This window comes from Macrobrachium nipponense, chromosome 8 (genome assembly GCF_015104395.2).
Source record: "Macrobrachium nipponense isolate FS-2020 chromosome 8, ASM1510439v2, whole genome shotgun sequence".
Taxonomy (NCBI): domain Eukaryota; kingdom Metazoa; phylum Arthropoda; class Malacostraca; order Decapoda; family Palaemonidae; genus Macrobrachium; species Macrobrachium nipponense.
In genome coordinates this window covers 24215605-24280604 of record NC_087203.1, presented here as the reverse complement: position 1 = coordinate 24280604, position 65000 = coordinate 24215605, and the positions used below count along the sequence as shown (strand labels likewise).

The 65000-nt window shown below is 37.6% G+C and overlaps 1 long non-coding RNA gene across 2 annotated transcripts; it reads left to right on the top strand.

The window, feature by feature from the left end:
* The first annotated feature begins 21608 nt into the window (after nucleotides 1–21608).
* LOC135223218 (uncharacterized) lies at nucleotides 21609–50151 on the top strand. Of its 2 annotated transcripts, none has more exons than XR_010316426.1 (5): nucleotides 21609–21750; nucleotides 46415–46483; nucleotides 46615–46724; nucleotides 47456–47611; nucleotides 49716–50151. It is a non-coding gene; the product is annotated as an uncharacterized LOC135223218 (long non-coding RNA). The 2 variants fall into 2 exon arrangements; XR_010316425.1 differs by having other exon boundaries at nucleotides 46611–46724.
* Nucleotides 50152–65000: the final 14849 nt, after the last annotated feature.

The following is a 65000-nucleotide window of genomic DNA, read 5'->3' as shown; positions in this document are numbered from 1 at the left end:
TGTTCCAAAGGTTCGCCTCTGTCACTGAAAAAAAAAAAAAAAAAAAAAAAAAAAAAACTTTCCGATCCAGAAAGAAACATGTGACAATAATTCTTTCAAATGTATGCCCAAATGTAGCCCATGAAGCGCTTACTAGTACTGCGCTAAGAGTTGTCCATTCGTTCATTATTATTATTAATTAATCACAGGTATATAAAACTAAGACTTTCTGCATAGTTGCGATTTCTAAAATGGGATAATTTTCCACAACCATTCAATGAACCACGACCTTAAGGAACAACCTCCTGAACCTTTCCCCAGCACGAAAACAATTCCTACCAACAAGTTCCACCATCATTAACAGATTGCCTATTCCCTCACCAGGACTCCTTGAATGGAGTCCTTAACTACGATCCATTCTGGTCGAGTAAGCTTAAGCCTTAGACCGGGATTAATTGCCGAGCCTTGGGCCGATGGTTTCCTCATCACTCTCTATAGATAGTATAGTGAGCGGCTTTGTAACGGCTCCTCCATTTTGATGAGCATCTGGTGGAAGTAAGAAACAGTGAGGGTGGATTAATGTCTGAAGGGTAGATATATCACAGAATAACCTCTGGTGTCAGGATTCATTCTCATCGGTATTTTTGAAAGGTTCGAAGATTGGAAGATAATAAATTCAACGATACTTAAGATTTTAAGAGCTTGTTTGAGTTATATAGCATTCCTCATTTCTACAGACAGGCAGACATACAGACAACCTTTAATTTTCAACAATCAGGATGCTCAAGAAATTCAGTTTTAGGGAGTTCAAAAACAAAGCAATGAAGAGGAACGAGCGTCAAGTATTCTTTGAAGACATTTCTGAAGGGATTAGATATTTATTAAATTAACCTTATATAATGGAAGGAGAGAGAGAGAGAGAGAGAGAGAGAGACGAGAGAGAGAGAGGAGAGAGAGAGAGAGAGGAGAGAGAGTAGAGTATAAAAACATTTTCCTAAGGAGAAAGTTCCCTCTTCCCCAAGGACGATGTCATGCATTTTAAGATGAAGTTGAAGCTCTCTCTGGGAGAGTTCTTTCAAAATGTCCGAAACTGGACTTCCCATAAACCTTGATTTCCTTAACTAGATTCCGCTCATTAAAAGAGGTGGTGTGCTATTGATCACTCATTCTTTTAATGCTTATATATATATATATATATATATATATATATATATATATATATATATATATATATATATATATATATATATATAATATATACACGTATTTGTGAGAGCATTTCAACCCGGGAAGGAGCGTGTGGTGTGGCCGGTGGTGGGGAATCATCTAACACCGTCTTCATTGCGCAGGAGCCTTTTATCCCATCCAAACTACACTTGTAAAATATTGAGAAAGAAACTGAGTCTTTGTTGGATGATATTAAAATCAGGTTCAAGTAGTAATAGCTGCTTTGCAGAGGTCTTCTTTGATGAACACATGTTATAACTGGGGATCTAATATAATTTTCAAATGGGAAGATTTGTATACTTATTATGGGTTTTTGAAGGCTTATTTGTCTGGGAAGGGGTTATTTGTAGAGGTTCCTGTTAGTGACAAGAAGCCATTCCATAGTCATATCAGACCTTTTCCCAGTACTTTTAATGGTTCATTATTTACATGGGATGGAATAGAGACTATGTACATTTCGGGGATGACTTTCAGTTTTCTACTATTGATTTTGAGTCAGGGTGTGTATTAGTTAACGATAAATACGTTTGTGAGAGTAAGACTTTTCTTTGGAGAAATGTGGACTTGAGTAGTTATTAGCTGGAACTTACTCATGATGAGATGCCCTCACATTGCATATTCAAGACATTTCCCTCGACATATCACGTGACTTCTACAAAGACTGACACAAAGGTCTACTGTAGCAACTGTCGCATCGCTTCCCTCTGTCCCAACTTCACTGCATCGCAGCTCCTGAGAGGGCCGCAGTTTATGATGGTTCTTTCAGGATCAACTCATCCTGGTTTTTCGTAATGAGCCGACAGATCTACAATTCATCAACTCCATCTTCACGCATCATCTGCATGAACAATATGGCTTTGTGGAATTACTGGAGACATAGGAATTGACTAATATACCTGCACTGGCCTGAGAGGAACATGATTTTCTTTTTTCCAGAAGATTACATGCCACCAAGTATTGTCATATTTTTGCTGATAATTATTGTGATGATATGTGTCGCCATATGTGTAAAGTATGCATACAAACGTTGTGCTAAACAGAAGCCAGTCCCGAATGTGGAGCTGTTGGTGACACATGGCATGGCCGATTGAACTTATAACATACATGTGGCGGGAGCGGTACAATGGTGGTGGCTGAGCATCTATATTGCATAAATATTAATAATACATTCCACCTTTTTGTAGCTATGTGGTTTATCTGCTCAGAGGTTTAGCAGGCACCACAAATGCTTGTTTCAGTGCTTACCTAGTTCATGATGTCAGCTTTAGTTCCCTTGCAAATTGAGATGAACTCTTTGGAGTACTGTAAGCATAAGTGAATTATTAGGACAAGAGCTATCATTTGTGTAAGACGTGTTTTGAGGTGGCCGACTGATACTGCTGCTTAAGTAGAATGACATTTTTTGTTGCCTAGGTGGACATTTCATTATTTATGTTTAACCTGTATTTTTTATATTATCATCCATATTTAGATTTTTCATATTATGCCAGTATACTTTATTATGTGTGTTTTCGGATTTAGTAACCAGGGAATAGTCCCATATTTTTGTATAAATAATTCAAAGAGATTCTGTCTTTTGTTCTACAGATGTCTCGGGTTAGAGAGACTTTGATAAACATGGTTGACTCGCTGTAAACAATTGTGACATTTTATTTGGAAATGATTGAATTAATAAATAAAGTCATCATTTAGTTTTTGTTAATTTGAAGTTAGGGTTGTATTATCCGTACTTTGCTAAATTCCAATTGTTATATTAGACTTGTTGAAAGAAAATTTTTTCTCTTTTTTTTTTATCCGAGAGTTTCTTTTGGAAAACCTAGCTAAGTCTTGTATATGAGTGAGAAAATGGGTCAAATAATGTTCCTTCTGTCTTTGGAGACTGATGCCAGGTGGCCTAGGTCGCACTAGAGCCAAGTCAAATCCCCTCTGTTTGCTTTTCTTTAATTTGACGTATCTTTGTAATGTTAGATCTCAAAAGAATTAATAATTGAAACGTAAAATGTTAGAAAATGTTGTCACTCAACTTCATCTGACTGGAGATGTCATCGGGATGTCCTTTTTTTGATTCGAGTGATACTCGTGGCAATAGACGAGATAAGAGATAAGAGAGGCGGGTGCCCAGTCACGTAAACCAGCTTTTTGTGGGTTTCGTATTATAAGGAAGCTACTGCCCAAAACCACGTGGCAATTAAGTGATATAGATTCTGGATGTGTCCTGGGTGATCGATCATGTCAGCTTTGTCCCAAAACCTTTTGCATTTAACATGACATCATTTAGTTTCATGGAATTTTGCATTTGACTGGACACCGAAAATTTTGTCATTCTTAAACATAAAGACCACTTATATGGGTACCTCTCTCTCTCTCTTTCTCTCCTTCTCTCTCTCTATCTCTCTCTCTCTCTCTCTCTCTCTCTCTCTCTTCTCAAAAAGTGAAGTTTTTTAAAGTAATGCAAAATATTTTGTTGTGGTCATTGATATTAATCTTAACTTTTGAGCTCTGATACTCATAGTAATAAATGTTTATCCGGTAACGGTGCCTATCAGGAAAAGCAGCTGCATTTGAGGTATTTTGTGAAAGCTTGTGTAAGATAGAGTAAAGTTTACACATTTATCCATGATTAAAGCATATTTTGAAGTTTGGAGATGTGATGTCCAAACTGAATTGATTTTTATCAAACTGAATTAGTTTTTATGAGTGTTATTTAAATTTATTTTTTTTTTATGAATATATTTCATTTTAAGATTTTTCAATTAAATATTTCTTAAGGTTCAACTTTTGCATATTAAAATTTTGGTGATCTAATTTTTTTCTTAAGTTCTTGCATTAATTAAGTCTTATGCTTCCAAGTAATAGTAATGTTTCTTAAAAGTAAAATTAAAAATTATGATCTTTGATTATCAATTTTTAGTTAAAAATAATTTTTTTTTTCAAGTTTTTACAATTGTGTTTAATTTGTTGACCACCAGTGGTAGAAACTAACTTTGTGAATAAACTACAGTGATATGTTTTGTTCCTTCAGATATTGAGTGCTTCATGGAGTGATGCACTTTGATTAATTTTAGAGTATATTAATACAGCACAATTGTTTTGATATTTTGATACCTCACAGTACTGATAATTCTTTTTAAAGGATCATTGTTGCCTTTAAAGTACTTAATCGTATTTTTTTCTTTATGAGAGTTCAGGTATCTGGCGATCGGTGAGGTAAGTTTTAAATATTTTTATAGTAAAATGTATTAACCAGTTATTTGGAAACACTCTGTGACAATATATATATATATATATATATCTATATATGTATGTACTGTATGTATGTAATGTAAATTATAATATATATATAAGTATATATAATATATATATATATATATATAGATATATATATGTGTGTGTGTGTGCTTAAAAAATCACAGTAGATGCACGTGACTTCATTAAATTAGCGAATACCACAGGAAAATGATAGTCAGAAATCTAAGCGCTTTCGTCTTTACTAAGATATTGTCAAGGAACGAATGAAATACAATTTGAGAGAAAGTTATCAGGTAAACAACAGATCAAAAATACCAGATGGTTAATTGTCAAAAGGGTAAAAGTTAAAGAGATAATCCAGGATTATCGGATATCACACGGTCACAAACTTAACCCTAACAGAAACTACAAAGTATCCTACAGTCCAAAACATGTAAAAACTGAATATATTAATTTTGTTGCTTATATTTATCTACAACTTTTTTCATTATGAATGCATCAAGTTTTAAATAAACCAACAAGACTTAAACATTAGAACATTTACATTATATGACTTGATGAAACAAGATTCAATGATATTCCTTTAACTGTGTCATTACATGGGATTAAGGCTCTTACTTGACTCCAGTTAATAGGATGATCTAAATCTCTCATATGTACGAATAATGCATTCGATATTTGCCCAGTTCTCACAGAATATTGGTGCTGTTTGAGACGTTGTGAAAGAGATTTTCCGGTCTGTCCGTAATAGACATTATCTCACTTTTTGCAAGGAATTTCATTTATGCAGCCTGGAAGATCTTTAGGAGAATTTTTTATTACTAAACTCTTGACATTAATATTACTGAAAACAACATTTATGTTAAAAAACTTTAAAATTCTAGGAATATCTAAAAACATTTCATCCTAGGGTAATTTTAAAATGTTATGCTTACTAAATTCAAGTTTGTCATTAGTTAAATAAAATGTTTTTCTTGCTTTTTTCCATGCCACATCTACAAAAGTCCTTGGGTATTTAAGTTTCAATGTAATATCATAAATAGTTTTAATCTCAGCATCAATAAACTGCGGGCTACAGACACGTAAAGCCCTTAGGAACATCCCAGAAAAAACAGAGAATTTAACATTTTGATGGTGACTGGAGTAGTAATGAACAAAAGAGGCAATGTTAGTTGATTTCCGAAAGACTGAAAAGGTGAAATTTCTATCATTTCTATGGACAGTTACATCAAGAAAATTCAAATTACAATTTCTTTCTCCCTCTACAGTATATTTTATAGAAGGGACTAAATTATTGAGATTATTAAGGAATTCCTGGAGATTTTCGTGAACTGGCAAAATACAGAAAATATCATCCACATACCTAAACCATAAAACTTTTTGGGGCAAAATTCTTGGTAAGAGTTTTGTCTCAAAAAATTCCATGTAAATATTGCTAAGGACAGGAAATAAGGGATTACCCATAGCCATGCCAAACTTTTGTACAAAAAAATTCCCCATTAAAACAAAATTTACTATCTTTGATACATAACCTTATGAGACTAATGAGGTTTGCTAACAGTTAAGGGAATATCATGACGTTCTAATTCATCCTCCTAATATACAAGTAAATCATCTACAGGCACTTTTGTAAATAAAGAGACAATATCAAAACTAGCTATATTAAAATCAAAATTCAAATTTAAATTATTCAATTAGTTTATAAAATCAACACTGTTTTTAACATTCGTGTTAGAAATGTTTCATACCAAAGATGTAAGGAGTTTTACAAGCCATTTAGATAAATTATACGTAACTGAGCCTACTGAACTAATGATTGGTCTGATATGGTTATTGATTTTGTGTCTTGACTAAACCATACATATAAGGTAGGGAGGCGCATTGCGGTGTAAACTGTTTAATTAAATGGTCCAAACCCTTCAAAATGGATTTAATTTGTTCATTAGAAAAAAAAGTGTGATAAAGTCTATTACGGACAGACCGGTAAATCCCTTCCACAATGTCTCAAACAGCACCAATATTCTGTGAGAACTGGGCAAATATCGAATGCATTATTCGTACATATGAGAGATTTAGATCATCCTATTAACTGGAGTCAAGCAAGAGCCTTAATCCCATTGAATGACACAGTTAAAAGGAATGTCATTGAATCTTGTTTCATCAAGTCATATAATGGAAATGTTCTAAATTTAAGTCTTGGTTTATTTAAACTTGATGCCTTCATAATGAAAAAAGTTGTTGATAAATATAAGCAACAAAATTAATATATTCAGTTTTTACATGTTTTGGATTGTAGGATACTTTGTAGCTTCTGTTCGGGTTAAATTATGTTTTGGTTTGTGACAGTGTGATATCCGATAATCCTGGATTCTCTCTTTAACTTTTACCCTTTTGGTAAAAGTTAAAGAGAGAATCCAGGTATTTTTTATCTTGTTTACCTGATAACTTTCTCTCAAATTGTATTTCATTCGTTCCTTGACAATATCTTAGTAAAGAAAACGAAAGCGCTTAGATTTCTGACTATCATTTCCTGTGGTATTCGCTTATATATACATATATATATTATATATATATATATTATATATATATATATATATATATATATATATATATATATATATATATATATATGTATGTATATATATAAAATTTTGTGTATATATGTCCTGATGTGAATAAATAAGCATCTGCAACTACGCGTTTTTGTTTGAACACTACAAAAAGTAGAATTCAGTGGAAGAGAAAAGAGTCCCACAAGCAGCAGGAAAACAAATAAAATCGATGTTCGTGTAACGACAGAAATAAAAGGACGAAGCTTTTCGCTTGACTGGAAAACATATTCTTATTAAACTCGCTGACATAGAAATCAAAATTATTCGAATTTTAAAGCCAGAATTACGTTATTTCATTCACTGAATATGGATTTAAAAACTATCTTATTTTTCAACTTCTTTTATTATTTTCTAGTTTTGGAGATATTTCTTGGTAATTTCATATCATATAAGCGGTGGTAAATTGTAATTCGAATTATGATAAAACACCATGATTACTTTATTTTGATGGAGCGAATGAAGTCATTAGATAAAAACAAGACTTTTGGCGTCAATTTAATTCTTTCTTTACGAAATAACATCGTCGGACTTTTAATCATAGAAATGTTCTTCATAGTGGAAGATGCCACAACGTTTATAGACGTCAAATAATAATACTGAAGAAGCCGTCTCGATTGTTATCGTGGTATAACTGACTTGTGTATCCGAATGCAAGTGACCAAAGTTCATGTTTAAAACTACACTTTTTACAGTATTACGAACCAAATATACAGACCCATAGCTATATGACTTTGTCATTAGGAATCTTGGTATTTCACACCGTCGAGTTTGGCCAATTATTGGAAGGTTTTTTCAGAAATACTAGGTGATTGATACAAATGTGAAACTGCTATTTATCAGACAGTCCTAAGTTTTTCAATAAAAAAAAAGAAATAAAAGTAATTGGAAAGCAATTCGTTGCAGCTAACGATGGCGTGTTAGACTGGATGGAGGAGGCAGTCATGAAAGTAGGTGTCGAGGGAAATTATTCGTAAGTCTTGCTAAAAAAATTTGACCTGAAATTATTGGTATTTTTAACTTCCTGGTTGTCTTAACATCAATTATTACTCTCAGTATGGTGCACTAATAGTATTTTGGTTCTTGGACGTCTCCTTGTAGTGACAATGATAATATTCTAGCAAACCATTTACATGTGTAGCAAAATAACGGCCTGGTGGCGAAGGAATACAACAAAACAAAATATGGACAACAAAAACGACCATTAAGAACACATGTTTTGGTCGATATACCCAGCCTCAGTATTGGTAAACTTTGTTCAGGAGATTTAATTCCACCTAACAACCAAAATATTATTATTTTTTTTTTTTAGCTCTATCACAGTCCTCCAATTCGACTGGGTGGTGTTTATAGTGTGGGGTTCTGGGTTGCATCCTGCCTCCTTAGCAGTCCATCACTTTTCTTACTATGTGCGCCGTTTCTAGGATCACACTCTTCTGCATGAGTCCTGGAGCTACTTCAGCCTCTAGTTTTTCTAGATTCCTTTTCAGGGATCTTGGGATCGTGCCTAGTGTTCCTATGGTTATGGGTAAAATTTCCACTGGCATATCCCATATCCTTCTTATTTGTATTTCCAAGTCTTTATACTTATCCATTTTTTCCCTTTCTTTCTCTTCAACTCTGGTGTCCCATGGTATTGTGACATCAATGAGTGATACTTTCTTCTTGATATTGTCAATCAACGTCACGTCTGGCCTATTTGCCCTTATCACCCTATCTGTTCTGATACCATAGCCCCAGAGGATCTTTGGCTGATCGTTTTCTATCACTTCTTCAGGTTGGTGCTCAGCTGGTGTTTCTTGCACAGGCTCCAGTGGAGGGCTTTTGCCACTGAATCATGCCTCTTTTTGTACTGGTTCTGTGCAAGTGCCGGTTCGCTTGCTATGTGGTTTATGGTCTCATATTTCGTACTGCACTTCCTACATATGAGAGAGATGTTATTTTCATCTATCGTTCTTTGAACATATCTGGTTCTTAGGGCCTGATCTTGTGCCGCTGTTATCATTAATTCAGTTTCCTTCTTTAGCTCTCCCCTCTGTAGCCATTGCCATGTGTCATTGCTGGCTAGTTCTTTAGTCTGTCTCATGTATTGTCCGTGCATTGGTTTGTTGTGCCATTCCTCTGTTCTGTTAGTCATTGTCCTGTCTCTGTATATTTCTGGGTCTTCGTCTACATTTATCAGTCCTTCTTCCCATGCACTCTTGAACCACTCATCTTCACTGGTTTTTATATATTGCCCCAGTGCTCTGTTCTCGATGTTGACGCAGTCCTCTATACTTAGTAGTCCAGATCGTTCTCACCCACGTCCAGAGGAGGATCATCACTTCAAGGGCTGTGCTTATATGGCATCAGCTCTCCTGTGCCTTAGGAATTTTCTACTTTTTCTCTATTATATGCGTTAAATAGATACTTCTTAGTCCATTTACACAACCATTCATACGCAAAAATAACCAGCTTTATTTATTTATTTAGTTTTAGATACGCGATGAGTTTCTATGGTGAGACAAAGTTTCTGATAAACGTTATTCATAATACCAACTAACGTTCTCTTTGAACGTTTCGTTTTGTCTCTATTTTCTGCATTAAATAGTAATATTATACTTTTTCATTTACAATTTCATTCATGGAAACGGACGAGTACAATTGTGTAATTATTAAAAAGAATTTGACTTAGATGATAAATGTTTCGTAGCCACTTAACGCCATAGTAAAGTACAGCAATATTTAAACTCAATCTAAATTTTCTTTCATATCATTACTTTTATTAAGTAAATTTTAATTCCATTGAGAGGGTCGGAAAAGTAAACATTTACTCTGTAGAAGGAGAAAAATACAGTTTTTTTTAAACGCTTGAGAATATAAGGAATAATTGATTATAAAAGAAAGAGGGTTACGTAATTAATTAATACAAGTTTCCTCATTGAAAAGTGGGAGCGATGCTTTGTCCCTCCGTAACCATTAACGTTTACATAACAATATTTACCTCTCTCTCTCTCTCTCTCTCTCTATCAATCTCTCTCTCCCTCTCGTCTCTCTCTCTCTCTCTCTCTCTCTGTCCTTAAGTATATCATTCGTATTGTATGAAATGGCTTTTCATAGGGAATGCTCCAGCAATTTACTGTACACGAAACATGTTGATTGTTATTATACCAAAATCCTCCCGTAACATAAGGTGATTGATTACTTCACTTTTTGTTAACATCTGTGTACCAGCTTTATTACAGATATGTACAAAATATACTTTCTCAGATATTGTGCTTTCCTTCATGCTATTTTGAACTTTTAATAGATACCATCATATGTTTTTGCTCAGCGTAATTGTATAATCAAACCGTATTTTACTTCAATTATTTTTTTTGTTTCATTGTCTGTGTTTTAACGTCAAGTATTCATATCATTATATTATGTGTTTATTATGTTTACACTTACATGGAAATTTCCTTCACTTTTGAATAATCTGAGAAGCGATCAAGTAACAAAGAACGTCAAACAATCATGAAGGATTAAGCCACAAAATAAATAGTGCAATATGATGGAGGTTCTTTCTTCACTTCTTACTATCATCATTATGAATAATAAGAATTACAGAAAACGACAGATTTAGTAGTGCCTATTAAATAGTTTTCAAGGTCGCTGATATGAGTGGTGACATTCCCGATACCCTTAAAGTCCATGTTCAGCCCGAGAAATAGAAATAACTGAAAATGACATATATTAGTCTAATCCATAGGTTTTGAGGTTGCTGAAATGAATAGTGACACTCTGATGTCCTTTAACAAGCACAAAACTAATAACAGCAGTTGGGGAAACTGAAAACTTTGAAATTAGTGTTGGATTACACCAGGGGTCAGCATTAAGCCCATTCTTTTTGTGCTGGCCATGGATGTGTTGAGTGCAGAGATCAGGAATGAGGTGCGTTGGGAGTAGTTGTATGCTGATGATCTGGTGATTACTGTTGAAGATGAGAAGGACCTACAGAGAAGGATTGGAGAGTGACAGGAGTCTTTAGAGAGGGGTGGCTTAAAGGTAAATGTGAATAAAACAGAGGTTTTGGTGTGTTTTAGAGAAGATTAAGACAGAATAGTAATACAAGAAAGATGAGGCTCAATTATAAAACAGACAGAAAAGTTTTAAGACAGGATGTACTTTAAACCAAGAGGGAGGATGTGAGGCTGAAGTTGACAGTAGGATAAAAGTGGGTGGGGGCAGGCGGGGGGCGGGGGAGTGAAGAGACGTAGCTGGAGTAATATGTGGTAAGAAAATACCAGTCAAGATAAAAGTCAAGATCTATAGCGCAATTGTGAGACCAGTGTTAATGTATGGATTGGAAACATGGTCTCTAGGATGAAAACAGGAAGAAAAGCTTGAGAGAACATAGATGAAAATACTGAGGTGGATTATGGGAATATCACTGCTTAGGAGATTGGAAAATGATGAAATAAGAAGGAGAGCAGGCTTAGTAAAGATTGCAGAAGTGATAAGAGAGTCAGGATTGAGATGGTATGGGTATGTGTTAAGGATGAATGACAAGGAGGGAGTGAAGAGGGCTTGGGAAGGACCTGTTAGAGGAAGAAAATCGAGAGGAAGACAGAGAATTAAATGGCAAGATAAAGTGAAGGAAGATATGGAGAGAAGAGGTTTGATGGAGGATGATACCTTTGGTCGAAGGTAGTGGAAACGGAGCATCAAGCAACCAACCCATTAATGTTGAGATAACGTTGAGAAAGAAGTCTCCTGATGCCCTTTAACTTCAAATTTAGTCCCAGTAAGAAGGGGACCTGAGAAGGTGCGGGAAGGAGTTGATGTAAAAATAACTGAAACGACAAATAGTCTAATCCATAGTTTTGAGGTTGTTAAGATGAAAAGTGACTTTACTGATGCCCTTTAACTTTACGTTCAGCCCCGATAGCAGGGGAAGTGAGAAGGAGTTATGAGTAGAAATAATAGAAACGACAGATATCAGTGACTAATCCATAGTTTTCAAGGTCACTGATATAAATAATGACACTCCCAATGCCCTAGAAGTCCAAGTTCAGCTCCGATAGGGAGTGGTTATAAGGGGGTGGGGAGGGGGTGACATGTAAAAGTAACCGAAAACGACAGATATTAGTGTCTAATCCATACTTTTAAAGATGCTGAGATGAACAGTGAAATGCCTAACACCCTATAAGTCCAAGTTCAGCCCAAGTATCTTAACAGGAATGAGAGAGAGAGAGAGAGAGAGAGAGACGAGAGAGAGAGAGTTGGAGTTATTGGATTGACATTCAGAGTTTTCGTGGGCAGCACTGGTTGGTCAACCTATTTATATATATTAATAGTATATATATATATATATAATATATATATATATACTATATTATATATCTATATATATTATATAGATATATATATATTACATATAATATATATATATATATATACATATATATATATGTATATATATATATATTAGACATACATATATATACATATCTATACATATATATGTATATATATCTATATATATATATCTATATATATAATTCTCTGATATATATATTATGTTGTGGTGTATATCTATATATATACATATACTATATATACTATTATACCTATAGATATATATATATATATATAAAGTATATATCTATATATATATGTATAATATCTATATATATATATTATATATTCTATATGATATACGTTAATGTTAAATATATATATTATTATACATAGAGAGGGAGTTTTATTGGTTACCTTCAGAGTTTTTTTCTGGGCAGCACCGGTTGGTTCACCTATTATTTATATATATATATATATTATATATATATAATAAATATATATTATATATAGATATATATATAGATATATATATAATTAATATATATTATCAATATATATCATATATATATAATATACATCTATAGTTATAATAATTATATATATATTATACTATATATCAGGTTTTATATCTATATATATATATATATATATATATATATATATATATTATATATATATATATATATATGTTATAGATATATATATATATATATATATATATATATATATATATATATTTATATATTTGTGGTTCCTCTGCAATTGCAAAGGATCTGGAATGCGATTATTTTAAGGCTTCATTACCTATAGGATCCATAATGTAATTAAAAAATTAAAAATAACGGCTTAGGGCTGACTTCAGAATGAAGGAATTTAGGTAAACCCAGAGGTTTAGCTTAATTACATATATTTTCCTACTTTACTAGAATTACTCTGGATTACACCTGAGGGGCATTAAAGAACACTTGGGTTCGTAAGTAAGATGAATGCAGCAAGGCTATACTCGTTGCTGCGGAACTTGGAAGACTGGAAATGTTCGGTCTTGATGAAAAAGGACAGCGAAGGCTTGATGAATCCCTGAGACACATCACAAGAGTCCATTTCTCACAACAAGGCACGTGATAGATCATCTGCAAGTACATTTGCAATGCGACATAAGTACACTATCTTGGTCAAAAGACTAAAATATTCGCAACGGGGATGCTTAATTATTCACCGAGCACTATGGGGGGAACCAAGGACCATAAGTAGCTTGTAGCAATGAAATGGAAATCACAGTAGTAAATATAGAATTGACTGACTACCTTGAACCATTACTTCACACATTACCTTACAACTGGATTCGTCCTTCGTCAATGATGGCGGTGGTGGAGGGCACACAATGGAAAGCAAAATAACACGTGTCGTCGTCCCGAGGTTTCTTCCATTGCAGTCCCTTTTATTAGCTCGGCCAGGTAGAAGCCATCGGGCTCTTTCCCGTCTCAGCTCCCGGATCAGTATAGTTCCATGTGGCCAAGATGGCGGCTGCTTAATCCTCTGCCGTTCTGGTCCTGTGGAAGCAATAGGCAACGGCAGTCTATCGAGAAGGAACAGTTGTACTATGAATCATATCGCTAAAAGAGAGAGAGAGAGAGAGAGAGAGAGAGAGAATGGTAAATACTACTAAAACCTTCACAATTACGGAGGTCCAAATACCATCGCTTTCACTCTTCAATGATTATATATGCATTCGTTAAATATGAGACCTTTCTTTCATAATTAATTCATGATCAAATTCTCTAGTGTTTAAAAAAGTGCATTTTCTCTTGGCGCTAGAGGTTCCCCTTCTGCAGATCAATGTTTGCTTTTCCACTCTTGCAAAGGGAAGGAATATTAGTTGAGCACAATGCCTTACTATAATGTGTTATGTAGCTATGAAAGCGTTCTTCCTCTGTCGAATTCAACATCGGACGAGGCAAAAAGTCTAATCTTCCAAATCGCATACTAGTAACATGTTGTCGTGTTAATTTCTTTTATGAAGCTTAGCATTAAGCTTTGAGAGTTTTTTCTTTCAGGTGTGTTCAGATTAAGCTTTGAGAGTTCTTTTTTCAGATGTATTCAGATTATCAATAATGCTTATCAGAACCATTACCTGCCAGCAGAAATCCAAAGTCTGTCTATCTTGAAATTTATTAATTATTTATTTAATTTATGAATAAAGCTGGTGTTCTTAACATGTTGTGTTGATGAACTAAGAGGGTCAGGAAATTGAAAGCTCTTATTTTATGAAGAATTTTTGAGAAGAAGCGGAAAACGGCAAACATATACGAAGCAATTGTAAAAATCAAAGACATTATAGTGATAATGAATTTAGCGAAGTTGTCAATATAATACCAAGAAAGGAATATGAAATTGTATTCCTCCGGTGCTTCAGAATAAAAAACAAAGACTATAAAAATGACTCACTGCTAAATAATAACATAAAAGTGTTTATTTATGAATCACGAGTCTCAATGCACCGATGAACACAAGCTTTTCGCAAATTGCGTCAACAGAATATTCATCACTCTTGTTTTACTATCAGATACCACGAAATAATTGGGAGGTTTCGTCTCAAGTATGTCGCTATTTATGGTTTTGTACGCCTGACTGGTTGATATTGCAATCCATTCTTTCTGTCTATATTTAAAGTATTCCTTGAGATATTGATATAAAATGTCAAAAAATAATAGTCGGCTAAAAGGACAATAATAATAGCAATAATATTATTTGGTAAAACAATCGATAATGATAATTATATAGATGAGTAGTATCTGCCAGACCTCAGGAGTTTTCGTACTTTATTAATAATAATAACAACGTAATAAATTTTATAGCTGCAGAATTAACTCCGTTCAGTCAATTTTATGATTGCACAATTAACTCCTTTCATTCAACAGTTGTATTAAATCCTTAAATTTACTTTTTTGTAAGATAATAATAATAATAATAATAATAATAATAATAATAATAATAATAATAATAATAATAAATGAGAGAGATGAGAGGAGAGAGAGAGAGGAAGAGAGAGACGAGAGAGAGAGAGAGAGAGAGAGAGAGAGATGTGGTGCAAGAAGTTGTAAATAAAAAAAAAAACTGTCCAAGTCTCACTTTAATTTTGCGTGGAAACGCCTGAAATGCCATGCTTACACAGAACGCCACAGCCAGGTGTAACCTTCAGTCATTTGCGAGAAACATTCTGCACCGAATTTAGAGAAGGAGAATGCGATATAACGGAGGAGAGAACCAAACATAAACTTCTTTCAGTTTTCTTCTGAAGATTGAAAAAGAAACCCGCAAAATCACTTTGTAACTTGTTTACTTTTGAGTATTTACATTTAGTTTTACTACACACATTTTCAAGAGATGTTTGGGATGTTAGCCTGGGTCAAGGCCCTGCAGTCTTCTGTAATATCTTCTCGTTGAGCTGTCATTTATGTGATGGCTGTTCTGGTTTCCTTGAGAGTTGCCAATCCCCTCTTGTCGCTCTGATATCCTGATCTGATGGTCAATGGGATTAATCCTTGAGGTAAGGGTGTGGTCACCAAAAGTCTGTTGGGCAGGAAACCTAATCTCCAGGTCAGCAGGGTCAATCTTAGCTTCTTTTAATATCAAAGCTCAGCTTATGGGATCTTCTGAGGTAAAACCTTTGTTTCCTTCTATTACTTTAATCTCTCTGATGAGTGCACCTTCTACTACCCTCCTGTGACTAATTTTGTTGCTTTTGTATATAAGCCTACTGTTTTTGAAATCCATCCTATGGTCATTTTCCCAACAATGCCTAGCTATAGCACTCCCCTGAGAGTTAAGTTGTACTGCCCTTCTATGCTCTTGGATTCTAGTCCTTATTCCCCTACCTGATTCCCCCCACATATCTGTCTCCACAATTGTTGCAATTGATTATGTATACCCCCGCTACATCATCTGTATTACTGTCTTCTCCTTCCAATTTATTTTTACATACTTTGTTTTTTACGGTATTATCAAAGGTATATGCAAATTTATATTTACTTTCTTTCATTTTTGAAGTGATTTGTTTCATTTTAGGCATAAAAGGGAGGGCAACTCCGTATTGGCGTAATTTCTTATTGGGTACACCAGGGAAATCACCTGCTCAAACTGGAGCATAGATAATTGTGCAGTCCCGCTGTAACTAACGCTACAATTACGAGGCTGCACTGATGTACATATTTCATTAGACTGCAGTATTATCATATACCTGAATTTCTTGTCATTTTAATCACCTTGGAGCATTCCTTTACAAAATCATATTTTATTTTAGACATACATCATGTATGTTGTATTTCCAGTATGTTGTGATCTGCGCTGTAGACTAAATCACGCTAGTTGGGCTGTGGGGACTGTAATAAATATTTCATACGAACTTGTAACGCTGGAAAGTCTCATTATTTTTTCTGGATCACGGTGCTACTACTATGAGATTCAGGGCTTCTGTAACACGGTTTTTTGGCAATAACTTCTTATCTATGCATTTCATAGATATAACGCTAATTCAGAATACACATTATATCTACACATAAATTTTGACTGTACTCTGCATTACGTAGGTTGAATAAATTTGGTGCTTATAATGTAAAAGTGGCTTTTTTTGAAGACGAGCCAACTGACTCAGAGATAAGGTTTCGAACGCATTCATTACGTAACTTATGACAGCATTTCTTCCCTCTTTCTCGATGGATGATTGGCTATACGTAACGAAGGCTATACCTCTGGCAACCATCACCTTTATGAACTCTGAATCCTCTCCACTGATAATTGTCATAATGAACAAACCAACAAAATATGTTAATAATTACAAAAACACTACGATTATTAGTCTAACTCCCAAATTAAGTGTCCTAAGAAATTATAATCTACTTTATAGTCACAATCAGATTGACAAGATGTAGGGAATAGTTGGTAATTTTCAAAGACATAGTAGACAAGCTTGATTTGATAACTGGTGTATCCAATGTCAAGCAATTTTTATTTATCGCTATCTACCATATACTAAAAAAAAAAAAAAAAAAATAGACGGTACCGTATTTTGCTTTAAAACCTTCACCAATAATTATCGCAGAATGATAACTTCATGAGGCTACCACCCACTTTGGCCTCGTTATAATTCAGGATAACAATGAAGGCTATCATGAACATTGTTGGATTAGAAAATCTAACTTCTGGCTATACAAACTCATTTCTCGAGTAGTTGTAAGAAGTGCTAAATGATCCTCAGGGATCCCAGCAGTTGGCCTAAACGTTTAATTCATGCATATTGCTGCTATTTCTAATTTTGCGGCACTACTGCTACAGTAGTATTACTACGCTAGCACAAATACCCCACCCACATCTATGTATCGTTCTGCCATTCATAAAGTCTTTATATCATATCGGATGATCCGTTGGTCTGCTGGAGATTTTAGCACACATAAGCTTGTATTTACTTTGGATAAAAATCTTATTTTAACAAAAATAGTTATATAAAGACTGTTTACATACAATCTCTCTCTTTCTCTCTCTCTCTTGGTGGCATAATGAATAGCTAATGGAAATGTTCAAAATCCTGAATGACATTACAAGTATTATAATCACGTTACGCTAAATACAAATCAGACCATAAACATTGGATTTAAACTAGAAACTGAATAATTACCTATTCAGGCTATAATAAGTATGGCCACGGGGTTTCTCTTGACTGTATAAAGTTGCAAGTCGTAAGACAAATGCAGTTTTGCAACCACGGGGACAATTCCAAATCCTGTTAGCCATTCTTGACTACTATGGGTTTCAGAGCCGATGGAATAAGGTGAAAGGGTTTCTGTCTGGTGGATGGGCGGGGCAACATTTCGTAAAACGATGTTTACCTTGCTTACGTAATGAATGTTTTTCGACTCTTGTCTCGCAATCATTGGCCATGGCGTCGGTTAGATCATTTTTACTTTATGAAAATTAAAACTATCGGGTTTAGGTTATTGATAATGCTGACAAAATTTGTGTGTAGTTGTAAAATATACATATGTCAACTTTCAGCTACATCCGATGCTTTGATAAGGAGCAAAATAAAAAAAACCGTGTTACGAAGGCCGCCGAATTTATAGTAAGGGGATGTTTACATTCCATCATCAATAACCCTATTTTCTAAAATAAAAAAAAATCCTCGTTGCCTATCATCTTTTATATCCTCTTCGACTCACGACAAAGAAATCGTGTTTCGACTGACCTGCTTCCCGCCAGATGCCTTCACAGTACACCAAAACGCAACTTCATGGCTGATTCATATCGATGCTTTGAAGTTATCACGCATCTTAGAGTGTTACGATAGAGAAGGCTCAAGACAGCTATTGCTGAAAGAGAACTCGAGCCCTAGACTCAAGCTCATAGGGACTGCGTCAAAGGGTGAAACTTTGGCTTGTTATCTTACGCGTCACCTACTCCGAGCTTTTAGTACTAAACGTTGTATGGTAAATGTAAAGTAGACGACCGCACGAAGATGTCGTTTATTAACATAAGTTGTCAAACACAATCGAAATGAGTGTATATAATACTTTGATCCCCAAGGGCCTAGTAATATACACGGCGTCCAAGGAGCTCCCCGCCTTGTTTAGTACTAGCACCTCGGAGTAGGTGACGCTTAGAGAACAAGGCAAAGCACCGCCACTCGTGAGAGTTTTATGATGCATTTGATTGTGTGGAACACAGCGGAATTTTCCCGCCACATCTCTCGAGCTACGCTTATGCTATAAGCCTGTTATGATTTTATAAAGGGGCTTTCAGCAAGTACGTCTTCTTGATTCGAGGTGTTCGTTTTTAGATTGACACAACCATTCGCATTCATGTTATTACCACTCCACTTCACGATTTCTGATTGATTTTGGGTAGATAAATGTCCTGTTTCTTGTCAGTTAAATTTTGAAGGTAATATAAAGTGTCACTTGAGAGAGAGAGAGAGAGAGAGAGAGAGAGAGAGAGAGAGAGAGAGAGAGAGAGAGAAAATTTGGAGAGAATCTTTTAAAAGATAAATAACATCTTATTGGGAGACGTTTTAAATGTTTCTAGACTATATATATATATATATATATATATATATATATATATATATATATATATATATATCATATAATGAACAGGTGATCATTGCTAGTGATCACTATAATTTTTGTTATTTAGCTTTGTGTTATAGTGTCGTTAAATTATTTTGAAAATCGGTAACGAAGGAGGTGGAAAAACAAATATCTTGGAATAATTTCTTCCAGCTTGGAACATTACTTTTGGATCAATTGAATTTCGATTATCTCCTCCTTCAAGTGTGGCATTTTTAGATGAGCAAGGAAGGTTGCTGTCTACGAAAGGTTGAGACTTTCCGTTAATCAACGGCGTTGCCACATTTATCATTCTGCCGAAGGAGATATTTAACCAAGACATTTAACCCTAATCCAAAAAGGTACTACGCTTTCAGGATAGCCTCGAGTTAATGTTAATCTTGAGAATGGACATACTCAACCGTACTGACCAGCTGTTGACTTCGTTTTAAGAAATGTTCGACCTCGTTATTATATATATAATTATATATATATACTATATATATATGATTATATATATCTATATGTGTGTGTGTGTGTGTGTGTGTGTGTGTGTGTGTGTGGTGTGTGTTGTGTGTCTGTGTGTGTATTTGCATATAATGTATACATACACATTCATAAATATTAATATAGATAAGTATACATTATATATATATACATTATATATATATATATATATATATATATATATATATATATATATATCATATCATATATATTGTTTAAGGATGCGTCGAGGTCTCTTGGAGAGCCTTCCATTGTGTGCACTGGAGCCGTCGACAGATTATGTTGTGATCTAGTGTTTTGCTTTTGGAGGAATAATAATTATTCCTCCAAGGTTTTGATCTTGTAGTACAAAGGAATGAAGGGAGGTGATCGACAATAATCCCCTTTTTACTGTGACCCTAGCGGTCACTTTACTTAATCGTCCCCAACACGAGGAAACGGCATCGCTGCTCAAAATGTATGCCAGAGCAAAGAGATGATGCTCACGCTTTTCCTTGGCAAATTTGAATGAGATTAAAGAAATATGGCATTGTGCTAATGGCCTTCGAGTCTCAACCTTTCGTTCCTAGAGTTATATATAGGCCACCCATTTTTGTCATTTAGGTTGTAGGAACGTTCCCTAGAGTGTCAGTGTCTACATTACACAACAATGATCTAATAAAAAAAGTAACAGGATTTGGAAATGTTTTAAAACTATATTAGAATAGATTACAGTAAGATATTTTCAAATTTAATAGCATATGGAAAGAAAATATTTCGGGTAATGCGTGTGATGAACTGTACTAAGAACCCAGGTAACCAAATTATGGCAACATACGAATTCTAATTATTTCGAATTGTACAATGACCTTTTATAATCGACTATGTCACTGGTAAAGTTATGGCCACGTACATACCTCTCTTATCATTCGATTTTTAGAAGACTGGAACTAGCGTTGGTGTATGATAAATAGCAGTGATAAGGTCCCTTAAGGTTTTAAAATAACTTTATACCGGAGTAAACCAACGTCGAGATTCAAATTACGCGGGTTTCGCTAACGTAGTAAAATAAAATTATTTGCGTAGTAATATCACATAATCAACGCATTTCACAGAATAAGCTTGGATCTTTTGTAAAGAGGATTGGTGAGCTTACATTTACAACATTGGCTGCTTATCTCATAGAAAGAGATATATGAAATTATAAAATTCGTGTAAATATTGACTTACAACTCGCATTTAGACTGGACCTTGGTCCTTACCATAATCGAGGATAAACACAATCTAGATTTTAATAATTTTGACATTTGCCAAATCTAAATAGTTTCAAGATTTTGATACCCAGGTATGACAAGTTTCCCAAAGCTATTGGTTGGTTGTAGGGGGAGGGGGGATAGCGGAAGAAAACCATAATAGCCACAACAATATGACAAAACAGCTATTTCGTAAGCACGCGGACTATGATTCATTAAAGTAAACGTGAATCTTAAAAATATTTAATCTCTATATTTGGTAACTTTGAGGTCAATGCCAAGCTTGTAATATTTTATTCTAAAGTTACTTTCGTTTTTGCAGCGCCAATGAGGGTGGCCATTCTGAGCTAGAAAGCCATTTTGAATAACGCCGTGGTCACCGACTCTTCAGTCAGTCAACCATGTCCTGACTAAATGAAAGTGATCATGTAGGAAGCCTTTCAACTGTTATTTCACCGTGGAACGGGTATTATGTTGTGGAAGATCTATTACCGTGTTTAGTTCATGGATAAAAATAGAAAACTTCCGGTAAGCAGTGTAAAATTACCAAATATGGAAAGGTTAACTAATTCCAAATGAAAGTGGTGCGGCGGCGCTTAGGCCTAGTAACATACACTAGCCTACTAAAAGTAGTTAGATTATAGATATAATTTTTTGTAGTAGAAAAAAGGCCAAGACACCGGCAAAAACAATATGTGTAGGGATATTTTTAAAATTTATGACATTACTGGCAGAAGTGCTTGCTTGTAACTCATTGTTAGCTAGTAGCTATAGGTTTACCTAGGTATACTGGAATTTGCGGTGACTTGGTTTGCGGAAACGAAATTATGCTACTACTGACTAGGTGAACAGTGCATCTGCTTGCTACGAAGGCCGCACCCGTTTTTCAAGTATTAACGACGAAAAACGGCAAAAAAACGACCAGATTGGTGTTGCACATCGCATAGAAACATGAGGAAATGAATAAAAAAGAAACAGAGTTACTCTTACACACAAATCTAAGCATAAACCTACTACTACTTCAATTATGGGGGATCCCAGTGGGAAAAAGGGAAACGGGGTTTTTGGGTGGGGGAGAGGAGGAGGAGAAAAGTGATTTTTCTTCGGGGTCGGGCCTACCGAACCTTAATACACCCAGCCTAACCTTAACCTACCGGGCCTGTACCCCTACCTAGGCCTAGCGGGGGTGCTCCGCCCCCCTGCGACCCCCCTTAAGGCCACAGTGATTTTCGGGGCACTACCGAACCTAATACAACCACCTAACCTTACCTAGGGCCCTGTACCCCTACCTAGGCCTAGCGGGGGGGCTCCGCCCCTGCGACCCCCCCTTAAGGCCACAGTGATTTTCGGGTGGGGCAGTACCGAACCTAATATAACCACCTAAACCTTACCTAGGGCCCTGTACCCCTACCTAGGGCCTAGCGGGGGGTCGGGGGTCCGCCCCCCTGCGACCCCCCCTTAAGGCCACTACCTAACATCCATCAAACCAAATCCAAAGTGATGGTACTGCTGTATACATCGTTATACTACCACCATTATAATATACTCTATAAATTAATGAAGCTTACCTTAAACTGTTGGTTGATAAAAATGTGCTGCTGCTTTGAGGGAAAACGTGAAGCCGTTGCAAGGTTCCCTGACATGCAACTCAAAGTAGGAAGTGGCCAGGTACCCGACGACCACATTGCACTGCAAACAATCGGTAGGAAATCGAAGGTCTGTCAAAATTAATGCCAGAAGGGCCAGCCACTACCTCTGCCATAGGTACAGGAAGACAAAATGCCGTTTTTTGCTTCATTATTCGAGTATTCAGTCCAAACAAGGAATACCAGTGGACACTAGACAGGGGTTTTTTTAACTTTATTACTCCGCTGAAATGCTAGTGGAAACTTAGTTTTCGACTCAAGTCATTCGTAATTGGTTATGAAACCCATGACGTCATAACGATGTCACACCTCTCAGCCAATAATGAGTAACTGGAACTGCTTTTGTTTGCGTAAGAAAGTAAGTTAGAGGGCTCATTAAAAGTAAACATTACCGTAGAGGAAACACCTCTCCCGACTTAGGAAAATTCGAGGTAAAAACTTAATCTTTTTTTTTCTCTGTAAGTATGCATTAGCGACAATAATGTATTGAGAAGAAGTGTTTTGTTATCACGTGCTTTACTCGGGAAAAATATCAATATAATAGATTTCCCATAATGGTTGAAACTGTAATAATACCGAAAAAAGGCCAAGACACCGGCAAGAAACAATATGTGTAGGATATTTTAAAATTTATGACATTACTGCAGAAGTGCAGCTGTAACTCATTGTTAGCTAGTAGCTATAGGTACCCTAGGTATACTGTATTTTCGGTGACTTGGTTTGGGAAACGGAAATTATGCAATATGCTAGGTTAAGAAGGTTCATCCTAACAGAACTTTATCTAGAAGGTTACACTAACCGGAAAGGCCTCCCTTACTCAACCTAACCTAACTTAGGGTGCTGTAAATGATAAATCTAAATAATACCTCAGCATGGGGTATTTTCTTGGTTACTTATTAAGAATTTCCTGTTATTTTTTGTAGGTCGACTGTAATTAACACTGTGTAATACATTTGATCTCCCAATCCATACTACGTAAATAGCTTAATACTATTTGTGGGGACTGTTCCTTGCAGTTTGTGTGGAGTTATTACTTAGCAATACCCCGTAAATTAGTATGAAGTAGCTAGATATTCTCAATCTTACCTAGAATGCCATATTCTCAGTCGAGATACCCCATGGAGACATGCCATGTAACTTTACACAAGTTGTCAAAATCAGAAATATACCCATGAAGGATGGGCCTAACATCATGGAAATGCTGGAAGGATAGCAGTAGCCAAGTACAGAAGTAACCTGGATAGGGTCACGGCTGGAATTTGTTCCTGATTAACTGTCAGATGCATGTAGCATGTCCAGGTGGGAGGGGGTAAGAATGGAAAATTATTGTATGTAGGTAGATTGCCCAATTGTTAGTATGCTGTAAGCTGTTGCAGTTCTCTCAATGAATGGCACTCAAATGAAAATTGTTCATCATGACATAAATTCTTCAAAAATAACTAAATGGTCAGTCTAGGATTGACATGTTTTTCCAGTATGACCAGTTTTCTTAGTTATGTTTATGAATCCTAGTCTAGCCTAGTTGACTAACTTACCACCAAAGGTGTGGATAAATTGTTTGAACACCTTTATTGACCTTGGGTTGTATTTGTCAATACAAAATTATCCTCAAATTTAAATAGTTAATTCAATGGCCCCCTCTACCCCTCCATCACAGGCAAATGCAGTTTCAGGGATACATCTTACCATAACCTAGGATGCGAGGCCAACTTAGCCAGGAGAGGGATTTGCCTTGGACCCCTCTTATGAGTATACTAGTTCCATCAGTGCACCAGACTCGGTGCACTGTAGGCATTACTTAAGGTTCTTTGCAGTGTCCCTTCGGTCCCTAGCTGCAAAACCTTTCATTTCTTTTACTGTACCTCTCATATATTTTTCTATCTTTCCACCATCTAGCAGTTGTGTAACAGTGTAACTGCATGGTTTTCCTCTTTTTACACATTTTTAATCTTTACTCCAATTTTCCTTTTTGGCACTAAATGGCCTAACAGGGTCCCAGCACTTGGCCTTTGAGAATGCTTAAGGAACTTAATGTACGTAAGACTGCAGAGAATGCATAAGGATCGGGAATTACATAATCCTAGGCCCAACAACCAGCAATACTAGACATGATGATATGAGGGATTCACAACTAAAGGGACAAAATCTGTAATGACCACCATATTGTTTGTCTCCAGATGGAGGCATATTGAACCACTCCTATTCAAGCATTTGACAGTTTTTTTGGGATGAATATTTAGGAGAGGGCTGCACCACTTTTTTAAGGTTTAACAATGAAAAACAGCAAGAAACCACCAGATTGGTGTTGCAGAATGCGTAGAAACATGAGGAAACTCTTTGATGTGTAGGAACATGGGGAAATTCTTTGAAAACAAGAAACTATCACTTACTTTTACACACACAATCTAATCTTAAAAAACCTACTACTATAGATTTATAGGGGCCCCCACCCCTTAGGAACTTGTTTTTTTTTTTTTTTTTTTTTTTTTTTTTTTTTTTTTGTGGTGGGGGGGAGCAGGAGAAAAGTAATTTGTGGGGCACTACCTAACATAACACAACCGCTTAACCTAACCTAGGCTGCTGTATCCCTACCTAGACTTAGCGGGCCTTGCCCCCCCCCCCCCCCCCCTTTAAGGGCACTGCATCTCTAGCACAAATCCACTAGTTTTTGTGTATTTTCACAGTACACTAGACAAAAATCACCACAATTTGCATAAGTCACTACAAGATGCTGGAATTTTGTCAACAGGATCTGGAATTTCATCCCGTAATTGCTGCTCAGAAGTGCTGGCTACCAGCTCCATGTCCAAGAGGGAGCTAAAATAGCGTTGGCAGGATACATAATGTATTCTTGCGCCTAGAACATTTTCGAACATCTGTGCCATTGGCCAAAGTTTCTGAGGTGTCAAAAATGAAACTGATTGGCTAAATGTGTAAGACGTCGTTGCGTACTCGTTTCTCTGCGGATTTTAGTAGTTACACGGCTCTTTAAAAGTAAACATTACTGTAAAGGAGACAACTTTCCCGACTTAGGAAAAATTTGAGGTAAAAATATATCTAAGCTCATTTAATTCAGCCTCGTTCCATCTTTCATATGACTAGTTTTTTTAATATAGTCTTTTCACATGCTCTTTTCCATGTAGGCGATTATGTTTTTGGTTGATCTAAGCCCGTATACCGCAGCGAACTAGACTACGCCAGTTGACGTTTTTTCTATAAAGTTTTTAACTCCTGAACAAGAATTTAAAGTAATATTTTTGGCTGGCTGTAATTAACCTATAATTTTATCCTTTGAAACTCTATCCTACGGTAAGGGGGACCGATGGGAATGCGGGGTTTTGGGTGGGTTAAAACACTTTGGGGAAGGTTTGCCGTGTTATTGTGTTATTTCCTCTTGTGACATTTGAAACACGAATTACCGGCTGAAAAAGCGATAAATAAAACTAAATGGAGCCGTTTTATATCCAAAATCCACTATTACTACTGCTATTACGACGCCGAATCCTACTACACGTGCCAATCCTACTGTGCATGTGTAAGAATTACATATATATTAAATTTACAAGATCTGTAAATATAAACCAGTGACCTGGGGTCATGGCATTAGGAGGGTTCTACGTGACCAAAGCAGACCTAGATTACGCTATGCGCTGTCTGCAGTAGCCTGATCTAGCTCTAAGCTTTGTCAACATTTTTATGTTTATGATAACTTTGCACAACAACTTCCATGGGAAGCGGTTGACCTGTTAACCTACGCCGGAAACTTGTAACTTCCGAGCCGGCAGACTACGTGTGTGTATATGAATTGCTGAGATAGCTAATGTTCCGCTATCGACGCGATGCTTTAGAATGGCAGTTCCACGCCAACGATCAAACATATCGGTCGTCCGACCGAGCTGCATCTCCTAGTATGGAGTTACAGAATAAAGTTATCTTGTCAACTTGCCTGTTTGAATCATCTCCTCTAGTCAAGAAAGAACCTCTCTACTAAGATATCCAAGGGAGATGAGAGGAACCAAAAAATACTTACGAATGACAGTCGTAAGGAGAACACAAAAAAGTCTATCGCCAAGCGATAAGACATTAGAAGTGGTGGCAGCGGTGGGATACTCTCTTGTTCCATCGGAATCTGATGAAATCCTTTTAGTAAGTCTAGGCTTGTGAAATATTATTCTGGCCTAGTAAAGATAGGATATCATCGGTACATGGTACTGGGAATCTGTCAGGGATTGTTTCTTCATTTAAACGACGAAAATCTACGCATATCCGCCAAGTTCGATCTTTTTTCGGTACTACTATTAACGGAAAATTATAAGGGCTGTTTGATTTCCTAATGACTCCTTCCTTTAACATTTTACCTACTTCCTCTGTTATCTCATTCTGAAATTTCATAGGAAGTCGGTACGAAGGTACATAGATTACTTTCTGTTTGTCCTTGAGCCTGATTTGATGCTCGATGACATCCGTTTTTCCTAAGGTTCCATCCGTAGTGGAAAAACATCATGATATTTAGTTAACAGATTCAAAAATTTCTGCTGAATTTCTTCTTCTTGAATGTCCTTATTGATTTTGTTCTTTATAGATTGCAAAAGGGTTTCATCCGCGACTGATTGAGCGTGATTTATCTCAGCTACGGTAAGAATGCGATGTTTATAAACTTCGGCATCCAAGATATGTTGATTTTTGTGGATTACTAAAGTGGTATTCAAATGATTACAGACTTCGATGTTACATTGTTGTTGTGAGCCGACTGTATAAACGGCTTGTGTGACGGATAATCCGTGTGTTTTTCAGAGTTTCGGAAAGGATTAATGTTTCAGATCCTGGCAAGGTTCTCTTTACACGCACTAATATATTTGAAGTTACGTTAGGCTCGAGAGTTTGCGTGCAAGCTGATATTTAGCGGGTGAGCGAGAGTTCTGTTGGTTGCCTGTATTATTTCTTGGTTCATGAGACAGGTGATTGGTTCCGTAATGTAAGTGACAACTCTGTCTGTCTCTTTATTATCTAAAACTGATTTTAGGGTATTAGAAGACCTATAGAATTTCCCTTTGATATACACGCCGTGTTTTGCAGGTGCTAAGATAATATTTTGAGTGCCCATAGACGGGTATCCGATAATTACTGCGGGATACATATTAATGTTTTGTACAACGACAAAGGTATCAGCAAACGTGCGCTTACCGACCTTGTACTGTACATGAGTTAGCGCAACATTTAATTCATTATTCCCAATGCCTGAGAGCCTTATTCCGGACTTTTCTATAGGGAAATTTGAAAGAGTAAATGATGAGTCCTTAAATCCATTTATATTACGTGGACTACCAGAATCAAAGAACAAAGTGAATGACTTATGGTCCAAATTTACTGCATGTAAGGTTGGTCCGCAACCTCGTTTTGACTAATAATTGCATGAATTTGTTGCAAATCTACGGGAACCTGCACAGATTTTTTTGATTCGGCCGTGTGTTTCATAGGAAAATCAATTGTCTCACAATGATCTGATAAATGATTAAACTGATTATTTGATACAAAAGATGTTGATATTGATGACCCAACAATACGCCCTCTCCCCCCTTGGAGTGAACTACGTGGTATTTGTTTTGTTTATCACACCCTGAAAATTCGCTTGCCCTTGCGAGTTCTGGCTAGACGGCCCAGGAACAGAGGTACCTGAAGCACGATTTGTTTGTTTCTGCTGTTGTGCAGAATTTCCGTTTGGTTGTTTCTTCTTATAGTACTGAGGACCCTTCTTTTTATTTGCACTAGCAACTGGTTGCGTGTTTGTAGCATTTTGCTGTTGATACCTCGAGTAGCAACGGTTATATGAATGAGTTGAACTATTGTGTATTGAACAAAAAACGCGTCCGACAGTCTGAAATCATGTGACCTGGTCGTTTACAGTTATAACAAACCATCCCTGCAACTTGATTATTATTATGTACCACATTTACTTGTTGTGGCTTGTTCTCATTTTTTGCAAAAACTTGAATGAGCGAAGGATCTAGGTCGGTACATTTAGACATGTGTTTTTTTATTTGTTTATACACATCTAATTCCGTACTGTCGGGCTGCAATTTTTTATCAAAACACCGTACTAACGCTTCAGGCAACATTACAGTGATAGACGTAAGGTAGATCAAACGGATAAAATCTTTCACTTTGATTTTAGCACCCGCAACCCACCCGGAGTTACTTAAACTATCCTGATACTTCATTTAGCCGGTCGGCAATTAGCGCCGCCCGCTCGACAACATTGAGCTGAGTCATGGAGGCCTGGTTAAGGATATTTCTCAATGCCAACACTACATCTAAAGCCTCTTCACCCCATACACGGCACGTAATCTAATTTTGAACTCGTCCCATGTAAGCGCTTCTTGGAAAGAAACCCCCCTTAGATACGCACTTGCGTCTCCTTTAGCAAAGTCAATGAAGCTCTTGGCCTCCTGTAATTGTACTGCTGGGTCTGTGATGCTTTTTGCATTTAAATGAGCGTCTACAGATGAGATCCATGCCTCAACATTTTGAGGCAGGAACCCCATTGACCCGACCTTGAAAAGGGACAATCGCTGACCTCGCGCTAACGAGAGTCACCACGTTGGGGTTGCCAGCCGGAGTAGTTGCCATTTCGGCTTTCACTTTTTTCTTATCACTTCTATTCCTTGCAATCCTATCAAAATATCTATAAGAGTACACTCGACCACTACGTAAACGCATAAGCAATGTACTCTATAAGTGTGTTATAGTAAAAGATACAAAAATACAGATAATATGATAAAATATTATACGGAGAATTCCTGCAAGAAATGGTTAATGACAACTAGAAAAGAAAAAAAAAAAAAAAAATTAATCTGCGGGCGAGAACCTCGTAGTTGAAGATTGGTTCTGTAATGAAGGAAGATTAATATGGCGAACAACCACCCCAGAATACTGGACGATCGACTCTTGATGAACAACACTTCACTGAGGAAAAGACCTGAATAGATAAAAATGGTACTTAGCTCCAGATTATATTGCAAACAACTCACCCCCAGAATACTGGACGATCGACTCTTGATGACACGCGTCACTGAGGAAAGACCTGAATAAGAAAAATGGTACTTAGCTCCAGATTATATTGCGAGGATTGTTGACATGGGATGACGTCTCAGTTCCTGTCTACGTCTCGCGTCGGAAGTCGTGATGACGTCACGGTCTTCTCTCGGTGCACGATGCGCGGGGAAGTCCAAGATTGATGACGTCACAGCCTCCGTCCTTGCACTACTGCGTATAGCCGTACACTCTGCGTCCCTTGCTCGTGAACGGGTGATGTTCCCTGTGTTGTTTTCTTCTTTCCGTTGATGTTCGATGCTGCTCTCGTCCGGTGTAGATTCTCGAAGATAAGTGACAACAGTTGCTCAAACGTCAGTGTAAAATGCTTGTATTCCTCTCGATGAAGGACATAGTTGCGGCTTCATAAACTGTTGCGTTGATTGAAGATCCCGTTTCCTCTGTTTAGTTTGATGTTGAAGGTGGAAGTTAGTTCTTGTAGACCTTCGGTCGGCTGATATGGGTCTTGTTAATTATGTTCTTCGTTTATACGCTGCCACCACTTCTAATGTCTTATCGCTTGGCGATAGACTTTTTGTGTTCTCCTTACGACTGTCATTCGTAAGTATTTTTTGGTTCCTTCTCATCTCCCTTGGATATCTTAGTAGAGAGGTTCTTTCTTGACTAGAGGAGATGATTCAAACAGGCAAGTTGACAAGATAACAACTTTATTCGGTAACTCCATACTAGGAGATGCAGCTCGGTTCAGACTTCAGGCGGCCCTAAACGCAAACGACTTGAGTTTAACGGGTACGTCATCCAGACGGGCCAGTACGTTCCCTTGGAGATCCTTCTGTTTACGCCTCAGCCTACGCCAAGCAAAGATGTTGACGGCGATAACCAATATGGCCATCATGCAAAACACGGCGTGTATATCAAAGGGAAATTCTATAGGTCTTCTAATACCCTAAAATCAGTTTTTAGATAATAAAGAGACAGACAGAGTTGTCACTTACATTACGGAACCAATCACCTGTCTCATGAACCAAGAAATAATACAGGCAACCCACAGAACTCTCGCTCACCCGTAATATCAGCTTGCACGCAAACTCTCGAGCCTAACGTAACTTCAAATATATTAGTGCGTGTAAAGAGAACCTTGCCAGGATCTGAAACATTAATCCTTTCCGAAACTCTGAAAACACACGGATTATCCGTCACACAAGCCGTTTATACAGTCGGCTCACAACAACAATGTAACATCGAAGTCTGTAATCATTTGAATACCACTTTAGTAATCCACAAAAATCAACATATCTTGGATGCCGAAGTTTATAAACATCGCATTCTTACCGTAGCTGAGATAAATCACGCTCAATCAGTCGCGGATGAAACCCTTTTGCAATCTATAAAGAACAAAATCAATAAGGACATTCAAGAAGAAGAAATTCAGCAGAAATTTTTGAATCTGTTAACTAAATATCATGATGTTTTTTCCACTACGGATGGAACCTTAGGAAAAACGGATGTCATCGAGCATCAAATCAGGCTCAAGGACAAACAGAAAGTAATCTATGTACCTTCGTACCGACTTCCTATGAAATTTCAGAATGAGATAACAGAGGAAGTAGGTAAAATGTTAAAGGAAGGAGTCATTAGGAAATCAAACAGCCCTTATAATTTTCCGTTAATAGTAGTACCGAAAAAAGATCGAACTTGGCGGATATGCGTAGATTTTCGTCGTTTAAATGAAGAAACAATCCCTGACAGATTCCCAGTACCATGTACGATGATATCCTATCTTTACTAGGCCAGAATAAATATTTCACAAGCCTAGACTTACTAAAAGGATTTCATCAGATTCCGATGGAACAAGAGAGTATCCCATACACTGCCTTCAGCACAGCCAGGGGACATTATGAATTTTTGCGTATGCCTTTTGGTTTACGTTGGGCTCCTATAACTTTTACTCGTATGATAAACGTCGTGTTTGGAGACTTGTTGGGAGATATCCTACATGCCTACATGGATGACTTAGTAATCTTTTCCAACACATTAGAAGAGCATTTACGTAAATTGGAGTTAGTGTTACAAAGGTTAAGGCAGCATAATTTAAGGGTAAAGATAAGTAAGTGTGAATTTTTTAAAACAGAACTAGTCTATCTAGGTTTCACGGTTTCTAGTGAAGGTCTTAAAGTCGTCCACGATAAGGTGTCGGCTATCCGTAACTTTCCGATACCTACTAACGTCAAGGGAATACAGCAATTTTTAGGGTGCAGCGGATACTATCGCCGCTTCATCCGCAATTACTCAATCATAGCCGCTTCCCTAACCGATCTTATAAAAAAGGGCGTAGATTTCGTATGGTCTGAAATTCATCAACAGGCGTTCGATAAATTGAAAGATGAACTGTGTAGTTCTCCTATCTTGAAATTTCCTGACTTCGGTAAGGAATTTTTCATAGCAACAGACGCCTCAGACCTAGGAGTAGGTGGGGTATTGCTTCAACAATATGATAAACAGTTTTTTTTCCCTATAGCTTTTTATTCACGTAAACTGAGACCTTCCGAAAGTAAATATGCAGTAATAGACAAGGAAGGGCTCGCTATTGTTAATTCACTCGTGCACTTTAAATTCATAATATACGGTTATCCCGTCAAGGTTCTCACTGATCATAAGCCCCTAACCGACTTCTTTAAAGGCTTTAGTCACAGCCCCAAGCGAACTCGGTGGCACATGATCATTCAGGACTTTGGCGCGAGGATCGGGTATTTACCTGGGAAAGCAAATATCATTGCTAACGCATTATCACGCAACCCCTCTTCATCTTGTACCGAGCCATTAGCTGAATTAATAGATATCTCAACCTCCACGCCCATTGTTAAAACTATATCTGAACAGGAAGATCTGGGCTGGAGTGCTGAACTATTACAGACGGAACAAAGAAAAGATCCGCAAATAGAAAAAATCATCATTGCGTTAAACGGAAATCCGAAGGAAAAAGAATACCTAAAGTATAAGCAGCAGAATTATATCCTACAGGACAATATCCTGTGTAGATCCGTGACGAGGAAAACCCGCAACACACCGCAGTTGAATAACAACCAGGTGGTGGTGCCTATCTCACTCATACCCACTGCCTTAAAGTGGTTGCATGAAAATCCACTGCACGGACACCCGGGTTATACCTTGATGTCACAGAAAGCCAAATCCTTATTTTATTGGCATACGATGCTTACAGATATAAGCACATAGCAAATTGTCGCACTTGTCAAGAATACAAAGGGCACACGAAGACACCTGTCAGCCTAGGGGCTTACCCCGTGCCAAATCAACCCTTTGAAAGAGTACATTTAGATTTATTAACAGGATTTTACGAGTCAGACAGAGGAAATAAGCACCTCCTAGTAATTATAGACGCTTTGACTCGATATACAGAACTTATATAGCGCTTAAAACAAAAAAACCGCGGTCGAGTGCGAACTAGGAAGTTTTGACGAGGTGCTACATTTGTAAACATGGAATTCCACACATCATTATCTCAGACTCGGGCGGGGAGTTCATAATCATTTCCTTAACTCCTTGTGCGAATTCCTTTGTATAAAGAAAATCAATACCATGATCTATCACCCAGAGTCTAATGGGCTAGTGGAAAGGGCAAATCGTAAGGTTTTAAACATTTTAAGGGTCACCTTAGGGGGGGCAGACCCCAACTGGGACATTGCCATACCTGCGGTTAATGAAGGCACACGTTACTCATCTCGTATCATGTGTCTATTAAAATGACACCGCACGAGGCACTGTACGGTATCCCGGCCCGAACGCCTTTCCACATCTTAAAGCCTACAACTAATTTATCAAATCCTCTAAAGGATGTTATGGATGCAAGCATAAGTCGATATAATATAATTCGTAAGAATTTAGAAGAAGCACAGATCATAATGAAAAAAAATCATGATAAAATAGCTAAGCCAACTAAACATATGCCGTGGGCGATCAGGTATACATACAAGTATACGTACGTAAGGTTTAAATTATAAACTGACACCTAAGTTTGAAGGCCCGTTTAACATTTTAGAAAATTTAACGGCCAATAGAGTTAGGGTTCAAAATGTATCCAAACCCACTGATGTGAGAATAGTCCCATTGGCACATATCAGAATCTAAAGAAGGGTAGATGGAGTGAGGGAAAAAATGGTTGTATTTATGAAACTTGTATAATAATTTATATATATATATCTATTAATCATATTGTATGAAATAAACCTATTCTTTTACGCGAGTTATTACATCTGTTTTACTCATTGCAGGTTTTCAAAAATGAATCTGTTTATTGTTAGGAGTGATATTGTGTATTCAGACATCTTTGTTGTATGGAAAGAGCGCTAGGACGAAAGACATAGAATTTAATCATGGCTCGATTATCGAGAGAATTGATGATGTATTCATCGTGTCAAGTAATATTGTTATCGAGGTAGATATGCATGCTATTTTCTTACCTGAAGATGACGTCCTTAACTTAAAGAATGACCTGATGAGGTTTGGTATTTCCCTTAAGGAAATGCATGAACGTAATTTTCATGCTAACTCAGAGATTTCACTAGCTCAAACACTAAGCGTCGCGGAAATGTTGTCTTATGACATACAAAATAAAACCGCCGAGGCAGAAGAACTCGCTCGTGACCTGCTGATGTGGTCTGTGCGGCACAATACTCTTGAACGCCGCAACCCGCTTATTCTAGCTGGACTAAACATCTTAGGATCAGTTGCGAATCTAGGCTTAGGAATCTCAAATCGCCTCAAGATAAATAATCAAAATAAAAGAATTGAGTTTTTGCAACACAAAACGGAACTGGCCTTATCAGAACTTCGCAGCCAGTTATCTTCGATCAATCAAATAATGAATATCGTTAATGAACATTCAAATAATATCGATCAGGTCATGGAAGTTCAACATTTGCTGGCTACTTTAGCTTACTATAGTTCGAAAATAGATCATATCCGTGTGAAAATATCACATTTTATTGAAAAGTCAAAAGATTACGTAGAAGCAATTACGTTAGCAACAAAGGGTGTGTTATCTCCTCACCTCATGCCTATTAAAGATCTGACGTTAACTTTGGAAAACGGACGGGAGAAGCTAGGGTATATTCCTTTATTGGATGCCCATAAAGTAGAATTCTATTATAGCCTAATATCAGTCAGCGTAGAAAATTATAGAATTATGATCACAATTCCTTTTGATTCTTCCGATGCTTGGCAATCATACAAAATAGCACCGTTTCCTACTTTTATGACGAATAACTCAAAATCCAGTAATATCCAATTTAACGGGGCATGTACTGATTTCTTCTGATAAGAAATCATTTACAGTCATTAAAGACTTAGATAAACTCACTCACTGTTCAGAAGCCATGAATAATAAAATTTGTACAGCTGACTCTTTGAATTCTATCCTATATCAACGGATTCATGTGAGTTAGACATAGTGCTAAACGGCTCTCTCTCTCATACAAGCGAAGGTTGTCTGGGGAAACTTTATCCCTTTTACGGTAATAAATTCAATTACAGGATGAATAATGGTTCCTGGATCCGTTATGATAAGGCCGGATTCGACGTCGTGTGTCCGGACAGTACCACCGCCCATGCCCCTATCTTCGTAGCAGCCGATGGTTGTACGGGGACATCTACAAACTATACCGTCAGAGGGTCAACACGATAATACGTGAGAAGGCGTATTTCGCGAACTACACGTGGGCTACCACAATCATCCCATCACTACCTCTCCCATACAACGCGCGAGTAGCTCATCGTTTGACGCAACTGGCTGAGATGACCCACGCGTCATCGACTTATGCAGGTGGAGAAAATCTTCGCTACTACATTCTGCTAGCCGTGTTCAGCGTGACGGCCATATTGGTTATCGCCGTCAACATCTTTGCTTGGCGTAGGCTGAGGCGTAAACAGAAGGATCTCCAAGGGAACGTACTGGCCCGTCTGGATGACGTACCCGTTAAACTCAAGTCGTTTGCGTTTAGGGCCGCCTGAACCTGGCCACTTCAGTTCGTGCCTAGGGAATTGTCTGGAATTGTGTTGTGTGTGAAAAGCGGTCCGTATGCTGGCAATAATGTAGGACAAGAATGACTCACGCCTTTGCATTTGAACAGTTAAAGTATCTCCAGGGCGCCTAATAAATCATTATAGCCCAATATTATACATTAATATATTCCTAAAGGTATTTTTCGGGCACCTAATAAAATATCAGCCCTATATATATTGCTTTTCTGCAGATTTCCATAGTTATACTATTATACCATTGTACAATTATATTTATCTATTACAAAGAGTGTCAAGTACTCTTTAACAATTATCCATGATCATGCTATAATCATTATTTAGTAACCATTATTCTTAATCAGGTTACCTGTTATCATATTAATCATGTATACATGTTTTGATTTTTACCATTTTATTATTTTTGGGTACATAATCATTATTATTACCAAACATGGATCTATATTTTCCATGCATTTATCTTTGTTTATGAATATGTCAACAAGGGTATGTAACAGAACCTTTTTATACATTTAATCACTTATTATGTTATCCTTAGACGTATGTTACGAGCACGCTCCTATGAACAATGTTTAAAGTAATTTTTTTTTGTTATTCAAGGCTTGAATAGGTAGCAGTCCGAGCCTAATGTAAGAATTACATATATATTAAATTTACAAGATCTGTAAATATAAACCAGTGACCTGGGGTCATGGCATTAGGAGGGTTCTACGTGACCAAAGCAGACCTAGATTACGCTATGCGCTGTCTGCAGTAGCCTGATCTAGCTCTAAGCTTTGTCAACATTTTTTATGTTTATGATAACTTTGCACAACAACTTCCATGGGAAGCGGTTGACCTGTTAACCTACGCCGGAAACTTGTAACTTCCGAGCCGGCAGACTACGTATGTGTTTTTATATGAATTGCTGAGATAGCTAATGTTCCGCTATCGACGCGATGCTTTAGAATGGCAGTTCCACGCCAACGATCAAACATATCGGTCTTCCGACCGAGCTGCATCTCCTAGTATGGAGTTACAGAATAAAGTTGTTATCTTGTCAACTTGCCTGTTTGAATCATCTCCTCTAGTCAAGAAAGAACCTCTCTACTAAGATATCCAAGGGAGATGAGAGGAACCAAAAAATACTTACGAATGACAGTCGTAAGGAGAACACAAAAAAGTCTATCGCCAAGCGATAAGACATTAGACATGCACCATGTTATAAAGGAGCTTTTGTTTTAAACACCGACTTCTTAAGTGTAATACATGTTTTTTTTTTTTTTTTTTTTTTTTGGGGGGGGGAGGTTAAATGTATTTAACCAACCATGTTGCATTATTAACCCTACATTGCGATAGGACCGAGTGGAGGTTTGGGGGGGGGGGGGGGATTCATACATTAGTTACATATATTCCTTATCCTCATTGTTATATAACCGTGTAATATTATTTCAGGCTTATACTTCTGCTTAGTTTATCATATGTGCACTGACTTGTTCTCACTTCATGATGTTGCCCTATATATCTTACAAGTTACAATTGAGGGCAGGCCCCTGAAAGTCTCCTGAGGGGTGGGACTAGAAGGTGGTTTTAGGACGTTTTGAGACCTGTCTGTCAATGACGTGAAATTGATGGCTTTAGATTTTTGCATTTTACAGACATTCCAAATTACACATGCATTTTTTCTCCCTTCTTTTTTCTATATTCACCTTTACGTACATGCCTTTCTGACTCATAACAATTTCTTGGATAAAATTTGACATATTTACTTTATTATATCTTTCTGAAGGGGGGTTACGGGACGCCCCCCCCCCACCCCCGGTCTTGTAACACATTCTACTAGTTTAGGTAAGAATCCTAACCTATATGTTACACTTCTGAGATTATTTTTCTTTAAGGGGGTTATGGGACGTGGAGCCCCCTGTCAGGTAACATTCTATTAGGTTAGGTTGGTTAGGTCACTATCCTAACCTATGTTACACTTCTAAGATTGCCTTCCTTTAGGGAGGGGAGCCCCCCAGTCAGGTAACACGTTGTACTAGGTTAGGTTAGTATCCTAACCAATATGTTACTCTTGCTTTAACTTACTTTCTTTAAGGTGGGTATGGGGGGCGGAGCACCATCGGACTGGTTACACAATTTTTACAATTGTGCTCAACATTTCTTGTTTAGTTCAATTACCCCCCGAACTGGCCACTCTGATCCTTGAAACTTGATAATATTCCATTCATTATTCACTAAAATGGCCTCTGACTTGTACTTGATAATTTATACTTAAGTACCACATGTGTAAATGCCAGATGTGTAAAACTTTATATATATATGTATATAATACATACATGTGTTTGTGTTTTTCCCCCCACAAATGTAAACATTTACCCCCACCCCATCCTCCCTACCCTGTTTCTTGCTCTCCACAACCCTCCCCCCCCCCCACAACTTCCTCCTGACAATACTTGCCGGCCCGGTGTATTTCACTTTACTCATCAGCCAAGCACGGTGGCAGAAGCATTCCCTGGCACCTCCTGCTCCTCTGTGCCCATTACCAACTCGACTCTATCCCGTACTTGTGTTAACTGTTTCCTTAGGTATAAGGACTTTTCAATCCATTACTCAGGGCAGTATGAAAGGTTGGTAATGTACTGTCAAGATAACGGGATTTTGAGAAAACAGGCCTTTTGCCCTCTTGAGTCGAGTGTAGGCTTGACCTACAAAGGAAGGTGTTTAGGTAACATTATTTTAAGGTAAGGTTCCTAATCTTTATGCACATTATTTAGTTATATCAATTGTGTTTTGGTGTTCCAAAGGTTTAGTGCTTTTGATGTTGGTGATATTTATTCGGAATTGTTATTTCCCAGCGTGGCTTTACCAACTTGTACCCGTGCCTTCCTCTCCCAGTACCCCACCCCCTACCTCCCCATAGCCGGAAATATTGCTCCCTGGTGGTTACGTATGAAACACCTACCACTAGAATTCAAATATGGTGGTTTGTTTAAGTTTTTTTGGCCCTGAACCAAAACTACGAAGATTGTTCAGTCATAGTAGAATATGGCAGTTGACGCTTTCCTATGTTATTTTACTTACTTTACAAGAGTTTAAGGTAATATTTTGGCGGTCAACTGTAACTAATCTGTTATTAACCTTTGAACTCTGAACGTCGCACCCTTGTACCATCATGTAGTCTTCAAAGGTAAATTACTGTTTAATTACAGTCTACTGAATAAATATTACTTTAAATTCTTGTTTAGTAGGTAAAGTAACGTAGGAAAATGTCAACTGCCATAGTCTACTGTACCGCAGAATGTGGGCTTAAAATTAGCATTTTTTTTTAATATCCAGTGCGGCATGCTTCTGAAGTTTTACCTTTTTTGGTTCCCTGCTCTCCCTGCACGAAATAGGTAGTTTCAGGGCCTTCCATGTTCTTGGTATGTAGTACCCTTTTCTGATGGTACAATCTGGCATTTCTCTCTTCATCCAATTTCCGGTTTTTAAAAAATTGTGTAGGACAGGGTGATGAAAAAGCGAAAGTTGCTTGGTGGATTAGCAGGAAATGCTTTAGTCTTTACCTAATGCTCTCCTTCTGAATGTTTTATTTCTAAACCCATCCTGACTGTCCACCCCCAGTTGTTTTAGCAAACCTGGCAGATTTCATTTGCTTTACAAGGTGTGCCAACGCCACCTTGTTGACCAGCTGCTTCTGTATATGTACTGTATTCTTAATTCTAACCTTGGAAAAATAGTTTGGCTTATATCCAGAGCCAATTAGGATTGCATTATTGAATCTTGTCAGTCACTTTATATTTCATTTGCTAGTACATTCTGTTTCCAAGAAGCTAAATGAAATGCTGATGACACAGCAAATTCAATGCATGGAAGCAAAATTGTTCAAATGAAACTCACTCTGTTATAGTTGTCTTCCTTTGCTGTAAATTGAACTAGCTATATATATACCAGCTGAGATAGATTAAAATAATTCTTTGAAGAGGAAATCTGAAAGAATTACTCTGCCTTAACTACAGTGGACTTAGTTATGGTAATTCTAAGCCCGCATTCCGCGGTAAAGTAGTCTATGGCAGTTGATGTTTTACAATGTTATTTTACTTACTGAACAAGAATTTAAAGTAATATTTATTCGGCCGACTGTAATTAAACCATAATTTACCTTTGAAGACTACATGCGGTACAAAGGGTGCGATGTACAGTCATAAGAGTTCAGAGGCAAATAACAGATTTGTTACAGCTGACCGGCAAAATATTACCTTAAACTCTTGTAAAGTAAGTAAGATAACATAGGAAAACATCAATTGCCATAGTCTACTTCGACTGAACAATCATCGAAGTTTTGGTTCGGCGCCAAGAAACATAAACAAACCGCCATATTTGAATTCTGGTGGGGGTGTGGGATACGTAACCACCAGAGAGCCATATGTCCAGTAAAGGGAGCATGGGGAGGGGTATATACTGGGAGAGGAAGGCACAGGTACGAGTTGGTAAAGCCACACGGGGATATGATGGGAAATAACAATTCCCAATAAATATCACCAACATCAAAAGCACTAAACCTTTGGAACATCAAAACACAATTGATATAACTAAATAAAGTACATAAAGATTAGGAACCCTACTTTAAAGGGGGGGAGGATCAAGTTCAGCAGCTGCTTCGCCCCCCTGTACCCCCAACCCCCCTGAAAGAAAGGTAATCTTTGAAGTGTAACATATAGGTCATGATACTAACCTAGTAGAATGTGTTACCTGCCCCGGGGAGGGGGGGGGGGGTTGTGTGGGGCTGCCTCCATTATTGCTTTATCACTTTATTTCAGCTTGTATTTCATGTTTCAATTGTCATAAATAAGAGGAAATAACGCAATAACTACAAAACCTTCCCCCAAGTGTTTTACCTCACCCCAAACCCCGCATTCCCATTGGTCCCCACTTACCATAGGATAGAGTTCAAAGGTAAATTACAGGTTAATTACAGCTGGCCAAAAAAAATTACTTTAAATTCATGTTCAGGAGGAAAAATTCTATACAAAAGCGTCAAGTGCCACAGTCTAGTTCACCGCAGTGTACATGCTTAGATCCACCCTAGTTGTTGTTATCTATTTTTGGGTCAGGCTCATCTTCCATTCCACCACTACCAACGGGTGATGATAGTTTGGTTACTGGTCCTAGAAGAAAGCCTGAACTGCTTCATCGAGTTATTGAACTTAAGAAATCAGCTGAGGATGTTCCTCTTGCCTGATACTTGTCATCCTGAACCTAGCATGCATTCTTATAAAATTTGCACTTGGCTCAAGGTATGTTAAGAAAATTCTGGATAATCTTGACAGGTGGGGTGAAGGTCCTGACAGTTTCTTCCCTAAAAAGTTTTTAATGAGTTGTCTCCCAGGATACTAGTTTCTATAGTCTTTAGTCAATGTACTGGAGTATCTTTGTGAATTAGTGCAAGCTTAGTAATACGGTGTCTGTTCCAAAGAGCGGCGTATCTGCAGATTGCAGTAACTACATGCCCAATCTCTCTCCTCCCTGTGCTCTCCAGAGTTGCTGAATAACCTATTTTTATGCAACTTATAAATACTATGTTGAATCTAAAGAATTGCTAGCTGATAGTCAATATGCATACAGGAAGCAATTAGGTACTGCTAGCAGTGCTTTTTGACTTGGCATGCCTGTGATGATATTGTTCTCTTACCTGTTTCTATTTCTTTCTTCGTTTGCTTCTTCTTTAGGTGATTTGTTCAGGTTCTGTTTCTTTTTTTACTTTAATATTCTTCTCTATGGTTAGCTCTGGATTAGTTTGAAGTCTCTCAGGAGTGTTAAGAGAGACAAACTGCAGAGTTTTCTCGCTTTACTGATGCAAAGAAATACAAGTTACAACTTATGATTTAAAAAAATCTAAGTAATCAGGTTATGACCACTATAATGCTCTGGAAAGGTTTTTGTTCTTGTATGACGGCAGTAGGTCCTCTCTGCTCTGGTTCTGCTGCTCTGCCATCAGCTACCCCCTCGATCTTCTTGGCTCAACCCCCTAAGGTTGTATGTGTTCCAGGTCCACCCAAACGGGGTTAGGATTAGTGGAGCCGTTTCTCTCTTATCTTACCCCATCCCCTTTTTGATGGGGTTAACAGTTACTTCCTCCTCTTGAAGGTGGAGTTTGCTAAATTAACATGTTAATACCTCTTCTTGAAGGTGGAGCATCCTAATTGACGGAAGCTGAGTGAGTCAGGTGCGAGGTCACAGGTTTTAGTATTTTTATTGTGATGGAGTTTTGGCTGTTGCCGCTTGTCTGTCTTGTCAATGTCCTGTGACTAACTAGTTTGTCCTGTCTACACCTCAATGTTGAAGTCTGACTCTCACACACCTAGCCTCTCTCTTCTCTCTCTCTCCTCCCTCTCTCTCTCTCTCTTATCTCTCTCTCGCTTCCTCTCTCTCTCTCTCGTTATTTTCATTGTACTCTGATGATTCTCTCTTATGGTTTTACACTACCCTAATATTATTTCTCATAGCTATCATACATGCCGTAATGGAAGCTTGATAAGGGTTTTGAGTGCTCAGTAATTCAAATAGATTTTAGTTCTGCTTTCGATTTAGTATATCACAAGTCACTTATTTATAAACTTCAGAATCTTGGAGTGGGTGGATATGTTTTAGGATTACTTCAAGAATTCCTTACAGGTAAGCAGCAGCGAGTTGCTGTTGATGGGATCTTTAGTGAACCAAGGCCTATTGTGTCGAGAGTTCCACAGGGCAGTGTTCTTGGTACAATGTTATTTTTGCTTACTCAGGGAGTAAGCCTAAAGACTTCTTTGTTGTTGGGGGAGTAGGAAAGGTCTATGGAAGAGCCTATGTTGAGTTAAAGATAGTTCAGGAATTTTAGGATAGGATATTTTTTATTTATTTATTAGAATGAAAATGTAAAAAATATGTGCATGTTAAACAGTACAGAAAAATTATCCTGAGTATAGCATATTTATATTTTCATTGGTGAAACAAGGCTATATTTGACTAGATTTTAGCACGTTTTAATTTACATTAAAAGTTAGGAAACTTGAAGTGTGAGGGGAATATCTTCCACCCGTCCTGAGTAAGCTGGAAGTTGGATCACACCATGTTAGTGTATACCAGTGATATGGTTGTTGGCCTGGAAAAGATTGTTCAGTATGCCAATAATGCAACACTTTTGGGTTTAGTAAATTCTCCACTTATGGGAAATAAAGATACCCTCAACCTCACTTGGGACATGGAATGGTGTAGTCAGTAGGGTATGAGGCTGAACTCCAGCAAAGTGAAAATTGTATTGATTAGCAGATCTTGTACAGATTTCCCACCCCATCCTCCTCTTCAGTTGGATGGAACTTTGCTGAAGGAGTCTGAAGCTTTTATTTAAGGTGTAACTTTTGAGAAATATCTAATGAAAACTTCAGCAAATGCTGCACGAAAGTTAGGTATTGTTCTTATATATACTCCTATATTTATAACAGTGATAAATAAAATCAATACAACCTGTTTTAGGTCATTTGTACTCCCTTTACAACAAAGGTCTTTTACATTCACAATTCATCCTAGATCCCTTTATCTGTTGGAACAGCGGCACCAACTTGCAGTAAACGTGCCTCGGTATCAAACCTCTGTTCTAGAGGTCCTTTATTCCTCAGACCTTTGGACTGTGGACAAGCCTCCCAAAGGGAGTCATGCTATTAGAATTTTAGAAGTTCATCTGAAGGTGCAATACTTTTCTACCATATTACTGTTCTCCTTGCATTTTTTAATAAGATGAGTTCCTTCTGTCTGTGTTTTCCTTTACCTCTTCTTTCTTCTTAATAATGAACACCATATTCTTCGGAAATTTTAATGTCAAGTCAATGGCCCCTGTGGGCTTGTTTGCTATTAATAGGTTTAATCTTCTGAATAATAATAAACAGTAGGGTTTAGTTAAATGGGAGATGTATAGGGGTAGTAAAACAAATATACATGAAACAAGACAATTAGTCTTAAGTTTAAGGTTAATGTATATGGTGAGGAATTGACATCACATTTCTTGGCATTGAAGACAACTCAATTTTGACTATCAAAATTTTGTAAATAAAAAGTAGTGATGCTTTAGTGAGTTTTTTTTTTTTTTTTTTTTCCTCCCTGTGCGCAATGCTTTAGTTTGTCGTGATGCACTGAAGCACCACAGCTTCAGCTAGTCCAATAAATTGATTTTTGCTTGATTTCAAGTCATATATATAATAAAAAAAAGCTTATTCATCGATTTGAATACATAGGCTGTTATGCCAACCCTTGTTTTTCCTGAAATTTTTGTGGGCTAATAGTGGGCAGCACTACATACTATGTGCAAATGGATTGAGCTACAGTGGGAGCAGTATTATAAACTTTTGATGATATTGAAAGTAGTCTGTTGCAGCTATTTTTTACCAAAGTTCTTGATGTAATTTATTCTTTGATTTAAAGTTTTCAAGTGACATATCCAAACTGGATAAAACTTATGGCAAAAGCAGATAAGTTGCAGCTGTTTCAAGGTTTCTCTTAAAATTAATATTAAGAAGAGGGGGAATGGTAAGTGGGGCAAAGACACCTGCTAGGACAGGGTTCCCTACAGTTGTTTACTTGAAGATCGATATGCTAGTGTACACATACCAAGATAGTGTCCAGAGAAGTATGCCGACCTTTTGCTAGGACCACTTTCCTGCCTATGTAAAGCTTTTGTTTTTTGAGGTTCTGAGTGGGTCCATGAGGCAGGCATTTTCTAGTGTATGTACAGCCTAGTTTTCTTTCCTTGAGTCTCATATCTGTCATAATTTATGGAAGGAATTTTATTTTTAATTTTTAGTCTTTTAATATTGCCAACTTTTCATGTTTTAAGTTTTTTGGCAGTATGGATGCCAAGTACCTACTACGTAAGTCTTTCTCATCCTAGTTTAATCTTGAGTCTGTCTTATATATTTGGATTTTCATAATCTTTTATGATTGTTCGAAAAATTTTACTATACTATAATGGTAGATTATCATAAGAGGCAGTTACCAACAGTTAGAATTTCTTGGTATATGTACTGACAATTTTTACATCCTTAGGTATTACACCTATGTGTACCTGTCTTATTCTAGCTTTCTCGATTTCAACTTGTTGAATATGACACTGCACTTGACTGTCTCCGTGCATTGAAACATGACCACTTCAGCTGGTGCTATAAATTGATTAATGTAGTTTTTTTAGTACCTACTATCTTTTTTTTTTAATTTCAATTTCAGTAACCTATTGGAATATATAGGCTATTAGCTTTCATGAATTTTAAATACCATCCATACTGAGAACAAGTAATGTACATATATTGTGTAAATGCCTAGCCTTGCTGAAGGTAACCAAGCACTTCAAACAAAGGAACTAGGATAGTGTGCGTATGGAGAACATACCCAATAAATCAGTCTAGTGTGTGGGGAGAACATACCCAAGGAATTAGGATAGTGTGGGGGAGAGAACATATCCAAGGAATTTGGATTGTGTGTGTGTGTGTGGAATATATAGGCTATTAGCTTTCATGAATTTTAAATACCATCCATACTGAGAACAAGTAATGTACATATATTGTGTAAATGCCTAGCCTTGCTGAAGGTAAACAATGGAGCAGCACTTTAAACCAAAGAACTAGGATAGTGCGCATATGGAGAACATAACCCAAGAAATTAGTCTAGTGTGTGGGGAGAACATACCCAAGAAATTAGGATAGTGTGGGGAAAGAACATACCCAAGGAATTTGGATTGTGTGTGTGTGTGTGTGTGTGTGTGTGTGTGGAGAACATACTCAAAGAATTAAGATCGTGTGTTTGAAGAGCATACCCAAGGAATTAGGGTAGTGTGTGTGGAGAACATACCCAAGGAATTATTATAATGTGTGGAGAACATACCCAAGGAAGTAGCTAGATAGTGTGTGGAGAATATACGCTAGCTAGATAGTGTGTGGAGAATATACGCTAACTAGATTAGTGTGTGCATAACATACCCAAGGAACTAGGGTAATGTGTGGAGAACATGCCCAGTTTGAGAGGTGTTTGTCATGATGGAGACAATGGTTAAAATGGACAAAACTGAATGGTTTCATACTGTTAGATTCCTGGCCATTCTTTTTGTAAGTTTGTTGATATGGAATAATGATGTTTTTTTATACTCTGTAACAGATTTTATTCACTTATTTTCGAGAATTTGGAAAGTAGTGTGTTATAAAGAAAATAGCAGTTGGTGTTTAAAATTTATTTTAATGTCCATATATTTCAAAATGTCCGTTTTCATGTGGAGAGAAGCAGATTTCTATAGATTTGTGTGCCTGGTATGTAGTTATAGTATTTAAAATTGGAATTTTTTTAGTTTCGAAATTGTGACTGATGTCTGTTATAAATTTGACTTTTTTTTTTTTTTTTTTTTTTTTTTTTTTTTTTTTTTTTTTTTTTTTTTTTTTCAACTTCAGCATCACACCAGAATAATGTTAAGGACTTAATTTGATGCTTCTGCATTTGTGAGTTCATCAAGTAACAGGGTAGGTTCTGGGCTTGTTGAATGTGTTATTGTAAATTAATGGCAATATATTTCATATAAAGATGTTTCAAAGCATAACATCTTATTCTTTAACAATCTTACTAATTTTGTTACATTTTTTATTCAAGTCAGATCCTGGGTTAGAACTACAATACAGTACTAGAAGCGCCAAGAACACAACCAGAAATGTTTGTGAACTGTATCTCAAGTGCTTGGGCAACATGGCAGGTCAAGGCTTACAGGTACCACCATTTTACCAGAGGAGATAATCCCTGTCAAAAAGCTGCTCTATGTTTCCCGTTTGTCTTCGTAGTTATTAAATTTAGCTTTGTAAGGCATTGGTTTGTTTGACCACGAAAATTTTCTTTAGTGATTTTTTTAAGGACATCACAAACAATTACTGGCCAGTTCTTTCCCTAATTTTGCTCTTGATGATGCACACCTGGAGCTGAAGGTTGATTGTGAATAGGGAGATTAAGTTTGGGAGTTTCTTACCCCAGTAGTTTTAATTTTCACCTGCACCTCAATTGAATCGTTATTTGGTACAGTATTGCTATTAGATCAGTTAAAACTGTACCACGAATGTGAAAGTCTTAGATCTTCATAGTACCAGCCAAGGTTGTTTATGGAGCATCAAACTATTCCATGTGAGGAGGTAACCACTGGGGAAAGTTTCATCTCTAGTAATGCATGCTGTAGGTGTTTCCCCAAGATAATGTGATACCTCAGAGAAGAGAGAAGAGTTGATAAGGAACTGGTTCCTATTTATGAAACTTAATACATTTAAATTTGCTATTTTGGCTGTGGAAACATTTTATCACTCAATTTTATGAGCATTTAAATTGATTATATAAATGAACCAATGTAATTGGTATAGTATAGGTTTCCTATGGATACAGATAGAAATAATTAGTTTTGACTGTTGAGAGTTAATATGACAATTTTTGAAGGTAACTTCCTCCTTGCATTCTAGGGCAGTTATGGATCAGGAGATTGTACCTGTACTTGAACCAAAGATCTCTTGGAAAGTCTTCCATCTGTGAAATACCCAAGTTCCATAGAAAAACTTGTCCAAGGATGGGGTTATTTTGATGCTGTGTATGAAGAAAGACCCATTGTCATATACGAGGTATGTATTAACAGGTGACATTTTTCTTGTTTTTTAAGTTGTGTATCAATATAGTAATGAATATGGTTAGTTTTTTACATATATATAAAACAAGTATTTTGTCATGTTGGATCTGTAACTTCATTTAAAAATGCCCTCTTTTTCTGCTATGATTTCCTTATTCCTACTGATGCTAGATGATCTGTGAAGCATTTGGAAACTATTGTATTGCTCTGATATCTCAAAGGCATTTGGTAGAGTGAAACATAAGGCTTTGTTGGATAAGTTCTGCCAATGGAATTATGTACCAGCATTTAGATTTGTCCATTGTTAATGGTACCCAGCTACATTCCAGATCTCCATTTCATTCCCTTTGTTCTGATTTCACCATAACTGGGAGAGAAAAATAAATGAGTGGTCTGGTTAAACTGCTCAAAATGGTAATATTCCCTTATCTTTACCTTCAGTTACCTCTTAATATTTAGTTTGCTAGAATAATCTATTTGGAATTACTATGTAGTTTAGTTTAATTGTACCAGGTTTTTAATATGTTGACCTTATTCACCCATGTCAATACATATTTCATTTTGGGTACTTCATTTTTGTAACACATGTCTTGTTCCTTTTCAAATAGTAGCCTTATCACTCTTTGCCTTGTACGTCTAATTACGTATACCCATGAAATTGGTAATATAATCAGATTGCGTAGATTTATAGTTTATTTTTGAAATTCTGTATATTGGTTCTTGCAATTTAAAAAAAATGGTTTTGCTGGTTATTATTGTATACTTACTTAAGTGCAACAATTGTGTTTAATGGGGCTTTGGATCTTGGATTTACTAATGCTGATGGCTCAGACTTTTTCCACGAGAAAAAAAAAATAGTTTCTCAAGGTATCTTCTTGCTCCTGTTATTGTGGGTGTTGCAGGTGGTATTGAGGAGTTGATAACACTTGATATGTAAAGTACCTAAAAAATATTTAATACCATTTGTTTTGCCAGCCCAGTAAGTATGTTGAAGGTCATGGTCACTTTCGAGAGCAAATCAAGAGACCCTTTAGGGGTGTTGAGTACTGTAGGTATGCTGAACTTTGTAAACTTGAATGTTTTAATTTCATAACCAAGAGGTTTGGGTAGTATTACATAGATCTCATGGTCTAGAAACTTATGACAGGTTAGTTCCAGTTGTCAACCTGAACTACAGTGTTTTAATGGTTTAGTCTAGTCTTGTGTACTACTAGCAAGGTTGTCAGTCCTGTACTTTTTAGGGAATTGGGTAGTACAGTCACCATATACATATTTTAATTTCAGGATACTGAATACACTTTTTGTTAATAATTGACTAAGAGATGAACATTTTCTAGAGGTTAGTCTATATGTCTTTGCTCATATCAGGGCATTTATATCTAGCAGTTTTTTGTATTTGGTTCGGAAAGAAACTTAACGATTGATGCCCTTGAAATTCCCAGTGAATAGAAATTTGTCTTTTGACTGTGTTGCCCTTGAAATTTTCTAGTGAATAGAAATTTGTCTTTTTTGTAAGAGGCTTATACTTTGTAAAAACTTATACTTTGCAAGACAACTAGAGCATAAACTACAGTATGCTCAAGTACGGTCTTAAAGGGAGAAGCGGAAAGTATATTTAGTCTTGTTTTGGAGAAAGAATATCTCATTATGGTGGCCTTAACAGTTATCTACACTGCACTTTAATTTATGCATGGTCGGTGGTTTTTAGGGTTTCATCTAGATTTAAATATCAATTTTACAATGATCCAATTGTATTTTTGACATTCTCGTTTGGTATCTTAAACAGGACTTTGTCTTCCAGGGTGTACCTTTAACTATATGCTGTTTCATTAAATAACTAGAAACCCCAATTTGCTGAGAATTGAATGATTCTTTTGACCCCTCCCCCTTCCCGTTCCTTTTTTTTTAAAGCAAACTTAATATCTAATGACTAGGGCGTTGTATAAATATTTTTGTATAACTTCTCAAATTAAGTTGTGTAAAGAAGACATTTGTTGAATTTTTAAATTTTGTATTATACTTAGGCATTAATTATTTTGTCAGATAACCTAATTAATGTTTGCCTGAATTTATTCATAGTAAAACCATTTTTCTTTCAGGACTAATTTTCGGATTGGTTATAAACTCGAAGGAGGAAGAATTGGTAAATGCAAGAAACTGAAGTAAAATGTAAAATGAGTAATTAATTGCACCTAAATTTTGGAAGATTGTCATTGTTGTCGTGCCTTCAGAGAGAAATGGCTAACTATAAGTCAGAGTTGGGGTCTTCTCCAGTATGTGGCTCTGTTTTGTACATGAATGGAGAGTGGTTGTCATGCTTTAACCGCAAGAAATGAACAATTGTCTAATGCATATGGTGGTACTGCTGCATATGAAGGTAGTTACTCTCCAATTCCGGATCAGTACTTTAAAGCTGAAGCACATTAAATGGTACTCTGTGCCACAGCATCAATAATGATAACCTAAATATGGTAATTTCTCAAATATTTTTATATACAGTTTTCTAACCTGGTGAATAAAGAGCTAGTCATATTCTGTTTTGCTTTATCTTTTAATAATTTTTTTTAGCACTAAGCATTGATTGTACATTCTCTCATTGGATGTTGCATTTTAATTTCTCTTCCATTTTTTTTTTCATGGTATCTTCTGTATACATGCTCAGATACTGGTATTTATTAACAGTATCCTTTGGTAACACTGATTACTCCCCTATAAATATTTATTTATTCTAGTGCCGAGCATGCAATGCAGCAGTTAAACACTCGCCCACAACCCCTCTGGATAAAACCTAAAATTAAAAATATTTAATTTCAGGTTTAGAAGGGGTTGTGAGGGGGTGTTTAACCACTGCAGTGCAGGCTCGGCAGTAGGGTAATAGTTTATAGGTGGAGTAATGTGTGACAAAGGGTAAGGTTAAAAAATACCAGCATCTGAGCATGTATATAGGAGGATACCATAGATAAACAGTGGTGGCAGATGATTTCGTCGAAGGAGTCCTAAATAAGTACAGTACATATTTTTCCACCTCTTCTTTACTGTACAGTGTAAGCTGCCTGGTCATGCCAATTTGCCGGAGACTGTTTGACGCACTTCATTCCTTGATAGCTTGCACATGTTGACTTTGCTTCGCCTTTTATAAATTCTGAATTCTTCAGACCTGAAATATTTAAAACTAGGGTAAATAAGTGAACTGAAAAATCTTCAAGACTCCGTACTGAACAAAATTTTACCAATAAAATTTCGGTAATTACAATGAGGTTGTGTGCTCATGAAATACAGCACCAGAATAGCTGTATAAGAAGCATACACAATAGTGGTAGAAAACTTACCAAAATCATCAACTCTGATTAGTCAAGAAATGGAGAAAAGCCAACAGATATTTTGGCCCCAACGATGTTTATCTATGTGGGCAACTGTCTCCCGTCTCGCGTACCTGTGATTTTAGGATTAGCCAGCTTTCAACTATATAGTAATACACTAATTATGATTGACATAGGGACTAAACAGTCAAAGCAAACAATTGGATACAGACAAGAGAGTACACATAGAAGTCAAATGTAGTTAAAATTAACTCCTCCCTGTAAGGTTAAGGTACCAACTATAAGCCTTAGTGTTAAATTCTTGGTTTGATTGACACGTATTATCTCTGCATTACTAATTTCTAAGTGTAACGCCAGTATTCCTGGACTACTGTATCTGGCCAATTGCCTGTTAGTGATCAACTGCCGTTTTCATACGTGCAAAGATAAATTGTCATTACAATTTTAAAACAACATTGCAGGATAGTCAAGAACAGACAAAATGGCTCCAAGTCTAACCAAAATCTATTTTGATGCAAGTTATCATTTTCCAACATTCAAGACTTCATATTTACTACACAAGAATTTCAAAGTATTCAGTTCTCAGTACGTAACATCACCCTAAAGAAAGAATGCAAGTCAGTAAGTGGCATTAGTGTTTAGCATTGTAACTGGTCTGCTTAAGTACATAGGTATTTCAACCCTGTTTTGACAAACTGGTGTATCTATCCTATTTTTTTAGTTTTTTTCCCAGTCAAAATGACCATTTTTTTTTTATATACTTTGTGACATCACAATTTTCAGCAAGCTGCGATGTCAGATTTTCCAACAAAATTTCCACAAAGTCGAGCTAATAAGCCTATTTTCTCAGAATGAGGGAAAAATGGCCCCTGCCAGTTCGTCAAACAATAGATAAATTTCAGTATAACTACACACAAAGTACTTATTATATGAGTAAAAAGGAAAAGCTCCCATTGCTGTCAAAGATAAGGGAATGTTAGGTGTTATGCAGCAAAGATTTTGCAAACTGAGATTATATATCAGAAGTTTGAGTAATAGAAAAATGCAAAACAATCGAGTTGAAAAACTTAGTTCTGTTAATACCAAATGATGCTGAAATTCAAATAAAAAAACTAAAGAACGATCTAGTTAAAGAACTTAGTTCTGTTAAGCCCAAATGATGCTAGAATTCATAAGTATGATGATACTGTACATTTGTTAACATTTGAATGCAGTAGCTGGATGTTTTCCTATAAAGCACAATCTTGTTAAGTACATTGTGAAACCCACTAATCTTACTTTATCTACAATCCATGAAACCTCTGAATTAAGTTTACGCAATATATTTACATTTCGAAGAGCTACATTGTCTGTAGATATATTTTGCATATTGATCACCTGGACCAAGATTGCGTGGGAGAAACATTTCAACAATTACAAGATAATCCACCTCTGAACACGACTTTTAGGTATTTTAAGGTGTACATGAATCGATGGATTATTGTGCGATAATCTATGAATAGCTGAACTTAATGACCTCTTAGTGTCCTTACGTTCTTGGTGTTAAATCAAGACCTATGAGAGTATGGCCTACTTATTTCAAATTGTCTGACCCAATTAGTACTGAAATATTTGCCCATTAAACAAATTTGAAATTTCAAAATCACCTGCTACCGACATTATAAATTGCAATGAAAACTGTTGAACACGAGTTGCGACCAAAAAACTTGCGTACCCATTTAATTTCTAACAAGCCTTGTATGAACCACTACAAGATTCATTTTAACTAAACCTTTCTTGTAATATAGACACATGCAAAAACACGCACTGTAAAATCTAACTCTTATTCCAGGCGCTTCGAAATAAGACCTATTAAAATTTTCCACTTAAGGAAAAGCCAGATTTAAAAGCTCTTAAGTTACTCACCCAGTCTTTCAATGTCTGCTTTCGGGGAGGGATTAGTACTGTAAAATCGTAATTTTTTCTTTAAATTTCAAATTACAATTTCTGCATTCAAACTGCTAATTATTATTCTTACCAGAGTACCTATGATATCTCTGAGTTACGACCTTTGAGATTCCTGAAAACTCATTCAATTGCATAGCTATTACTAATTTGACATCGAAACATCCAAGCTCCTACATTATAAATTCAATTGAGGAAAAATTTTGCTCTCGTTAACAAGTATCCATAATTCACTACCAAGTTATGGCACTTCGTTACTTCATTTGTAAACATATTGGTTTCAGACAATTTCATTGTGTTAAGCTTTTAATTTCACACTAATCCCAACAGGTATTTTGCCAATTTATTTATTTATTTCAAGTTAGGGATTTATGTCGAGAAAAAAAAACTCATTAAAAAAATGGCATTAAAATGATAAATTCTTTAACTTCGCTATCAGGTTGGCATTATACAGGCTCTTACTATTGTATTTATTCAATCGTAACCTAATAAAAGTATTGCATTATATTTACAGCCTTTCGTAAACTTAACTTACTATTTAAAATATTCTACCTATCCCATCAATTCTCGCACGATGAGCATTTAATACCATTAGTGCTGAAAACTTTATAAATAACCTTCAACTCATAAGCTGTATTTTACCCTTTAAACTGGTCCATTTCATATCTTCATGATGCACTTCAGACTAACCAAATTAGCAATACATTAGGGTCATATTTGTCAGCTTCAAAATCCACACAGGTCTGGCCAAATTTCCTGGTATAGTTGACTGTCCATTTTGCGGTAAATTTCCAGAAGCCGCAGTGCCTGAAACGAAAACCACAATTGAAATAGTTGTTTTACTCCAAGATATAAATCTATGCTGTACAGGAAAACACTGCCTGAATATACTGTTCCAATTTATTTCCTGAGACTAAGTTTAAACCTGACTATACATATGATAAATCATCCTTGTTCTCTGAGGTTTACCATGTGTCACGAAACAGCTGAAGGTTTAACGCTGAGAACTTATCCTTTAAAGTAATTTATCCAAGTTCATAAAATCCTGGAGATCATTGAAATAGATTTATGATTATTATCGTTCTCACTGCCTTACAACGCAAAAGAACAATCTTCACCTATGAGGCTTTTATATATCCACTCGTTTACATCCTACCGTTTCGAAGTATGTAAGTAATAATCAGTGTAGATTGTCTCCTAGGAGCCCAAACTTACAGTGGTTAAAATAAAATAAAGGACAAAAGTGAACAACATTTATTCTTAATTGACAATTTTCATTCAAGAAGCATTGTACAATTCTTAAACATTCAAATTACGTTAGTAATCCAGTTGCATTATAATCATTATATAATAATTGATTTAATAAAATTAAATTTCATAGTCTTTTGAGGTGAAGCATTCTAATTTTCAAAGACTTGCCCTCATCAATCAGTGAAACCAAATTCTAGTTAAACTGATGACCTCCACAATTCAATAATAGCCTCATGATAATTATATATGTTCCGACAAAATCCCCAATTAACATTATCCCTACTTAAGTAAAAGTTCCATTAAAAGTAAGGTTACAGCTAGAATTTTGAAAATTTCGCAAACCCACACATTTCCATTTAAGTTAATGAAATTAAAGTTTATAGTTCACAATATTCTCATTATTCATCAATATATAATTCCCAGTGTAGTCATGACCTAATTCACGGTCATTTCCATCATTACCACAGTTTTGAGACTAAGAATCGAAAGGCTGCATAAAACATAAATAAGTAGACAAAAACAGTATCAAACAAATACTAGCCTTGAAATGAAAACGCACGAGTTAGACGCAATATACAAGCAGTTCAAAAACTCGTACCTCTGAATCATTCCTCCTCCCGTAGAAAACGGATTAGTAAAAAGACATACCTACATCCTGTGGCCATCTCTTTTTACGGTCTCTCCGCGCAAACCACAAAGTAGCAAATCTTAAAAAGCATTGAACAACAATTCCATAGAAAACCCTCAAGAAGGATATAAAAACACAATGTACAGACGTACGAATTCTCTTTGTAAGACACTCCCAAGTAGTATGACATCACTGACCCATAACGAATTCATTAAGCGGGAAAATTCCATGGCGGCACCCATCACCTGACGGGCAGGTAACAAAATACACAAGTGTCACAAGGAGTTCACGGATTGATCACGCTCAGAAGCCATGCTTCAAGCTGAGTGGAACGACCACTGAGTGTTGGCAATTACCATTTCGGAGAATTTAGCTTCAACTTATAAACTGTTTCGACACATTCACTTTTCAGTCTCCTGAACCGAGATTTTGCTATATTTTCACAGGACAGCGATTAGTCAGCTAAATCAGTCCATGCACCCATATTAAAGCCGACCTATGAGTATCTTCCCTATATAAACATAATACATGCACACTATATATATACATATATACATATATATTTATATATATATATAGATATATATATATATATATATATATATATATATTATATATATATATATATATATATATTGCTACATTTATTGATCGTCGCCTCATCTCCCCTGCAGTATTTAAGGTATCTTAGTTATAAAAGAAGCAGCCATGCCTTCTCCAAAAGCAACTGATTTTGGGAGAGAGCATGTCGTAGGAAGGCCAGGAAAGAATTTCCGGTCTGACGGAACTATTATTGTAAGATAGGCAAGTCACGAGAGAAGCTAGGCCTCGAGATGGATTTTAGGGACCTCTGCAATAAGACCTATTTTCCTTCCCAATTTGCTGGCGGTTGTTTACGCTTTCAGGCAGTGCCCGAGCGGTATATGGAAGCCCCGTGATTCCCATGGGAACCCAGCATCTTTCTCAGTCGACTGCAGTCGTGACCCTGGACGGATGTCCAGCCAGCCAGCCTCCCACACTTAGGCCTAACGGCGTTACTGGCGCGCCCAAATCTGAGACCAAGCCGGACGCCGCATTTTCCACAAAGGTCCACTGAACATGGCATCCAGGTACGTCTAGAAAGTGTAAACTCCAAACCAGCACCTTTTACTACCATACGACTCTTGCTAATTTCATTTTCAAGTCTCACTTTTATCCCTCCTACATCAAAAGCCCTTTGTCCTCATCGGGCCACGTGCTTCCCCTTGTGACTTGCTAAAGACTAAGTCTTCAGTGCATACCTCAGTTAAAATTAGAGTTCCTTTTCCCCAGTGTTAGAGAACTGAATAATCGTAACTTGTGCAAGAAGTCCTTTTTTCTTTTTATCTTGTCTAATCTGGGATCTTTTTCCAGATTCCCTGAGTCACGTGTCAAGTCTCTTCGCTCGCAAGTGTTGCATTACCGCAAGATTTCGAAACCAGATTGTGAGCCAGCTATCATCCACTTGAGAGATATTATTAGTCCATGTGGGGACCAGTTGCATTTACTTTTCCAGGCTGTTAAGCAGCCTCTTGTAAATAAATAGATGTAAAGTAATTAGTTGAGTTTCTGGCGACCTTTTCCTCTAGAGCAAATGTTCACTTTAAATCCTTTTTACGGTAAGTTCAAGTAATTTACTCTTTTTTCCTCAACTATTCATGTTTACGTATTGGAACCTCTTTCAAGGCCAGGCCCATACGTAACAATGTCAACCTCGCCGAAGATTCGAACCTAGCTTGCTTAAAAAAAAGCTTGTAAATCGCGTTATCCCTTGTAAAACATAAAATTTAATGTTTTTACAAAGCGCAAATCAAAGCACACTTGCAGCGGAAGACACACACTGACTCACGGTAAGGTATACCATTCATATAATATGATTATTTATAACCAATGTTAGCTTGAGGTACGTTTAAGTATTTTTATTACGAAGTGTTTTAAATAAGTGTTAAGTGAGAAATATTATTATATTGTAACGGCCAGAGCGCCGAGTGAATTCTGTTATTTTGTAAATTGCATTGTCCTTGTCTGACGAGACACGAGCACGTGTTAGATAGATGCCAGAAAGTACTAGATCAAACTAGGAAGTGCTTTGCCAGGGTTTATTGTTGTGTTAGAAAGCCTAGCTAGTTAGGAGTGTTCTACTAATAGTTATGGCAAAAGAAGTGTACAATTCTTTTGTCTGTGATATGTTAGGGGAATTTGTTTTAACTTAGTTTTCATTCCAAGTGTTGGTAACCGCTTAGCCAGCCAGCTCTCGTCAGCTGGGCGCATGCGCACTCTCAGGCCCGCAAGCCACCCTTCGGTCTCTCAAAGCGCAGCCATGTTTTTATCCCTTTCAGAATTATCTCTATTATTTAAGCAAAGTAACCTAAGTCTTGATGTTTTAACTTAAATAATATCAATCTTCATACTAGCATCGATCGTTCTGCCAGAGAAATTAACGTAATTCATCTTGAATAAGAAATTAGAATTTTGTGTTGTAAATCGTTTTCGCTTTTATCAGAAATCAAGCTGTGCCTCTGTTCGCTCACCGCGTTTCACGTCGTATCGCTCACTTGCTCGCTGAGCGAAAGTTCCATTTCACTTCGTACTGAACGTAACCTTCTCCATTTACAAATGTTTGCTAACATTTCATCTTAAAATCCTTACCGTCATTTTCACTTGTCACAAGGACCTAGTATCCTTACGTAAAGTTAACGTAAATCTTTAAAGTAGAGTAAATTACAAGAATTGTTAACGTAAAACGCGTCTTTGTGAAATTCATATTGAACCGCAAATCATTTCATATAAGCGCAAGCCGCTACCATTAACGTAAACATCGTTCACCGCGAGCGCGTTATCATTTTCATAAAACGTATTCCAAAGCAATTCTTTCATTAAACTTTAACGTAAGTAGATAATTTAACGCAAGTGCGTCATATTAAAACTAAAAGTATTAGTTCAATTACATACAAAGGAGTTCATCATATATCATTTTCACCCTCTCAGAGAGAGAGAGACAGAGAGAACCAGAACCTATTATTCACAAAGCCAAGAGTACTACGTCCAGTACCATTACCCATACATTAACATTATTTTAGTCTCTTGTGTCTTTTATTTACACTGAGCGTGATACGTACGCGCCTGTGTCCATTGCAGTTTGCAAGCATTTATTTCATTTACCGAGTACTTCAGCAAAGGACTGAGCATTTTTAAATTACCATTACCTGTCGTTGCCCGAGTGGTCTTTTCCATTTTTTATCACAAAAGACTTCCCGCGACTTCTTTGCCATAGAGCTAGAGAAGCTCCGAGCCCTCATAACTCTGGGCAAGGAGGCAGGTTACACTGGACCAGCACTGGACCAGTGGATGAAGGCGCAGCAGGATGCTGTGCGCCTGCAAGAAAAGGAAAAAAGAGAACAACACCAGAGAAAACCAGAGAAGCAGAGAGGAAGGCAAGGGGAAGAAGAGAGAAAGCATGAGCTAGCCCTCAAGGAGAAGGAGCTCAAGATGGAGAAGGCACGACAGGTGAACGCCGAAGCCCTAGCCATGCAGCCAGCTCACAGCCCCACACCTACGGTGTCGCACAGTCCTATTGCCAGCATTAACGCTCTCATCCCAAAGTGGACTGAAGATGAGCCCGAGCATGGCTGGAAGAAGTGGAAGCCCTCTTCCAAAACTACCCTACCACTGAGATAGAGAGGGCCGCCCTGCTTGCCAAGCACCTGGATGGCAAGGCTAAGACTGCCCTCCGCTCACTGGATCAGGGTCAGCGAGGGGACCTGGTGGAAGTTCGCCGGGTCATTACGAAGGCCTATGAGATCACCCCGGAAGTTGGTTGGGCCTGGGGAGATTACTCCTACCACAAAATCCAAGCCGGAAAGCGCTGGCTCATAGGCCATGTCATGCACCGAGTATCCAGGACCTGTTTTAACAGGATCATGCTGGAAGACCTCTACCATTGTGTACCTGGGCCACTCGCCGTGCCTACCTTAACGACAAGCAACCCAAGACACTTGCGGAACTTGTGCCTGGTGACGATGGGAGACTTCAACCCACTCTAACACGCACCGCCCACCGACGCATAGTGCCACCCGGTCATCTCTCTGGATCCACACGGCCAAAGGACGCCCACCAAGGACACCCTCGGACTTGCAACGTTTGCAAGAAAGTGGGTCACCTCGCAGCAGAGTGCCGCCTCAAGAGCGCTGCGAGCCACAAACCTCCTCAGAACCCTCCTAGGCCACCGAATGGTGCCTCAGCCTCCTCTCAAGACCAGTCAGATGCCTTACGGAGACCAGCCCAGCAGAGGGGCTCCTGCAGAGCCTGTGGGGCTACAGGGCACTACTCCCCCGGATATCCCGGGTGCCCCAAGCATGTGCCTTCGACCAGGCATGTCCACCTGATCAGTGCCACACCCACCTCGGCCGTTATGCCCGAGTCCTGGTCTCACTTCAGTCACAGTGGCACCCCTGGATCTCTACCCTACCAGTGACTCTGCCAGTCACGGTAGATACCGGCTCCGATCTCTGTCTCATAGACCGGGACCAAGTGCCAGCCAGTGCCACCGTCGACGAGCACATCAGGTGGGTCATGACTTGGGTCGAAGGGCAGTCCAAGACCGTTCCCACAGTCGTACTGCAGGTCACCACTCCTTGTGCACCAAACCTCACCGCCTAGGTGTAGTGTGTACAATTCGGCGTGGAGTAGGTTTCCTATTGGGACGGGACCTCCCCCACACCACTCCAGGGCCAAGCTACCTCTCCACATCAAATCACGGCCAGAGAGGACTCTTCACCTGTGCCAGAGCACACTGCCAGCTACCGTCCAGTGACACAGAAGTAGTTCTCGAACCAGTTCTGCCGGGACTGTGGCCGCAAGGGTCACATGTCTGCCAACTACGGAGGGTGCGCAAATCACAATATTCCCGCCATCGCAATGGCCGTTACCAATCCTTCGTTACTAGGACCCCCAGCTCAGGGCCCTATAACCATCGCACCCCTCCAAGGTCATTATCCACCAAGCCACGTCAGAGCCTTTGACGACTCCGGCGCCCAAATCTCCCTGATACGGGAAGATCAAATCCCCCGAGGGGCTACCGTCGATAGACGGCAACTGATCACGATTGAAGGCATCAATCATAGTAAGATGATCCTTCCCACCGTCCAATTGAGAGTCGCACGACCTCACCTTACCAAGGTATGCACACTTGCAGTTGCAAGCTACCTTCCAGGAGGTTACGACCTCCTCCTAGGGCAAGACCTGAAGTCTCCCATTACCAAGGGCCCGCAGAGAGGTATTGCACCTCCGGTACCCGTCACAGGTCCAGTCAACCTCAACTCCCTGTCAGTGCCACTTGGCCAGCACTGGGCAGTGCCAAGCCCCGTCCAGCCCGGACATAGAGCCACCACAGAACTTGACCTCTGCGCCTGGCCCCGAGCTAGCGCCGGCGCCTAACCTTATCAAGGATCCTCCTACAGGAGATCCTCCAACAGGCATGGAGCTTACCGCAGCCCATGGCCAATCTCCAGCCCATCATTCTTCTTCACCCTTACCTCTGTCGCCCGAGGATGAACCTCCGGCAGACCTTACCTTCATACCTCCTCTGGAAAACCAGGGACTGCCCGAACAGGAGTCAGACTGGAGTTTTCCCCTTACGACGGTTGTCGCAGCAGCCGGAGTGAGGGCCTCCCCTGCAGTAGGTTCCACCTCTACGATGGTTGCTGCAGATACCAAAGTAGGGTGTTCTCCTGCAATCCCTCAGGCTACCGCTGCCTCTGCTCCTGATGGCGTTTCTGGCCTTACCCCAGAGTCGGTTCCTCCGTCTACTCCTAGGACTGGTATAGCCAGGTCCTGGAGGAATAAGAAGAAGAAGGGACGTCATTAACACACTAACAAAAGAGCCACATGCTCTCCTTGACACCTGTGCCCGAGGTACAGTGTCACATTCATTTGCAGAGTGATCCTGGCACCTACCCAGAGAAGGTAGCCAGCCTGATCTCTGCCAGTAAAACTAACCCTCTAACCCCTAGAAATTTTAATACTAACCTCACTTAAATATAATTACCTCATTACATTTCCATCCTGGTCCACTAACCACTCATCATCCTCACGCGTCATTATCTCACCTCATGTATTTTAACAATTCCGTCAACACATCACTGCTGTGCGTACCACACTCTGGAATGATTGCGTCTCCAATTAACTGTATTGAGTAGGTTAGGCTAATGATTTAGTACCAGGGCATTAGGGTAGTAGCAGAAAGAATTTTCAAGTAACCTTATCTAGGGGTAGAGTAGACTGTCGTCACAGACAACCCGTAGTTATCACTTAGGCTAGACTGTATTACTCCATTAAGTTTAGTACACTTAGCATCTCCGCCTATAAGTTAGGTAGGCCACTGTAGTTAGCTGTATTGCTGCTCAAAAAACTTTAGTTAAGAGTAGGAGAACTGGGTAGTCCAGACAATCAACTTATTTAAGCCAAGGCCTTCACGCCCGAAGGGGACGTGAATGCCTTCTTAAACAGGGGGGGAGCTGCTACGTTTATTGATCGCCTCATCTCCCCAGCAGTATTTAAGGTATCTTAGTTATAAAATAAGCAGCCATTGCCTTCTCCTAAAGCAACTGATTTTGGGAGAGAGCATGTCGTAGGAAGGCTAGGAAAGAATTTTCGGTCTGACGGAAGCTTATTGTAAGATAGGCAAGTCACGAGAGAAGCTAGGCCTCGAGATGGATTTTAGGGACCTCTACAATAAGACCTATTTTCCTTCCCAATTTGCTGGCGGTTGTTTACGCTTTCAGGCAGTGCCCGAGGCAGTATATGGAAGCCCCGTGATTCCCAGAGAACCAGCATCTTTTTCAGACGACTGCAGTCATGACCTCGGACGGATGTCCAGCCAGCGAGCCTCCCACACTTAGGCCTAACGGCGTTACTGGCGCGCCCAAATCTGAGACCAAGCCGGACACCGCATTTTCCACAAAGGTCCACTGAACATGGCATCCAGGTACGTCTAGAAAGTGTGAACTCCAAACCAGCACCTTTTACTACCATACGACTCTTGCTAATTTCATTTTCAAGTCTCACTTTTATCCTCCTACATCAAAAGCCCTTTGTCCTCATCGGGACCACGTGCATCCCCTTGTGACTTGCTAAAGACTAAGTCTTCAGTGCATACCTCAGTTAAAATTAGAGTTCCTTTTCCCCAGTGTTAGAGAACTGAATAATCGTAACTTGTGCAAGAAGTCCTTTTTTCTTTTTATCTTGTCTAATCTGGGATCTTTTTCCAGATTCCCTGAGTCACGTGTCAAGTCTCTTCGCTCGCAAGTCTTGCATTACCGCAAGATTTCGAAACCAGCTTTTACGCGAATTTCATTTAGAGTCGGCTATAATCCCCTTGAGAGATATTATTAGTCCACATGTGGTTGTGCCCAGTTGCATTTACTTTTCCAGGCTGTTAAGCAGCCTGTTGTAAATAAATAGATGTAAAGTAATTAGCTGAGTTTCTGGCGACCTTTTCCTCTAGAGCAAATGTTCACTTTAAATCCTTTTCACGGTAAGTTCAAGTAATTTACTCTTTTTCCCTCAACTATTCATGTTTATGTATTGGAACCTCTTTCAAGGCCAGGCCCATACGTAACAATATATATATATATATATATATATATATATATATATATATATATATATATATATGTGTGTGTGTGTGTGTGTGTGTATGTGTTATATATGTGTGTGTGTATACGTATATAATGCTGGGCATTAATAAGATCAAGAAAAAGATAAGAATGAAACTTATGTTAAAAAAGAACGAATGTGTCATCCACATGACGCGATAAAATATGGAGGCTGGAATCTAAATGTAAAATTCAAAAGGGTAAAAACTGGAGGTGAGGGAATCTAAAAGTGAGGCCTCCAGGGAGTCCATCAAGATGTTGGCGAAAGTCCGGGCGAGTGGTTTGTCCATCTCCACCGATTCCAAATCAAGTAACAGTTTAAAAGAAGATTCATTAAGATTATGAAAGATAATCTTGTAAAGAAAGAATATCTAAAACAGTGGTTCCAAAACTTTTCCATTACATTACCCATTTACTGACTTGTTTAAGTTTGTGTTACACGCGTCATCAAATGTATTACAGTAGTATAGATTCTATGAAGCCATAAGAAATGAAATAGATAAAGGTTATTAAAAATCATACTGAAGGTTTGAAGTTTTATTTTTTATATCTATATAATCCCAGTTTTATATGACAGTAGTATCTCTGGTGGCATGTATGACTAAACACGATCTCTTCCGTAAATAGAATGAAATATAAAAACTAAATTTATATGTTTTTATCCAAATTACCAACTTGTAGTTTCCTCAACGGGGAAATTCGTGAACTATGAATCGACACTAAGGCTAACCACACAAAGGTCCCAGTCCTGGTTAAGGATCTGTTCTAAAAATCCACACGTGTGTGTGTGTATGTGTAAGCATTGCATACTTGTGCTGACTAACGTGTTATTTTTACGTACACCAGAGGTAAATTTACTGTATATACTTAGACATACACGCGCGCATGTACACACACATACATATATGCAGCTCCGACCTTATAGACTGGAAGAACAACAAATATCTTTCTCTGGCAGAATCGCAAAAGAAGTAACGGAAAGGTTTGATTACCACAGTGAGAAGGAGTATCGTTGCCGGTTACAACGATGCATTGATGTATTGTTATTCAAAGGAGGTTATTGACGCGTTTCAGGCGTTGATGGTGACAATTGTGAGACAGTAAGTAATAATTTAATACGAAATTAATTAGTACAGAAATTGTAAAGATAGAAACAGGGGAGGAAGAAGAGAAGAGAGAAAGTGAGAAAAGCATCATCTACGGAATTAAACAATATATCAAATCTAATGATGGTAATATTAAGGGATCGTCTTTATTACGCCTCCATATGTGTCAATAAAAATATAAATGGCGCTCTTGCATCATATTTGTATAGCATGGATTCATCAAGACTATTAAATACTCATATATATATATATATATATATATATATATATGATATATATATATTATATATATATATATATATATATTAATTCAAAGTATATTGCCCGTAATGAAACAATAAATCATTATCTATGCAATATTTAGATGAAGTTATTAAATATTTTCTATATAAGGTACATAATGCAGTAATATAGTAGAATGCGAAGAAATGTTTACAACTGAAATAAGGAAGAATGAAATTACGAAGGTTTAAGGAAGGGCATATACACTGTTGCCTGATTTTCATCTCTATTTCTACCAGTAACTGTCATATCTGAGGAAAGCTTAGGAATTAAGACAAAAAATGGAGAATCATTCATAATTCAACTGGAATTTAAAAATTGGTTTCTATGCTTTACAAAAAAAAATAAATAAAGGACCTTCCTACGTTCTAACTAGTGAAAACGCCATGTCACACGCCTGTCATTCTGGGGAGAACTTCCAAAGATTTAGATGCTTCATTCATGGCCTTACGAGCTCATCCAGCGGAGTAAATTTCTCCGATTCGATGAAAGTAACAAGGTATAACATGACTTATTCTTATTCAAGCGCTCGTACTTCTAATTGCATTAGACGGGGATCAGACATGAATGAAGTCTTGTGATTTATTCCCAAGGCCAAGTTAAAGGAGAAAAAACCCGAATGATCAAATCCACAGAAACCTGACTGGAAGTTAATTGTCCACATACACACACGCAGACGCCCGCGCCGCGCACACACACACACTACATTATCTCCCACACACACACGCAGACGCGCGCGCGCCACACACACACATTATCTCCCACACACACACACACACACACACACATATATATATATATATATATATATATATATATATATATATATATATATAAATATCTGTGTATGTATGTATTTATACAAGCATTTGCATGTCACATAGTGTGACGAATGTCACCAGGAATTTGGAGCCGATCAACCGGAAACGAACAGACTCATGGTCGAGCACTATTTTTCATAAGACATGTAGCCTATACCTTTGGTATTAAGGAATAATGAATATTGGAGGTGATAGGTTTTTAATCCATCAAGTATAAAAGCAGCTTTATTTGCGTAAGTTGCGAGAGGTTCGTCTGAGATTAGTGCAGTTTATGAAATGATAAAGTTAAAGGGAAACCAAATGTATCTAAGTGATGAAAGCAACAGACTATCACTTTTGCCCATCTGCAGCTGTCCCGG